Source organism: Eptesicus fuscus, chromosome 22, assembly GCF_027574615.1.
Source record: "Eptesicus fuscus isolate TK198812 chromosome 22, DD_ASM_mEF_20220401, whole genome shotgun sequence".
NCBI lineage: Eukaryota > Metazoa > Chordata > Mammalia > Chiroptera > Vespertilionidae > Eptesicus > Eptesicus fuscus.
This window is the reverse complement of record NC_072494.1, coordinates 13,885,760-13,939,378: the sequence shown is the minus strand read 5'-3', so window position 1 is coordinate 13,939,378 and position 53,619 is coordinate 13,885,760. Positions and strand designations below refer to the sequence as shown.

The 53,619-nt window shown below is 38.0% G+C and overlaps 2 protein-coding genes across 4 annotated transcripts; both read right to left on the bottom strand.

The window, feature by feature from the left end:
* Window positions 1-4,731: 4,731 nt before the first annotated feature.
* GOLPH3L (golgi phosphoprotein 3 like) lies at window positions 4,732-27,677 on the bottom strand. Of its 3 annotated transcripts, none has more exons than XM_008155834.3 (5): window positions 27,539-27,677; window positions 25,344-25,538; window positions 11,254-11,385; window positions 8,685-8,799; window positions 4,733-7,195 (listed from the first exon to the last, which is right to left on the bottom strand). In XM_008155834.3, the coding sequence occupies exons 2-5, from the start codon at window positions 25,524-25,526 to the stop codon at window positions 6,768-6,770; spliced, it is 858 nt and encodes a 285-aa protein (XP_008154056.1). In that variant the 5' UTR covers window positions 25,527-25,538; window positions 27,539-27,677; the 3' UTR covers window positions 4,733-6,767. The 3 variants fall into 3 exon arrangements, with proteins under 3 accessions (XP_054568033.1, XP_008154056.1, XP_054568032.1); XM_054712057.1 differs by lacking the exon at window positions 27,539-27,677 and adding an exon at window positions 26,941-27,030; XM_054712058.1 differs by lacking the exon at window positions 27,539-27,677 and having other exon boundaries at window positions 4,732-7,195; window positions 25,344-25,532.
* A 1,478-nt stretch (window positions 27,678-29,155) lies between these two features.
* HORMAD1 (HORMA domain containing 1) lies at window positions 29,156-53,359 on the bottom strand. Its single transcript, XM_028131311.2, has 15 exons — window positions 53,315-53,359; window positions 52,229-52,291; window positions 51,319-51,463; window positions 48,467-48,530; window positions 47,773-47,809; window positions 45,726-45,746; window positions 45,433-45,459; window positions 42,301-42,368; window positions 41,667-41,818; window positions 39,792-40,051; window positions 37,035-37,101; window positions 36,879-36,955; window positions 33,075-33,158; window positions 31,086-31,157; window positions 29,156-29,244 (listed from the first exon to the last, which is right to left on the bottom strand). Exons 2-15 carry the CDS (start codon window positions 52,259-52,261, stop codon window positions 29,164-29,166), a joined length of 1,188 nt encoding a protein of 395 aa, XP_027987112.2. The 5' UTR covers window positions 52,262-52,291; window positions 53,315-53,359; the 3' UTR covers window positions 29,156-29,163.
* Between the last annotated feature and the right edge of the window lie 260 nt (window positions 53,360-53,619).

Here is a 53,619-nt window from a genome sequence, read left to right as displayed (position 1 = left end):
AAAATGGCCATAAAAAAAGACTGGAAAAATATCTGGGTTTAAGACACAGGCCATTAGCACCCTCTGATGGCCAGACTGAGAACACCAGGAAATTAACCAAGTTCTATTCTCTTTTGCTTCCTTTAGAAATTTATGCTCTTAAGACTGGCCTTAAGTGTAGCCTAGGGAAATAGCTACATGACCAGAATAATACAGTGTTTAAGAGAATTTTCAAAAAAGTAAAATAATAACTCATACAAATGAGGGAATTAGAATATGTTAAACTGGTTCAAAAGAGAATATGAGGACAAATATATAGGTATTTAAGACTGCTGAAATGAAGTTGCTAATAGAAAGTTGGTCAATATCTAAAGGGCATAAAATATAATGTTTAGAATTATCTTTTTCACAGGGTGGAAATCAATTGTGTCTCACTGGACAAAATTCATTTGTCTTTCTATGTAGAAGAATCATTTGCATTGCCATCAGTTTTCTCAACTTACAAATTGTATAACAGTTCTGAGGGAGGATAGTAAGAAGCTAGGAAAATCCCTGGGCAAGTGGAATGGGGAACCTGAAACAAGACCAAACAATCTGAACAACTTAAAGCCAGCTGGAATCTGAAGACCTTATCTTCCCTAACCAAGGACACTTGAGAGCAAATGTTTCATACTTCTCCTCCCAAACCAGAGAATACATTACTTAAATCATGCTGGTGGGGGAGATAGGGAACAGAGACCCAACTAATGCCATTTGTGTCAACTAAACCCAATTTTGGATGAAGTCAGGGAAACAACAAAAACGTGATTAAAGCCAGACAGACCCAAGATAAAAATAAAACAGTAAAGCAGACCAAATAATAATCCCAAACTCCCCTGTATGCTTTTTTTGATGCATCAGCATATTAAAAACATATCTGGAAAGCTGATGAATATTCTGCTTAAACCGTTGCCTAAGATTCTTGCCCACAGAAGAGAAATAAAAACCTCAAGACAAAGAATACCAGTGCAGGCTCACTCTAGAGCACACTCATGCCCTTTCATGGACATGAACTTTTTACTTTCTTCTAAACTCTAAGGGTCCTCATGAGACTTGCAACCAGGGGAACAAGGGGCGGCCGCAGCTTGTCCTGGGCTTACCCCCTGATCTTGTCTCCAAGGCTCCCTTTCCTCTGACTTTCTAGTGAGCCCAAAGTAGCCTACCTTGGCTCACTTCTTTCCTAAAACGTTTCCAGAGAGCCAAAGCAGAGCACTACCTAGGCCAGTGATGGGCAACCTTTTGAGCTTGGTGTGTCAAACTTCACCAAAAAACTGAGCATAACTCGGGTAGTGTGTCACTTTGAGGAAAAAACTAACTCCAAGACTCTAGTCGCAAATGTTTCATCCTCAGGAGCAGCAAATGTTTCATCCTCAGGAGCAGCAAATGTTTCATCCTCGGCATGCAGCTGCGTGTCATCAGAAATGGCTATGCGTGTCAGTGCTGACACGCGTGTCATAGGTTCGCCATCACTGACCTAGGCTCTCTCCTATTGCTGCTTCTACCCTAAGTTCTTCCTTTGTTCGGTTGTCCCCAACTTTAGTGAACACACTCAAAATCACCTGGACTTGTGTGATTTTGAAATCTTTCCTGCACGAATTCAAGAACCCACACCACCAGCCTGCAGAGGCAGTCCAGCTCCAGGCATGTCCCCAGCTGGTGACAGTTCAAAGACAATGAAAGGCATAGGTCAGATAACTTCAAAGATTCCTCTAAGACAATACCCAGTCATGCTTTTCCTATTGTCAAGTCTTATAATTTTCCCCCTAGAACAGAAAAGCCTCTTTTCATAAATATCTCACTTCTGCCTTTCATTGCATTTAAATTCCAACTCAAGTGCAAACATATTACCCAGAAATACCAAATCAATATTATCAGTTGCCATTTTAAACTTGGATTAAGTAAACAGGTCAATTTTAACAGCTATACTGTGAAATTTTGGCTCGGAAGGCCTTAGAGAAAATCACAGAAAGAAAATTTACATAGCAACTATTGTGCATCAGCAGCTTACTTCTTGGTTTAGTATCTGTATTTTAGTATTTGTATTTAAAAAGTATTCAGCCAAAAAGGAGCTATTGTAACCCAAAAGAATGGATCACTAATGAAATTTAATGTGCCACCTAAAGACCTGAGAGAGGTTTGGAGCAGAGGGCTGTCAGTGGGGCACGGGGGAGGGGGGGGGGGAAGAAGAGGTGGGAGGCTGGAGCAAGGGGAAAAGGAGAAGACAAGCTTGGGAGTATCACTGGTGGGTTTCTCTGGGAGCCAACCAGGTAGAATGATTCTCTCCAAACTCCTTTCTCCCCCTCATTCCCTCTTCCTCCTTTCTCCTCATCCTTTTTCTTTTTAGATCGTCTAGACCTCTCCTTCCCAACTTCTTTTCCTTTTTGTTTCAGGCATCTCCCATCTAAGCTTTTTTTCTACTTAACCTTGTTAAGTAACACTGGTCAGTGTTGACATAAGTCAGGAAAGCATTTACCCTGGGGACTAATGACTGGAAGGGAGTACAATGAAATGTTAGGAATGTTGTGTTTCCTTTTCCTTTTTTAAAATATATTTTATTGATTTTTTTACAGAGAGGAAGGGAGAGGGATAGAGAGTTAGAAACATCGATCTATTGCCTCCTGCCCACCCCCTACTGGGGATGTGCCCACAACCAAGGTACATGCCCTTGACCAGAATCGAACCTGGGACCTTTCAGTCCACAGGCCAATGCTCTATCCACTGAGCCAAACCGGTTTCGGCGGAATGTTGTGTTTCTTAATCCTGCTGTTGGTTACATGGTATGCTGTTTGTGAAAACTGAGCTATGCACTTCTCTGCATGTACATTTCAATGAAAGGCTTAAACTAAAACAAACAAAAGCAAAACAAACGAAAACCCCCCTCTGTTTAAGTTTCATCTGCTTCAGGGAAGTGAGTGGATAATAAAAGGGGGCAGAAAGGAGCATAGGAAATGATCTTCATATTTTTGCCCAGAATCATCGACCACTGCTAATTTTCCAAAGTCTCATGACTCCAGTTTTGGCTGATGGACAAGGGGTAGTAGCAAGAGGCAGTGGGAATGGAAGTTTGCAGAATGAAGCAAATTAAAAACTTAGATGGACAGAACTGGGTAACCAGTTGAATGTATGGCCCAGTTGGATAGAGGAAAGGGATAAAAGAAGGCAGGCTAAGTTTAAGCCCGGTCATGTGGGGAAAGAAAATGTAAACTATTGGTCAAATCAGGTTTGGGCAATTATGGTGGCAATATATTATGAATGTGTTTAAGAGATTAGCTTAAATGTCTAAAAAATGAAAAGTTCTTTTGATAAATACTTTTGATACCAGCTAAGATTGTTCTAACCCCAAGCTCTGCTTAAGAGTAATGTATTAAAACTATGATTGCTATGGGAATGATTTAAATTACACTTTCATCCTTGGCATAGCTAAATTGTCGAGCATTAGGAAGGGTGGAACTTAGAATAAAAGTAAAGCCAGAAAAAAAAAAAAGTGGCATTTCACTAAAACTAGCAGTGTCTGGGGTATAGGATGTGCGCAGTAGTTCTATTTGTGACTGGGTGGGAGAAGGTGGTACTTTAGATTGCTTAGGAAAGACCTGAGATATGTGAGCAGAGATCATTATGAAGTGGGGAGTAGTCAAGCAGATAGCTGGAGGAAAACTGGTACAAGCAGAGGGAGGAACAAATGCAAAGCTTCTGCAGCAGGGACATGTTTCTAGTGTATTTGAGAAACAGCAATTCCCTGATTGGGAATTGAACTGTGACCTCTTGGTTCATAAGTCAGTGCTCAACCACTGACCATGCTGGTCAGGCACAGCATTATTTCTAACTGCCCCAAACTAGAACCTAAAAGTTCAAAGTAAAATGGATAAACGATCACAAAAAATACTTATATAATGTTCAAAAGCAAAACCAATCTATTGTATTAAAAGTCAGGATTTTGGCCCTAACCGGGTGGCTCAGTTGGTTGGAGCGTTGTCCAGTACACCAAAAGGTTGGGGGTTCAATCCCAGGGCCCCATAGGGCACTTCCATGCTGGAGGTCAACCGATTGACATATCTCTCTCTCATGGATGCTTCTCTCTCTCCACCCCTTCCTCCCTTCCACTCTCTGTAAAAATCAATGGGAAAAAAAATCCTAAGGTGAGGATTAACAAAAACAAACAAGAATTAATTATGGGAACAATGCTTTGTCTAAAGTCAAAATAACAGGAAAGTATAAACAATCCTAGTGACTACATTTCTTATTGTTCCTTGTCCTGTAGTCATTATTTAGAAGGGAGAGTAAGCCCTAGCTGGTTTGGCTCAGTGGATAGAATGTGGGCCTGTGGACTAAAGGGTCCCAGGTTGGATTCCAGCCAAGGACACATGCCTTGGTTGCAGGCTTGATCCGCCCCCGCCTCCCCCCCAGTAGGGGGCAGACAGAAGGCAGCCGAGCAATGATTCTCTCTCATCATTGCTGTTTCTATCTCTCTATCCCCTTCCCTTCCTCTCTGAAATCAATAAAAATCTTAAAAAAAAAAAAAAAAGGGAGAGTAAGCTAATTATAAGCACAGTTATCCTTTCACATGTTAACTCTGTTGTAGTTACCTGTTATCTACATTTAGAACTTAAGACTTCCAGCTCTTAGATAAATTCAGGTGTCATGAGCAAGTAGATATTAATAGGAAAGAACATACACATTCTCTTCATGGTAATAATGGTATATAATTGGGTAACTTATTTTTATTAGGATGGAGACATTATTTGGACTTTACAACATTGGTTAGTGTTCAGGTTAGCCTTGATGTGCCCTGCCCCCAGTTTATATATGTTACAATTATAATATTTGTGTATTCTAATTTTTACACAGGATGAAACAGAGGTTGGTATCCTAGTGTAAAGGCCTTGTGTGGAAAGTTCTTATTTCCAGCTAAATTAACTGAAGTTGTAAAACTGCACAGAGAGACTAGAGAGCCAATATCTTTATTATACAGAAATGTGAAGGCCATATGCTTTAAATGAGAAGGTTTGCAGTGGACATTCTGTAGATTCAAGACAACCTCATTTTATTGTGATACAATATAAAAATAAACACGACCAAGAGTTGTGAGAAAGAACTCAACTCAACTTCCATGCCCCCCAATTAAGCTGAAACTTTCCACAGGAAAACCTGGTTTCAATTCATGCCAAATTGTTCAAATGGAAAGAAAAACTAAGGCAGATAGAGACAACACATGGACTGGTTTTTGAATTTTTAGAGAGCCAGACTAAAGCTCTACTCCACTTCACATGGAGAATTTGTTTCTTGTTAAAATTTATTTCTCTAGTTACCTAAGTGATAACTGAAGTGGAAAAAAGAAAGTTGAGTTGGGCAATTTTGGGGGTGTTAAACAGGTTTAGAAAGGAGATGGAAGTTATGATTCATTTAATTATTTCTGATCAGTAAGATTTAATATCAGCTCTAAGTCACCTGTATTAGCCCTTTGGCAGCCTATTTCTCTGTAATGGTCAAGAGGCAGGATCCATTACAAGTACCAGCATAATAAATGCTTGATATTAGCACAACTTGGTTATCTGTTCCCAAATACTGTACTTTATATCAGCGTGCTTTTGGGGGGAAAAAAAGGGCAATGCTTTTGACATCAAACTGACCCTCCAAATGGGATTTTTCTTAATAAGCTTCTCTTTGCTCTCACTACTAAATTGAAAAACATTTTAGAGATTTGACTAGAAAGATGGTTGTGTAGAAACAAGACTAATGACTAGGAGGGTATCTGTGGATTAAATATAAACAAAATTACTTCCAGAATGTTTAAATATAGATAGAATTTATTAATTTATGCAGAAAGCAAAAAATAGGGAACAAAGAAGACCTGAAGTTTAGATATATTATCTAGATTCAGGATGCTGCTATTCAGCAATTGAAATTTACAGCTTTCTCAGTTCAATCAGAGCAGAAAGGTTTAAAATTCTCTGGAGGAATCAGGATAGTCATGTGCTAAAGAATGGAAATTCTGATACCACTTCCTTCCTTTAGAAATTGTAATGCTAATTGCATGAAGGAAGGAGTGAGAGATAGATATTTTTTCACTTAGATTTCTGCCCAATGATGGAATAGGATAATGCTAAGAAAGAGGTTAGAATATATTTCTGGTTATAAGGCTATGAGAATCAGGTAATCAAATTTGGAATATTCTCATTAGGACAGAACAAGAAAGTGAGAAAATTGCTAACAGGAAATAAAATCCCAGAGACCACCTACTCCAGAAACTAGTTTGTTTCCATTGACCCTTATTCAGAGAGGCAGTTATTTCAATAAGCTACATTACCTAGCAGAGCCTGAGAGACAAAGACTGAAAACATGTATTTAAGATAGAAAACAGACTTAAAAAATGTAATAAATGGTTTGCTCTGCATCTCATTCACAATGTGTGGCTGGAGAATAGCAAACACCACTTAGATAATCTTGCTTATCCAAAAGCACACTAGGTTGAAGTAAACTAAGAAATGAGAGAAAATGTTTATTGGGGATGTGTGGGCTCATCCCCAGTTTATTCACCTCTGGAGTGGAAGTATAGGGAGAAATAAGGTCTGCTTATAAAGGTCAAGGTCTATGGAGAAGCCCTGAAGTTGCTTTCCCCAAATCACAAGTCTGATTCAAGAGAAGGAAAGAAAATGATGAAAAACATCTCATCAATCACACAAAACTCAGTGATAGTGTCTCTGATAGTCACCAGCCCAGCAGGGGAAAAAGGAGAAACCCACCTGCTGGCTTTAGGATTTATTGAAGGCTGCCAACACAGCCCAGATCATCTCTGTGGCACTGTGCTTTGTCCCTTCCACTTCAGGGTCCAGTTCTACTAGGTCCTTGGCTCGATTCATTGCCACATCATACTTGTCATCTGTCAGAGAGGAGAAGACATTTTCTAGTACGTCGGAGGAGTGGGCTAGCACCAGGAGTGCTAGTGTTCGCTTGTCCATACGCTGAGGGTCATTTACCCACCGCTCTAGGACACTATCTTGAAGTTTTTTCACTAGTCGCTGTTTCTCTGTTGTGTTGGTCACTGGATGAGTAGTCATATCAAACAGGAGGAAATTCTGCTTCTCCGTGGTTAGAATGCCCTTCTCTACGAGGTTCTTTGCAATTCGCTCTCTCACATTTCTTAGCTGGTATTGTAATTTGAAGGGGTTCCAGGTCTCACCTATGGGAAAAGAAACGAAAACTTGGAATAACACTATAAACTAACGAGACCAAACAACACATCTTTTAAAACATTCCACCCTTTAACATCAGAATATACATTCTTCTCAAGTGCACATGGAACATTCTCCAGGAGAAACCATATGCTAGGCCTTAATAAATTTAAAACAGCCTTAATAAATTTAAAAGGACTAAAAATATACAAAGTATGCTATCCAATCACAATGGAATTAAATAAAAAATTATTAACAGGCCGAAACCGGTTTGGCTCAGTGGATAGAGCATCGGCCTGCGGACTCAAGGGTCCCAGGTTCGATTCCAGTCAAGGGCATGTACCTTGGTTGCGGGCACATCCCCAGTAGGGAGTGTGCAAGAGGCAACTGATCGGTGTTTCTCTCTCATCGATGTTTCTAACTCTCTATCCCTCTCTCTTCCTCTCTGTAAAAAAAAAAAAATCAATAAAATATATTTAAAAAAAAATTATTAACAGAAGGATATTAGGAAAATTAAAAAATATATGGAAATTAAACAACATGATCTGAAATAACCAATGGGTCAAAGAAGAAATCACAAGGGAAATTTAAAAAATACTCTGAGTTGAATGAAAATGAAAACATAACTTATGGGATGCACTTTAAAGCAGCGTCAAGAGGAAAATTTACAACTCCAAGTGCTATTCTAGGAATGATGTCAAATCAATAATCTAATCTAACTTAAGAAACTATTAAAAAAAGAGCACTAAACCCAAAGCAAGCAGAAGAAAGGAAATGGTAAAGATTACAGTGGAAATAAACATAGAAAATAAAAACAATAGAGAAAATAAATCAAGAGTTGGTTTCTTTTTTTTTACTATTTTTAAAATTTCTTTATTGATTAAGGTGTTACATATGTGTCCTTAAGGAGTTGGATTCTTGAAAAGAGAAATAAAACTGACAAGCCTAGACTGACCCAGGAAAAAAGAGGGAAGACTCAAATTACTACAATTAGGAATGAAAGAGATTATCACTATTGACCTTAAATAAATAAAGGGTAATGAGGGGATACTATAAATAGAGAAAATTCTGACTAGATCAACAACAAGTAAACAGAGTGAATAGTAACTTTAAAACTTCCCACAAAGAAAAGTGTGGCCAAGACGGCTTTACTGGTAATTCTACCAAATATTTAAAAAATAATGCTAATCCTTCACAAATCTTCCCAAGAAACAGAAAAGGAGGGAATACTTCCTTAATCTATATGGTATTACTCTGATACCAAAACCAGACAAAGACATCACTAGAAAATTACACACCAATATCCCAGGTATAAAATACTCAACAAAATACTAGCAAAGCAAATTCAGCAACATATAACAAAGACTGTATAACATGATCAGTGAACCATCTGCATCTTATTGAGCCCCTTTAATTTCTGCACTTCTTTTCCTAACCTTAAGAGTAGGATAAAGATAACAAAGTGTGGGACTTCTGAATCATTTTGAGCCATCTTACCGGTGAGTAGCTCTATCCACGTCTGGACAGTTTCTGTGGGTTCAGTGGCTTTGATGTGTTTGAGAGTTTCATCCAGTAAAACATCACCTGTTGGGCTGTCTGACTTCAGCAGTACCTTTTAGGAAAGAAGAAATAAGGGGCCCTGGTTCATTCAATTCATTCAAATTAAAATCTTTCAATATACCATATGTACATTATTGATTAAATATTATAGAAAATGCAAAGCAGTATAATATACTGTCTCTGTTCTCAAGAAGTTGAAAAATTGCCCTAGCCAGTTTGGCTCAGTGGACAGAGCGTCTACCTGCAGACCAAAGGGTCCGAGGTTTGATTTCGGTACCTTGGTTGCAGACTCCTCCCGGGCCTAGGCCCAGGCCCTAGTCAGGGCTCGTGCAGGAAGCAACCAATTGATGTGTCTCTCTCACATCGATATTTCTCTCTTGTCTTTCCCTTTCTCTAAAAATCAATGGAAAAATATCCTCAGGTGAGGATTAAAAAAAAAAAAGTTGAAAAATCTAGTATGGGGAGATAGTGAGGAGACAAAAATATCATTTGATGAGGGCCCTAGTGACAAACTGGATATAAATAATAATGGAGAAAAGATTCAATAATGATTATTTGAGTCTGGAAAACCTATTTGCAAAACAATCCATAAAGGTAGGAAAATCAGGAAAAGAAGCCAGTTTTGGGGAAAAGTTTGGTTTTGACTGATATGAGAGAGCCAGTTGAAATGCCTAGCCAATAGATAAATATGTTCCTGGGGCTCACAAAAGAAGATAGGCCTGCCTGGCCAGTGTTGCTCAGTGGTGAACATCAACCATAAACCAGGAAGTAGCAGTTCAATTCCCAGAGTACATGCCAGGGTTGTGGACTCAATCCCCAGTAGGAGGCCTGCAGGAGGCAGCTGGTTTTGCTCAATGGATAGAGCTTTGGCCCTTGGACCAAAGGGTCCCAGGTTCGAGTCTGGTCAAGGGCATATACCTTGGTTGCAGTCCCCCAGCCCTGGTCGGGGCGTGTGCAGGAGGCAACCCGCACACAATATTCATGTGTCTCTCTCACATTGATGTTTCTCTCTGTCTCTCCCTCTCCCTTCCACTCTCTCAATGGAAAAATATCTTCAGGTGAGGATTAACAATAAAAAAAGAGAAATCAATGCTGAGAGAGAATCATTGATCGACTGCCTCCTACATGCCCCACACTGAGGATTGAGCCCATAACCCGAGCATGTGCCCTTGACCAGAATAAACCCGGGACCCTTCAGTCTGCAGGCCGAAGCTCTATCCACTGAGCAAAACTGGCTAGGGCTAGAAACATATTAAAAAAAAATTTATTTATTTTTAAAAATATATTTTATTGATTTTTTACAGAGAAGAAGGGAGAGGGATAGAGTTAGAAAATTCGATGAGAGAGAAACATCGATCAGCCACCTCCTACACACCTCCTACTGAGAATGTGCCTGCAACCAAGGTACATGCCTTTGACTGGAATCAAACCTGGGACTCTTCAGTCCGCAGGCCAATGCTCTATCCACTAAGCCAAACCGGTCAGGGCAAAAAATTTTTTTTTTAGGAAGAAGATTAGCCTAGGATTTAGTAGTTAGTATATGGAGGTAATAAATGAAGCTGTAAAGGTAAATGATACCTTTAAAGGATAGAAGTTACACAAAGGGTTACAAACTGAGACTTAGATGTTAAGGAATGGAGAAGTAAAGGAAATAGGAGACAGCTAGAGAAGCAAGAGAATTTATATATATAAAAGCCTAATATGCAAAGTGTCCCCTTAGGAGTTTGACCAAATGGGAGTTTGCTATAATCTGTGCTGACCACTAGGGGGCAGCGCAGAATGAAGGAAGGCCCCAGCTGGCAGCCAGCAGCCAGGAAAGGGAGGCCCCGGCCAGCGGCCAGCAGCCACTAGGGACCCTACCCATGCAGAATTTTGTACACTGGGCCTCTAGTGTAATATAACAGAGGCCAAGAATGAAGAAAGTTTCAAGTAGGAGAAGGTGGTCAAAGTGTCAAATGTCACATATAGGTTAAAAGAGCAAAGACTGAAAAGAAGCTGGTGATACATAAGAATGTGGTTTCAGTGCTAAATGCTAAGTATGACAATGAAAGTGTGAGTAGAAAAAAAGAAAAGAAAATGGAGACAGGAGTATGGCTAACATGCTGCAGAAGACTTGCAGTAAATGGAAGGAGAGAAATTGAACGATTATCTGAGGATGACCAGAGTTTAGCAAAGACTGCACCTGACCCACGTGTTTACATACTCCTATATAATACTCTCTTCCATGTTAGAGCTATAGCTATAGAGGGAGGAATAATCAACAGCACCCTAAATGTGATTTTCTGCATAAAAAAGACAAAAGTATGAATTTCTTGTAACTTTTTAGACTATGGATCCTTGGATTTCTCCCTCTGATATAGAATAATTAAACCTATTAGACAATGGGACAGCTGAGTTAGTGATATTTACCTTGTCTCACTACTCAAATCTTTTCTATTCCTCCAAAATGGACCATTGGCACCTGCCCTTTCATAAACTCAGAGAATGTTCACAGAGGATGCTGTACCTTTCTGTCTAGTAGTCGCTTCTTACGCATGGTGGGGGGTTCCAGATAAATACGACCCCTCATGGCCAGCTCTATCAGGATGCCCCCTCGCAGGCCAGATGATATGCAGTCATTCCAGAAAGATGTGTAACCCTAGGAAAAGAGAAGAGAAAGAATGTTCTGAAAGAGATATGGACTTGTAGCAAGCACCCTAAGAATGGTATACTCTGTTGTGATTTGTTTCAGGTCATATTATATGAACTCAAAGCAAAGTATATAATAAAGAAATCTCTTCAATTTCCTTAACCTACCCTATCCCCAATTATGATTTTCTGTCTGACTTTTAAGTTCTTTGTGTATTTGGCTATTAGTTAATAATTGGTAAGCCAAACTTTTATTTCTGAGAAGAATTTAAAAAATCTGTTTCCATGACACTCCAAATTCAGCGTAGGATACAAATGAATTAAACAGAAAAATTTACAAACCATTTGAGTTTTTTACTCCTCTAAGATATGTATTAATAATACAAGCTATTTTATTGGGTGATATAGTTGAAATCCAGCTCTAACACTGACTAAGTTCCTTGGGTATGTGACTTAACCTTTCTCAAGTGATTATTTGTATGTCCTCATCTGTAAAATGGGGACACTAATATCTTTATAAGTTTGCTATGAGGAATAACTGAAATATTATATACAAGAAAGAATTTATTACAGGGCCTGGCATATAGTAGGCACTTAAATGTTACTTCCCTTCCCTAGGTGCTATAGAGGATACAAAGACATGTATGAAATAGCCACTTGTCTTAACGAACTGAAAATCTAGCTGGAAAGACCATGCAAATTTCAGCAAAGTTCTGTGTTAATATAAAATTTAAATAAAAGCTCATTGTAAAAGCAGAAGAGATAGGCATAAATGACTGTTCTAAGTTTGGTTTAGATGATAGTTTTTCAAATTATAAGTCACTTTTAGGCTAGAGTAGCCAGGAACTCTCATGGGACCTGAGCAGTGGTTTGAAGAAAAGATTGAATTTGGCAGAGAGGGAGGATTTTCCTCCAAATTCCACCTATTCTTCAAGAGGGCATTTTAACTAAAGTGTCAAGGAAGGAGGTCTCAAATATGTTTAGAGGTCTAACTCAAGGATTTAAAGAGAAATAATGAGATCAAGTTGGTTGGGGCAGGTTGGTTGAACTTTTTATTGAAAGGCAGTATTGAATCTCGAAGGTTCTGAGCAAGGAATTATGATTCATGCAAGGAACACCCATCAGAGCTGTCCAACACTCTTTAGCTATCTTTGGTTATAGCATTACCTCTCACTGGAGAGAAGCTGAGTGAAATACTGGCAGGGACAGTCTATTATGGCTTTAAAGCAACCCCAAAACTAATTACTAGAAATAGCAGTAAATAATTTTTTTATTAAACTTTAAAATTTTTCCTCATTATTGCTTTGGAAATTAAATACTCCACTTTTCTTTAGGAACATTATTCTTGACATTTTAACATGCAGCATAACAATTTAAAATTACTACAAGATCAGACTTATTTTTTAAATGAGTCAATATAGTAACCACTGTCCTAGTTGAGCAATATTTTATCTTTTTTTTAACCTCACAAATTAGACATTATTAGCAGCATCATTACTTTATACAGGTAGCACTTGTTTAGATTTACTCAGATGCTTACCAATTTCCTTGCTCACCATTCCTTCTTGCATCTCAGACCTCCTTTCTGGTACCATTTTCCTTCTTCCTAAAGTAGAATTTCCTTAAGTGAAAGTCTGTTGGAGGCAAACTCTATTTTGTTTATCTGAAATGTCTGTATTTTACCATCATTCTTGAAAGACAGTTTCTCTGGACATAAAATTCTAACTTGATAGTTTTCTCTATCACATTAAAGATGTCTTCCTCTTCTAGCTTCCATTGTGCAAGTGAGAGATCTATCATTTTTATTGCTTGTGGTTTCTTTGTGGGTGATTTGCCTTTTTCTTTGGTCCTTTAAGACCTTCTCTCTTGATGATTTGCAGTTTGATTACAACATGACTGTGTGCATTTACTTATCTTATTTGGGATATGCTTCTTATATCTGTAGGTTCATTTCTTAGTTCTTAAAAATTCTCAGTTTTTATCTCTAAGAATTTTGGCTTTCCTCTATTTTCTTGATACTTTTCTTCTGGGACTTTCATCTTTCTTATCCTAGCTCCCCATGTCTTTTAACCTCTCTTTCTTTTTTAAAAAATATTTTTTTATTGATTTCAGAGAGGAAGGGAGAGGGAGAGATAGAAACATGAATGAGAGAATCGTTGATTGGCTGCATCCTGCACACCCCTTACTGGGGATGGAGCCCACAACCTGGGCATGTGCTCTTCACCGGAATCAAACCCAGGACCTTTCAGTCCACAGGCCGACGCTCTATCCACTGAGCCAAACCAGCTAGGGCTTAACCACTCTTTTTATATTTTCCATTTCTTCTGTCTCCATACTACTTTCTGAAGAGTCATTTCATATCTAGCTTGCAATTTACTCTTGCCATTTGTATTTAATATGTTAAACTACCCCTGAGATTTTAGTTTCAACTACTCTTCATTTCTAAAATTCTATGTAGTTATTTTTTACATTTGCCTGGTCATTTGTGATCATTTCTTTTTGTTGTACCTTTAATTATTTTATTTCTTTAATAAATGTCATATATTTTATTATCTGAAGTCCTTGAATGACCTATTATTTGTTATTTCTCCTGATTCCTTCTCATGGGTATTTGATTATTTGTATGACTGATGATAGTTAAGAGGTCCATATTTATTTTTTTGTGAAACTGCAAGATTGTGGAGACCTAAATTGAGGATGTCTTCCTCCAGAGAGGAAGATCTGCATTTGCTTCTGCTGAGAGTTGGGCCTGGGAGGTTTGAGGGAATGCCCCACAACTGGGACCACATTTATATTTAGCTTCCCGCTTATATCTTAACCCCAAGATTTATTTCTGACCACCAAATTCCTGAATCTCTGAACTGGTTTGGCAAGTTGCCCCAGGGCAAATTAGTTTATTGCTTACCTCTAGGATTTAAAAATTCTTTTTTTGGGGGGTGGGGGTGGGGAAACCTGAAGATTTCCTTTACTTTCTATTACACGTTTGAAATTAAGTTTACTCAAGACTTAATATCTGACCCCTATACTGACAGAGGTAGGGGTTTTCCAATTCCATCATTTCCCTAGCCAGGATACTGTTTAAGCTCAAATCTAATTATATAACTCCCTTCTCCTCTGCTTAAAAATCTTTCAAATACTCCTCTCAGTCAAGTCCAAACTCCTTGGTATAGTAAAACCTCACTATAATGGACTAATTCAGGCAAGGGTGTGTCCCTTAAAGTTGAAAGTCCATTATTAATAAAGTAGGTTTTCTGAACGCCTATGTTAAAAAATTGACAAATTAGTTAACTTGTTTTCACGTATGTACACACATTTGGGTAATTAAACTAAGTATGTATGAAAAGTTTAGTTTCACAGAGAAGTTTTCTATATGTATTACAGTATTTTTAAATTTATACTGAATAGGTCTAGCAAATATGTGCATTTGCCAGACATTGTGGGTAAATAAATGCACAGGGCTGGGAGGAGGCTCAGCGCACGTGGGAACATTGACTGGCTCCTTAAATCTGCTGCAGAAAGTCACGCCACAAGGTCACAGAACCAATTAGCCTTTCAATGTAGTGTGATCACATGCTAGTCATTCAACATACACTGTTTACGATCAGTGACTCTTGGATTTAAATATGTAGACTATAGTTGTAGATATATAGTATTTATTTATGTCAGCAAAATTATTACAGTGTTTTTTCCAACATATGGCCTATTCACTGAAGTTTGTTATAAGTAAAGCGAGTTAATAACAAAAAATAACCTGTAATGATAAGCAAATCTTGGTTAAAAGCATTTTAAAATTAACAGGGTGGCATTTTTCACAGGACATACAGATCGAAGTCTTCTCCATTAAATCCGAAGTCTGTTAAATCAAAGTCCACAAAATCTAGGGTTTACTGTATAGCACTCAAACCAGGAGGCTGCTTACTATTCTCTTTCTGGCCTCTTTCCCCTAGAACAGTGGTCAGCAAACTGCGGCTCACGAACTACATGCAGCTCTTTGGCCCCTTGAGTGTGGCTCTTCCACAAAATACCACATGCGGGCGCGCACATACAGTGCGATTGAAACTTCGTGGCCCATGCGCAGAAGTCGGTTTTCGGCTCTCAAAAGAAATTTCAATCGTACTGTTGATATTTGGCTCTGTTGACTAATGAGTTTGCCGACCACTGCCCTAGAACACTATGTTCTAGCTTTCCAAAACTATTTTAAGTACTCTTAATGCATCATTTTTGCCTACTGGCCTTTGCACACAGAAAGTTTTTTTTTTAATTTATTTTAAAATATATTTTATTGATTTTTTACAGAGAGGAAGGGAGAGGGATAGAGAGTTATAAACATCGATGAGAGAGAAACATCGATCAGCTGCCTCCTGCACACTCCCTACCAGGGATGTGCCCGCAACCAAGGTACATGCCCTTGATCGGAACCAAACCTGGGACCCTTGAGTCCATAGACCGACGCTCTATCCACTGAGCAAAACTGGTTAGGGCAGTTGTTGTTTTTAAAAAATATATTATTATTGATTTTAAAGAGGAAGGGAGAGGGAAAGAGAGACAGAAACATCAATGATACAGAATCATTGATCGGCTGCCTCCTGTAGCCCCCTACTAAGGATAGAGGCGGCAACCTGGGCATGTGCCCTTGACCGGAATTGAACCTAGGACCCTTCAGTCCGCAGGCTGATGCTTTATCCACTGAGCCAAACCAGCTAGGGCAAAAAAAAATTTTTTTTTAATTTTTTATTGATTTCAGAGAGAGAGAAAGGAATATCAATGATGAAAGAGAATCATTGATCGGCTGCCTCCTGCATGCCCCACAGTGAGGATCGAGCCCGCAACCTGGGCATGTGCAACCTGAGCATGTGCCCTGACCGGGAATTGAATCATGATCTCCTGATTCATAGGTTAATGCCAAACCACTAAGCCACACTGACTAGGCCACACATAAAGTTGTATAGAAGAACCAATACTTTTCTTTCTCCTACTCCTTGTTCTTAAGGATTGAGTACAGGATTCACATCTTCTTTGTAACCTTCTCTCACATTGCCTTTCCCTCTACTCCACCATCTGGGTAGGTACCTCACCTGGGTGTGCCTAAGTATATATACTTCTTCCATATCATTTAGTATATCACATTGCAATAAACAGTTTGCCCTCAGAAGACTATAAATTCCTTAAGGAGAGAGTATCTGATTGATACATAGTATTTCTCTATAAATGTTTCTTGAAATATGTTTCAAAAATTTTATGATTGAAATATGTTAACCTGGTAAAAGCTCAGCTTGAACCATAAACATCCCTTGATATATCTAAATTTCCTGAGGGCCTGATTCTAGACTCAAAGCTGGGATTACTTCCCTCTACTGCCTGCCTCCTGGCTACTTCAAGTGTTATATTTGTAACTCCTCTTTAAGGACAAAGTAAGTTTTTTTTAAGGTTAATACTTGGTTTTATACAATTTAGTAGCCTAATTAAGGTTAAACTATAACTTATGTCAGAATAAGTAATTTACTTAGGTCATAACTTTACCAGTATATCCTGGTGACTATAAATTTCAACAGGTGTGCAAACATTTCAGCTGGTATTAAAGCAATTAGAGGAAAGTTTTCCTTTGTTTTCTTATTTCTTCCTAACTATATACCTTCTGTTTCAGTGACAGTGATGTCAGATTGTCAACAGAACTGTGAGAAGCATGGTAAATAAAGAAACATAGAGACCAGGATGTAGAAACTAAGTTTTTGAATACTACCCTTTCTCATCCTAGTAGCTCATAACACGCGAAACTCTTAAAAATGAGTTTTTAAACTTTCTTTTTAATAAGTCATATACCATAATGGAAAAAAGTATAAAAGTACACATGTAGAGTTTTAAAAAATAATTATAATTCTAAGGTCCATTTCCCTCTAAATATATGTAGCTGCCTCAGTGAATTCTCAATCTACAATAAAGATTCTGTGTTAAAGGGCCACTGCTTTAGTATGTAGGATGATCTAGCACATACATGCTAGAAGTTTACCATTTAATCATTAAATTTAATTATCTCAAATACATGAGGGAAAAGAGAGAAAAATTCTCTCTCTTCCCCCCTTCCTCTTTCTAGAATAAAAAAAAAGAAAGAAAGAAATATTCATTTATGCATTGAACAAATTCCTAGAAGAAATTTTTGAATCAAAGATTATACATATTTAAATTTTTGATAATGTCATTTTGCTCTTGTGAAAGGCTGGGCAACGAGTTTTCAATAAATTCTGTCAATACCTTATGACAAATTTCCACCTAGTCAAGTATTCCTTATTCAAACTTCCTTGAAGATATACCTTAAAACAACTCTGGCCCTAGTCTGTTTGGCTCAGTAGAGCATCAGCCTGCAGATTGAAGGGTCACAAGTTAGTTTCCAGTTAAGGGCATGTACCTTGCCAACCAATCGATGTCTCTCTCTCATGTTGATGTTTCTCTCTCTGTCTCTCCCCTCCTTTCCACTCTCTCTGAAAATAAAAAGGGTGAATTTAAAAACAAACAAACAAAAACCCCCCAACAACTCTGAAGGTTAAAAATTTTAAAGTTGCCTGCTTGGCGTAAAATGCAAAGGAACTTAAAGCATCATTTTTAATGCTTATAAGGAGTTTTTAAAAATAATGTTAGAAAATCCTTAGGATAAAGTTAAGTGAAAAATAGCCAAATAAATAATTGTGTATTCAAGGTTACTGCAATTATGTAAAATACTTTTAAAAATGGTTTTCTAGCCCTAACCGGTTTGGCTCAGTGGATAGAGCGTCAGCCTGCAGACTGAAAGGTCCCAGGTTCAATTCCGGTCAAGGGCATGTACCTTGGTTGCAGGCACATCCCCAGTAGGAGGTGTGCAGGAGGCAGCTGATCGATGTTTCTCTCTCATCGATGTTTCTAACTACCTCTCTTCCTTCCTCTCTGTAAAAAAATCAATAAAATATATTTAAAAAATGGTTTTCTGCCCTAGCTGGTTTGGCTCAATGGATAGAGTGTCAGCCTGCGAACTGAAGGGTCCCAGGTTCGATTCCTGCCAAGGGCACATGCCTGGGTTGCAGGCTTGATCTCCAGAATGCAGGAGGCAGCCAATCAATGATTCTCTCTCATCATTGATGTTTCTATCTCTCTCTCCCTCTCCCTTCCTCTCTAAAATCAATAAAATATATTAAAAAATGGTTTTCTAATTTTTAAAATGGTTTTCAATTTTTTCCCAAATTATCTACATTAAGAAAATATCACTTTATTAGAAAAAAAAAATCTCAGAAAAAAATCCTTCCCTCCCCCCAAATCTGAAGTTTCCACATTAAATTGCTTAATTTTCCATGAGAGAAGAAATCTTATGTGTCTTCTAGAAGCGTTTTCTATATGGTATGCTCACACCTCAGAAGAGCAAAACTAGGTAAATGTAAGTACATTTTTTATTTTCAAATAGCTTTCCCCCCTCTCCCTGATTAAATAGTATACATACATTTTAGAAATTTGAAAAGAAAAAAGAATAAAAAATAAAATAAAAATTACTCATAAATTCCATCATTCTATTATCATTTGGGTGTATATAAAATCATATTTTTCTTTATACATATAATACACATATCTTCTCTCCTAGCCACTAATTTTCCCATCTGTTTATTCTTTCCCAACCTCAATTCTGGGGCTTTTCTTCATAGAACAGCAGTGTGTGAAAATTATGGAATGGAATGTACGCATACATTATAAACTTTCATAGTGGAGAATAGAGGTAGAAGGAGCACACCAGCACTGGGCAATATAATTTTGTTTTAAATCCTCACCCAAGGATAATGTTTCCATTGATTTTTAGAGAGTGGAAAGGAGGAGAGGAGGGAGAAAGGAAAATATGGATGTGAGAGAGACACATTGATTTGTTGCCTCCGGCATGTGCCCCAACCAAGGAGGGGATCAAACCTGACTTCCAGAGCTACCATATTCAAATGTCCAGTTTTCAACCAAAAAAACCCCCAATAATCATAAGACATATAGAAAAACAGTTTTCAACACTCTTAAGTTATACAAACAACATATAAAGGAGACATAATCTCAATTCCAGGTATTCCTGAAGAGAACAGTGTACATTAGGGGGTTGGGAGGTATAGGGAAAGACAGGCTCTCAATGAAATAGTTTAAACTATATTTTCCTATTGTTAGAATAGGGCTTTGGTCTTTCAGTTTACTTCCTTTTGTACCAAGAGTAAATAATTCTTTGGGGTTATATGACTGGATATAATACAAACACAATAGAAGTTATTTTTTAACAGTCTGTTAATAAAAACCACAAAACTTGGCAAACGAGTCCTGATACACTTCCCTATTCACACTTGTCAGCAATAGCTACTAACAAGAGATTTATTGTTCAGGAAACTAAAAGGTCAGGTACTGGTCTAAATTAAACTTTTAATCTTAAGAAAATGTTTTAGAAAAAAAGAAAATGTTTTAGGACTGAGCAACTTTCGAAGAGTAGCATTTTTTCCATCTCTAGCCATTCACTGACAAGTTATGTACTGACTTACTGATTTTTTAAAAATTTCTTGACTAGTTCGCTGAAAATTTTTTTTACCAACTTAGAAATGCTTGAATTTCTAGTCTCCCATTGCTAATAAATTACAATGAGTGAATTATAACCAATGGAAAATCATTAGTAGTTTGAAAAAGCTTTATGTTTTATAATTTAAGATAAAAGTGTTATCCAGTCTACTTTATCATTTTTCTATATGTATGAATAGTGGCATTGTTTGAAAGAACATAACTGATCAGTACTAGAATATTCTTAGCAGCATTGTTGATAATGATAACTCCTGGATGTCCATTAGCCAAGAGAATGAGTGAATGGTGGTATATTCAGATAATGAAATACTATATTGCAGTGAACTGAATTAAATTAAATTATATGCAGCAACATGGATAAATCTCAAACATCATACTGAACAAAAAGATATATAACAGTATTAACCCAATAACATGAATTTTAAAAGGAGGCAAAACTAAAATACTTTGTTCAGGGATATATACTGTATACATGTACAACTACAGGGAGGAAGGGCAGCAGGTGATTAGATAAGTGCACAAGAGGATGCGTCTAGGATGCTGATTATACTTTACTGGTGGTGCTTACATGAATATTTGCTTTAAAATTACTTGTTTAGCCCAGCCGATGTGGCTCAGTGGTTGAGCACTGACCCATGAACCAAGAGGGCACTGGTTTGACTCCTGGTCAGGGCATATACCCAGGTTGTGGGCTAGATCCCTGGTGGGAGACGTGCAGAAGGCAGCTAATTGATTGTTCTCTCTCACTGATCTTTCTATCTCTCTATCCCTCTCTCTTCCTCTTTAAAAATCAATAAAAACATTAAAAAATTACTTGTTAAATTGTACTTAAGTGCTAAATACTTTTCTAGATACGTTATATATCACAATTTTAGAAAAGTTAAACAATAAAACACAGAGCTGCGTGTCTAATTCTGTTTGGTACTTAAATTTCAAAACATCTGAATTTATTTAAAAGAGATAGGATGCTTTCAAATATGGGCAATTATTCTAGTTGCAAATCATTGAAATTATCCCAAACATCCCACTTATGTACTTTTTTCCTATAACCTGTCTCTCTCCACAGACTCTTTATTTTAAAATATATTTTTACTAGTGACCTGGTGCACAGATTCGTGCACATTGAAAGGAAATTAATTAGAAGGTGGCTGGCAGGCAGGACTGGGTGAGATGGGCCAGACACATCTTGGAGCCAATCTCCCACAGTTCCTCCCTGGCATCTGCAGAGTAAGTGGGGTCCCTCCAGCAGGTGGGGTCCCTCAGCCTGGCCTGCGAGGATCAGGCTGAAACCAGCTCTCCAACATCCCCCAAGGGGTCCCAGAGTACAAAGGGCACTCTGCAAAGTTGCTGTTGTACAGAGTGTGGAATGCAAAAGCAAGTGTGCAGTAAACCAGATTTGGGGCCGACAGTGCCCCAGCTACAACATAACCCACGGCTGAAGGTGGAATTGCGCGGCCCCACAAGGAATCGGGCTCCCTCCTCTCTGGTTTCAGGTGTGTCACCTGTGAACCACAGCTGCCAAGTCACTGCAGCTCAGCAGCTCTGTGTTGAGTGTCTGCTCCCTGGTGGTCAGCGCACCTCATAGCGACCAGTCGGATGGTGGAACACTTAGCATATTAGCCTTTTGTGTGTGTGTGTGTGTGTGTGTGTGTGTGTGTGTGTATGTGTATGTGTATATATATATATATATATATATATATGTATAAATACACATATATATATTTATGTTGATTTCAGAGAGGAAGGGAGAGGGAGAGAGAGAGATAGAAATATCAATGATGAGAGAGAATCATTGATCAGCTGCCTTCTGCACACCCCTTACTGGGGATTGAGCCCACAACCCGGGCATGATGAAAAGCTTTTATGTCCCAGTGCACAGTAAGTATTCAATACATGGCAATACTAGGAGAAAGCTTTGCAAAACAGGAAAAAGGGTTAAAAAAATATTATCCATAAACTAAAAATATTACCATCAAGTCAAAAGCATTAATAGGCTCACTCCTCTTACAGTTAATTTAATAATAAAGATTCTCATAAAGGGACATTTTAAATATACTAGCAATTTAATTAAAACATTATTTGTCCATCAGTCAATAATATCTATAGCAAAATTCTTATCACAGGCTATAACAGGAAATCTATTTTGTTTTAGTCAGGCTGGGACTCAAATTTAATTTTCTCAGTTGAGGTCAGTGTTATGGAACTGAGATAACATCTAATTTTAAGTGTACTTGAAAGGTTAGATTCTTCAACATATATTTAAATTTCCTGATTATTTTCATAAGACAATGAAGTTTAATATTTTAAAACCAGTCTGTGGCCACTACTCTGAAGAATCTTAAGAAAGGAATGACAGTAATATTTAAAAAGCAATTTGACTATATGGCCTACTCTCATTCCTTTCTAGGTCTACAATTCTTGAAGTATTAATCTCTTTGTATTATCTTCCACTTACATGCTTTTCAAAGAGATGTAATTTTTAAAAATTATAGTATTGATTTATAAACAGAGAGTCTTATGGAAATCTTCAGCAAAAGTTAATTTTGGGACTTAGGAATACAAAGTTTAACATTTAGGATTTTTCTTTGACATGTCACAAACTCAAACCATGTAAAATAAGAAATAATAGATAGTAAAACATAAACTCAGAAACAAAATAGAGCAACAATATCACTAAGTCCTCAATTTGGACACAACAATGAAATGAGCTTTGCTCTTTTGCTTAAAGAAAAGAGTCTAAATGTCTCTTCCTAGAACTCAAAATCCTCCATACTCTGAATTTAGTATGTCAATTTTGATTTTCATTGTTCTCCAAGAACAGAGCCTACTTCAGTCATACTGGTTCACTCAGTTATCTCCAAACTCATCAAGTTCATGATACCTTTGCTTACTCAGGTTCCCCTCATCCACAATGTATTCCCTTCTCTCCATTTTTATTAATCTTACCCATTCTTAAAGGCCCATCTTGTTTTACTCCCTTCTATTCTTTCCCAGATTATTCCAACACATGATTATCTCTCTTCCTTTCAACTCCCTCAGCTCTTATTGTTCTAACATGGAAAGACTTGCTGTTTTTCTTTAAAAATCTTTTGAATTGTGAAATATAATGCACACACAGGAGAGTACACAAAAGATAACAATGAATTATCCCTAAGTCACTATCCATGAAACATCCCACAAGTACAGACACAGAAAACTGCTAGTACCCAGAAAACCCCCTCATTTGCTTTTCTAATGACTAAAACCTCCTCTCCCCTCCCACAAAAATGTAACCACTCTCCTAACAACTATGGTAACCCCTTCCTGCTGTTATTTATAGTTTTACCATCTCTAACATGCAACCCCAAATACTATAGTTTTTTTGAATTTTATATATAGATTCATATAGTATGTGATCTTTTGTGGTTGGGTTCCTTTACTGAACATTATATGAGAATTATACATGTTTTATAACAATGTCCATTTTCATTCTAAAAATATACTAATTTATTTAATATATTTTTATTGATTTCAGAGAGGAAGGGAGAGGGAGAGAGATAGAAACATCAATGATGAAAGAGAATCATTGTTCAGCTGCCTCCTGCATGCCCCACACTGGGGATTGAGCCTGCAAACAGGCATGTGCCCTTGACTGGGATTGAACTTGGGACCCTTCAGTCTGCAGGCTGACGCTCTATCCACTGAGCCAAACTAGCTAGAGGTATACTTACACTTATTTAAATAAACTAGAGGCCTGATGCACGAAGATTCGTGCAAAAATGGGCCTTCCTTCCCCTGGCTGCTGGCACCGCCTTTGCTCTGGCCCAGAGCCACCTTTCCACCTTCCCACGCTGCCCAGATGCCCAGAGCGGCTGGGGCGGTGCAGAACACCTGCATCCCACCCCGCCCGCTCGGTGCCTGTGTATGCAAATTAACCCATCTTAGCTGGATTTGCATACGCACTCCTGATTGGCTGGTGGGTGTTGTGAAGGTACAGTCAATTTGCATCTTTCTCTTTTATTAGTGTAGATATACTAATTTTTATCCATTTTACTGTTGATGATCCTTTGGGTTAACTTTTATCTCCAGTTAGAATATAAATTTCTTAGAGGCAGGGAACATTTATACTATATTTACTTTAGTATTTGCATAACACTAAGCACATAATGGGTGTCCCCAATCACACTAAATATTGATTAAATAAATCTACTTTGGGAAATAAGAAAATGAGTAGAGCTGGAAATCAATGTAACATTTTTAGAGATAGTTATGCAACTGGCATTTTGGAAAACTACTACTACTACTTTAACATATCCAAAGGTTTGACCTCTTCTGTTCATTTGCACCTAAGGATTTATTCTTTTTTAGTCTTCTTGAGACAACTGAAAGCTAAAAACTTAATTTAGCATATTTAAAAATGAAATTAGAACAATTAGAAAGGTAATTAATTTTTATTTGCCCATCTTTGTACAGTATCTCACCAATATGTTGAGTACCCACTATGTTTATAGCTCTAAATGAGCTCCTTTATTTTTTTAATTCTACTTCCCTAAGTTTATATCAACTATGATAAATTTAGACAAACGGAGACAAGTCCAGAGGCAGTTTCTCTACAGGACAAAAGCAAAAATCCAATATGTAGGGTCAGCAGGAAATTAATAATTTCTATTCAAAACTGAAATGAAATAGCTTCTTAGTTCTAATATGCTCTGCTTCTACAGTCAGTGAATGCTTCCTCTGCACTTATGTAAACATTTCAGAACAGTATTTACACCGTCTAATCTTCAGCCCTACTCTGATATTCTTTTAGCGAGTTAGACTTACTTTTTCATTTATTTGACCTTTTTTTTAAATCCTCACCTGAGGGGATGGAGATATATATATTTAACCTTACATAGAAAGGAAGGGAGAGAGAAAGACAAAGGTAGAAAGAGAGAGAGAGAAACATCAAAGTGAGAGAGAAACATCAGTAGCCACCTCCCGCAGGAGCCCCGACTGGAGATCAAACCCAAAACCCAGGTAATGCCCTGACCGGAATCAAACCTGCAACCTTTTGGTGCAGGGGACAGTGCTCCAACCAACTGAGCCACCAGGCCAGGGCTGGGCCTTCTTTCTTAATTTAATAAGAGGATATTTCAGTATCACTATCAATTGGGAAACTTTAAGTACGAAAACTTTACACTGTTATATCTTCTCTTGTATCCTCTAAAATTTTGGAATAATTTTGTAATTAAATTACACTTCAAGTAAGTGCACTTGTAGATTTTACCCTCCAAGTATCAGCTACCCTCCAAAATTCCTCATTCCCCACTAAGATGTCCACAGCATAATTCTAAGTCCAACGTAACATTAATACAAATATCCTATTCTATTACTTCCTAAAAACATTTCAGTATTTAAGCCTTTGGAATGGCCCAGCCGACCCAACTACATTACCTCTTTATCTTTTAGTCCCAGGAGCAATACTTCTTCCATAAGGGTGAGGCGAATATCCTTAGAGTCTCCAGAGTCTTCATTGTCTGAACTCCTGTCTTGATTAATATCTTCCTCACTTTCTACCTTCTTTTCAGAGTTCTTGCCTACTTCCATACGACGGGCACGGTGAGTTAAAGTGGTCATTCTGAACTGTTTCTGGAAGGGTGATGAAAAATATTTATAGTGTGCTTATGTAAATAAATACATATAAATACTCATACATGCATACCAAAATGTATATGAATAAGAAATATTTATAACTTAAGAGAAAGAAAGAGTAATGACCAGAAAAATTAAGTGGGTAACATAATTCAATATCTTCCAAAGTACCTAACTTAAATACACAGAAGGCCCTGGCAAGAAATCATATCAGTAATTTTAAAGACCAGTAGAAATAATCATCTTTTAAACCTGTTGATTTCTTGTGCATAATCTATAACCTAGGAATGACTGTCTATCATTGTGACTCCTCTTTCACGAAATGGATCCTCCCCAAGTTAAATAATATGGGACAGTAAAATATTGTGAGCATTCAGTCCAAATATGCATATGATAATTTATATAGAACTTCTATAAACATCCAGTGGCACATTATAAAACATACACAAAAATTATAAAGTAAAAAATTAAAGAAAAACTAAATAGAAATAGATGTTCTAATATTTTCTTCCCAAACACTAATGACTCAGTTCATGAACTCACTTAGGAGATCACTACTTTAGAGAATAACACTCAGAAGATCATGTGTGCTCATTCCAGAAAACTTTCATCTCTATCCATCTCGCAAACGAAACAGCTACAAACAAACAAACAAAAATACTGGCAAGAGAATGTTAAAAGATTAGCAAATTACTTTAAAAAAAAAATCAAAGCACGTGCCCTTTTATACCAAGCACTATATTTGTTTTAAAATGCAGTCAAGAGAAATTGCATTGTCATCTGTAATCAAGTTTAAGTTAGCTCACTTTGAGATAAACCTAAATGCCAGTTATTAAGATGATATACAATAAATTTTTTTTTAATCAGCAATTGTTTAAAAGAATATATTTTGCAACGTCAAAAGAATGCATTCAAGCCCTGGCCAGTGTGGCTTAAGTTGGTTGGAGTGTCCTCCTATGCACAGAAAGGTTGCAGCTTCCATCCCCGGTGGGGGTGCTTAAAGGAGACCACTGATGTTTCTCTCTTTCTCTCTCTTCCTTCCCCCTCTCTCTGAAATCAATAAAACATATCCTTGAGAGAGGATTAAAAAAGAAAAAAGAAAAAAGAATGCATTCAGGAACCTCTGCGACTGAATCCCATTCTATCTTTTCTCAATTATTTCCTATTACTTCCAATTCCATACTATGAACAAACCATTTCTCAAACACATGCCATGTCTTTCACCTCTGATCCTCTGTACAAGTTGGAGTTCACTCCCTTTCCTCCTAGTCTTTAAATTTTACTCATTCTTAAAAGGCCTATTGAGGCTTAAGTGAGTCTCCTCCATTACCCATGTCCCATGGTCAGAATTGGTCTCTCCCTCAGCTGTACTTTCAAAACTTTATTTATACTTACTTACTTTAAAGTATTTATTATAGTCTGGCTGTCTCTCAACTGTAAACTTCTTGAGGGCAGAGATATTGTCTTCTTAGGTTTTTTTTATTCTCCATAGCAACTAGCACAAGGTCTTTAACGTTGTAACTGCTCAATAAATATATACTGATTAAAATGAATACTCAGAAATGCATGTGAACATTTAAAATAGAAATACAAATTAAGTGACTTACAAAATACTCTTTGTACAGGACTATATTTCAAATATAATTCTTGGTAGGAGGTGGAAAGAAGAGTGAAGGACGAAGAGAACCAAGAAATAAATAAATTGCTTAAGGGCATTAACCTTATCTGCCACTGTGAATAGGGCTTATTTCCTAACCCAGTCCAAGAAACTTTAAATCTTGGGGGGGGGGGGGGGGGGTGCGGGGGGAAGAGGGGGAGGAATTTTCTTTGAGAAATGAATCTCCCCTCCCCCTGGACATTTACTAGTTAAAAATCCTATTTTTTAAAAAAGGCAAAAAATTTAAATAAATCAAAACCACCCTTTCCCCATAAAATAAAAAAATTTGGAGGTGTTTTTTTTTTTTTACGTTACGAAATGCATTTCCCCGGTTGCTTACCTGACGTTACTCCTGGGTTACGGCCTGAGGGAGACTGCAGCTTGCACTCTACTTTAGGAAAACACCTGTCCTCCACCCCAATCCCCTACCCTTGTCCTAGTAGGTGAAAAACTTCCCAGCCAAGGAAAGAGCACAAACTTCCTGATCCTTCGCTGCAGAAAAGGAATAACACATCAGCTTCCTCAGGATCACTAGGCAACCTACCTTGGTGTTTCTTCATTGGACCAATCAGAAACCGCCATGGTTAAGTCCAGCCAATCGGAGTTTACGAGGGGAGGCTCTCGCCCCCACCCCGCCACCCCGCTATTGTGTTGCGATCCAGACAAACACCACTAAAAGGAGGCAGGTTTGGGTTCAACCTGACAGCTGGTCAATCCAATGAAGGAACCTCGGTAGAATAGAGGAGAGGCCTGCACTCTCAAACCCCATCGAACCGGCCAATCCAAATGTTAAGTAAGCTAGCTGCAGCTGCCGAGGGACAGAGGTTTCTGTTGGTCAATCTCAGTGTAACAGTGTATACTAGCAATAATGAAGTGAGATGTGTTGGGATACAATAAAGCTAATAATAAATAAACATTTAAAAATTGGTTGCGTTTGACAATTAGCTCATTCTTAATTATCCTGTTCCAGAAAAGCCTGATGTGACTCAGTTTGTGGACCTTTATTTGGTTTACATTAAACAGGATGGGTACATTTCTACCATCACATACATACCAACATTCTCTAACGCTTGTTACTGTAAACCTATGAATAATGTAAGTTTTTAGAATATGTCTGCTGAAACCGCAAGAGGCAAAGCAGACCAAGTTTTAAGTCTTCTGTTTCTAAAGCAAAGGAAATGGTCAAGGCTGGAACTATATCCAGGGTTTCTCACTAAGGGCACAGTGTCTTTCACACCACCACTCAAAAATTCTAGAAAGTGTGCTCAACTCTTGCAAAGTAATATCTACCAAAATGATCTCGAAATTAGTGCCTAAACATTTTCTGCTAATTATATAAAAATTGGAAGCCATGAAAGAGTATAGATGCTTAACAATATTTTATTTATGCTCTGCAAAATGCCAGACTTTTAAAATCAGTTATCATTTTGTCTTATAGTAAAATTTTTTTAAAAAGGTAAAATACCAATATTCAATTACACATTATATATTATCATGTTAATACACTATATCCAAGTACTGAAGAGCATTGTTTTAATAACAAAACCAGTTGCAAACAAAACCAGTTAAATGGTATAGTTTTAACATAAGTAAAAAGTTAATTTCTTCCAAAATATAACACCAAAATAAACATTATTTGTTTCAAAAATGGCTTTAGAGGACCTTAAAAAAATGTTTGTTTAAAGAAAGTGTCCACCAAAATGGAAGATAGATCAATATTGAGTAGATAATAAACAGAATCAATTATGACAATGGTTCTTTTGGTTTTATTAAAAAGTTCTATTGGATTTGTCTTAGATAAGTTTAAGGATCACAATATGATAGCTAAGAATTCATTTTAGTGTACTAACTGCTTAAGACTACATATAAATTTCCAGAGGTAGGGTAAACACACCTTAAAATAGTAATATAGTGTCCTTTAAATGTAGAGATGAACTTTACAATCATGCAGAAGAAAAATAAATTTTATACATCTTCCTTTGGTTCACTAAACTTTCTTTTTTTTGGCACTGACTCTTGACTAGCAGAATCAATGTGATGAAGAACCTGTCAAAAGAAAGCAACTACTAAGAATCGGTATTTTAAAGTTTAAATGTCTTTAATTTTATATCTTTTTATGTTTCTGAGTTTCTTCTTCTTTTTAAAAAATTATACCTATCTATGTCCTCCTAAAGTAGGTTACCTGGGTTCTTTAAAAGTAGGGTAAATTTTGTTATTGACATATTTAAATCTTCTGATGGCTGCTGAAAGTACATACTTGCAAATTATAAAGGTTGTTGGAATAGATAAATAGAGTTAAGATTATGCTCTCAAAATAGTAAAATATTTTGGGGGATAGAGAGGGAAAAGGATTATAAAATGAGCTGCAGATAGAGACACATTCTACCTAGGCACAATGTAAGATTTAAATCATGTTTTGTTTTTATATCCCTGGTACTTAGCAGTGCCTAATAGATAGTAGATATTCAATGCACACTTTTGAATGACTGGGATGACAAACTAGGAAAATTCCTAACTAGATTCCCTGAGTTATTGAACTTTGATTTTTCTGGAAGAAACTTACAAAGGATACAAATTAAATTATGATTTTGCAGGGAGAGAAATCAAGGCTTAATACATTGGGAAAAATTAAAGAATCTAATATATTAGTGAAATGTCAAATTATTCCATTCCCTTCTTAAGATATGTAATTTTTTGAGATAACCCCTCTAACATTTGATTTTAATTAAGTTTTCAGTTTCTAATTTTAACCTACTAATAACACTAAAAAATTATAGCTGAAAAAGTATAAATATTTATCTCAGAAATGACAAATAACATTATTTCACTTAGTAAAATGAGATTCCAAATATAAAATAACTGTTATGGATTCAGGCAGGGAAAATTTTTTCTCCTAAAGTACTAAGAAAAAATACTATATTTTTAAGGAACACGTGGATTTGGCAATTCATGTTTCTGCTTTAAATTTTGATCTTAGAAAGTTCAGATCAAATTTGTGATCCAATTTTAGCTTTATATAAATAAAACTAGAGGCCCGGTGCATGAAAATTCATGCACTGGAGTTGGAGGGTCCCTCAGCCCAGCCTGCCCCCTCTCACAGTCCGGGAGTCCTCAGGGGCAGGAGGTGACCCAGCGATCAGGGTAAGGCAACGCCCCATCACACCTCTGCTGCTGCCACTGCCGGCAGCACAAGGCTCCGCCTGTCCTAGTTACCTGTGCCTCGGACCGGCCTTGGGAGGCTTGGAGGATAAAGAGACTGGGAAACTCTGGAGGCAGGTGCGCAGAGCAGCCAGACCTGCCTGGGGCTGGGTCCGGCCTTGCCGCGCACCTGCTGCCCCGGCGGGGCTGAGGGGACTGGGCGCTGCCATTTTGTGGCTGTGGGCGCTGCCATCTTTGAGGGCGGGCATCAATTAGCATATTCCCTCCTTATTGGCTGTGGGCGCCACCATCTCGGAGGGCGGGACAGTCAATTAGCATATTCCCTCCTTATTGGCCATGGGCACTAACATCTTTTGTGATGGTGTGAGGGTCAATTAGCATATTCCCTCTTCATTAGATAGGATGGCTTGAATATTTTTGTACTCTCATTTTCTCATTCTTATATTTTCCTGATACTGATTTTATTTTATAAATTCCTCCAGCTACTTCAAATCATTCATGGAATCAGACATTACATATTTACATGGAGAAAATTAATACACCAACATACTGTATCTTATTTTAAACTTATTCCATTTTCAGAACCAAATATATTTTTAAAAGATTTGGATATCAGAGCTCTGAGGTATATCAAGGGATATTATATTTGTCATCTACAGTTTAATTCGTAATAATGATATTCTGATACTTGCCATTTTATTCAACCTATATATTATCATAAGACTTACTGTTTTTCCAGATTCTAGTTGACGTCTCTTCCGATTTGCTTTAGAAGATTTTACTGGTTTATTTTCATTAGCCTCCAAAAAAAGAGAATAATTACTAATGGGTTACTTCTCAAAGAACAACTAACACTTGATTTTTAACCATAGGTACTATATAAAGTTTTAAAAAAACAAAATAGCTTTATTGAGATGTAATCCAGACACCATGCAATTCACCTATTTAATAGCTCACAGAGCTATACATCATCATCATTGTCAATTTTAGAACATTTTTATCACTCTAAAAAGAAGCCCTCTTCCCTTATAGTTATCACTCATCTATTCCCCCATCTTCCCACCAACTCTATGATTTTCTGAATCTATAGAAATCCCTATTCTGGACTTTCATGTAAATGGAATCATATAATATGTGGACTTTTGTGACTGACTTCTTTCACTTAGCATAAGGTTTTCAAGGTCCATCCAAGTTGTAGAATGTACTGATACACCATTTCTTTTTATAGCTGAATAATATTCTATTGTATGTATATGCCACATTTTGTTTATCTATTCATCCTTGGATAGACAATTATATTTTTTTCCACCTTTTGACTACCATGAATAATGTCAGATATTCAGTTTTTAAAATGAATACTGAATGACAAATTATTATCTATTTTACTATTATTCCCTAATAGGACATAATTTTCTGATGCTTGAAATGTACTCTTCAATAATAACTTCCTTAGTATATATACTATTAAATATTTTCATTTATTGCCCTTTCCTAACCATAATTCAGTCATGATTCTCAAAATCAGGAGTACTTTTGGCAGACTTTATATCCAAAAACATGGGCAATTTCAGAAGTGAATTTATGTTCCCCAAACATACTAATGTTACATTATAAGGAAATCTTTGAACCATGACCTCCCTCCTGGTTCATAGGTTAATGCCCAACCACTGAGCCACACTGGCCAGGCTACCTAATAATTGTTTTTAATGCTGGCTTTTCTCCCTATATCCTAAAAAAGGATACTCATCCTAAATAGAAGCTTCCTAGGAAGAACATTTTGCTGTTAGAAATACTAATTTTTGAAATTCTTTTATCTTTTGCTTTCATCAGCAGACTAGTTTGAATGCTGTTTTATGCCAGTTCTAACTTCCCATTGACAATGTTGGGTGGAAAGGAGACCTAAAAATGGTACTATAATCAGTGATGTGCTGGTAAATGTTTAATAACTGGTTCTCTGGGGACAAATGTTGGGTTGAGGCATTTGCTGATATCCATGCTGTAAATACTCTATCATGTCCAATTTCAAGCTGCCAACATGATGTCACTGAATGAGGAGTGGGGAGAAATACTCCAGCATACCACTGTTAGAGTGCGCTGTTTTATATTTTTGGGCATAATATTTTGCATATTTTACAGAATGCTTTTTTTTTCACCTCTGAACCTTTGAGAGTAACTTAAAGGTTTAAAATAAAATACAAATTTCTATTTAATACAATTCATACCAAAAAGTAAAACAAAGCAGTGTTTGCCTTTTTGCTTAAGAACATGAGATTCATTTTATGCAAGATGTATATAAAACATTAATTTTTAATGTCTTATTAACAAGATAATGCATTTATAAGATGGAACATGGAACATGGCATTTCCTTGGGAGTCTACTAGTATATAATTGTGTCACTTCTCAAAGCCTTTTCTGGATGTCCCTCTCTAATGTAGTATCATCAATGAAATTAACCATTCTTTCCTTTGTGGCTCTATGTAGCTTATTCAGACTGCTATAATGGCCCTATATCACTGCTTGTTGACTTCCAATTACTAAACTTTTAGCTAAGAACAGGAACTCTGTGTTATTTCTAACACCTAGTAAAGTATTTTGACACATAGTAGGTGCTTACTAAATATTGGTCCAGTAAATGAAGTGTTCATAAGCAAAATAAACTCATATATGGGGGGAAATTATAAAGTTAGAATGGAAAACAATCTAAAGAGACACTTACTATTTTATTCTGAAAAATTTTTCCACTTCTTGTTTTGCTTTCAGACATAACAAGTTCAGATGTTTTACTGACTAACTGCTCAACCTAGAGAAGAAAATAATTACACATAACATAATATATTCCTATTGAACCATGTGTTCTCATAACACAATAATGGGGTTTTAAAATTCAATTATAAGTCCGGCCGGTATGGCTCAGTGGTTGAGCATCGACCTATGAACCAGGTGGTCATAGTTAGATTCTTGGTCAGGGGGTCAGAGGGTCAGGCGGTCAGGGCACATATTTGGGTTTTAGGCTTGATCCCGGGTGGGGGGCATGCAGGAGACAGCCAGTCAATGATTCTCTATTAACACTGATGTTTCTCTCTCTCTCCCTCTCCCTCTCTCTCTCTCTCTCTCTTCTCTCTCTCTCTCTCTCTCTCTCTCTCTCTCTCTCTCTCTCTCTCTCTCTCTCTCTCTTTCCCTTCCTCCTTGAAATCAATAAGAATATATTTTTAAAAATAATTCAATCGCATAAAATTTAGGGTCTTGTTTGTTGAGGCAATGAAACCAATAATTTTGAGTTGGTCTTTACTGTCATAAAAAGTACAAATATAAAGATAGTGAAACTGACACTGTTCACAGTTGACCATTCACTGAGCTGAGAAAGTCCCAAATGATCATCACCAGGCACTACTCTTCTGGGAAAAAATCTTTAGCTCACTGCCAATGGAAAAAGGGGCTGTGTATGCCCTGGCCGGTTTGGCTCAGTGGATAGAGCGTCGGCCTGCGGACTGAGGGGTCCCGGGTTTGATTCCGGTCAAGGGCATGTACTTTGGTTGCAGGCACATCCCCAGTAGGGGATGTGCAGGAGGCAGCTGATCGATGTTTCTCTCTCATCGATGTTTCTGACTCTCTATCCCTCTCCCCTCCTCTCTGTAAAAAAATCAATAAAATATATTTTTTTAAAAAGGGGGCTGTGTAAAGGGGGACAATCATCAATAACATTTCAAGTTCATTTTATCTAAATGTTACTTCTAGATTTTACTGTAAATGGAAAAAAAAAATTAAACATGTTCTGCTCCAAGGCAACCAAAATGTATTATATATTCCATTTGTAAATACAAAGGGTGATGTATAATAATTGCTTACGATTCCATCTAGCTCTGAAATATTGAGATTCTATGAACAGTATGTATATTACTAAACAAATCTACCAATAATATACTTAAAACTTTCAACATATAATTCCCAAATTTTGTTAATGGGCAATCTTTTTTTTTTTCTTTTCATTTTTTTATTAAGGTATTAGAGGCCCGGTGCATGGATTCATGCACCAGTGAGGTCTGTCATCCTAGCCTGCACCGTCTTGCAATCCGGGACCCCTCAGGGGATGTCAGATGGCTGGTTTCAGCCCGATCCCCGCAGACCAGGTTGAGGGACCCCACCAGTGCACAAATCCATGCACTGGGCCTCTAGAATGCATATAAGATCTTTGGTTAATCTATTCCTGCCCTCCCCCCCCCCCCCCCCGCTTCCCTCTGAGATTCATCAGTCCATTCCATGTTTCCATGCATGTGCATTGAGCATCTGCCCCCTGGTGGTCAGTGTGCATCATAGCTACCAGTCAAATGGTCAAACGGTCACTTAGGCTTATATATATATAGGTTATATGTGTACATATCTTACCACTGCTCCCCTCCCATCCCACTCCCATACATGCCCTCACCCCCCAGCACTTTGCATCCATTGGTTATGCTTATATGCATGCATACAAGTCCTTCAGCTGATCTCTTATCTCCCCCCCCCCAGCTAACCTTCCCGCTGTAATTTGACAGTCTGTTTGATGCTTTACTGACTCTGTATCTATCTTTTTGTTCATCAGTTTATAATGTTCTTTATTACCCATAAATGAGTGAGATCATGTTGTATTTTTCTTTCATTGACTGGCTTATTTCACTTAGCATAATGTTCTCCAATTCCATCCAGGTTGCTGCAAATGGTAAGAAGTCCTTCTTTTTTATGGCAGCATAGTATTCCATTGTGTAGATGTACCACAGTTTTCTGATCCAGTCATCTGCTGACGGGCACCTAGGCTGTTTCCAAATCTTAGCTATGGTGAATTGTGCTGCTATGAACATAGGGGTGGATATATCCTTTCTTATTGGTGTTTCTAGTTTCTTCGGATATATTCCCAGGAGTGGGATTACTGGGTCAAATGGGAGTTCCATTTTCAGTTTTTTGAGGAAACTCCATACTGTTCTCCACAGTGGCTGCACCAGTCTGCATTCCCACCAGCAGTGCACAAGGGTTCCTTTTTCTCCGCATCCTCGCCAACACTTGTCGTTTGTTGATTTGTTGATGATAGCCCTTCTGACAGGTGTGAGATGGTACCGCATTGTTTTGATTTGCATCTCTCGGATAATTAGTGACTTTGAGCATGTTTTCATGTGTCTCTTGGCCTTCCTTCTGTCTTCTTTTGAAAAGATTCTATTTAGGTTCATGGCCCATTTTTTTATTGGATCATTTATCTTTCTTTTATTAAGTTGTATAAGCTGCCTGTAGATGTTGGAGATTAAACCTTTATCAGTGATAACATTTGCAACTATGTTCTCCTATACTGTGGGTTTTCTTGTTGTTTTGTTGATAGTTTCTTTTGCTGTAAAAAAGCTTTTTATTTTGATGTAGTCCCATTTGTTTATTTTCTCTTTAGCTTCCATTGCCCTAGGGGCAGTATCAGTGAAGAAGTTCTTTTGGCATATGTCTGAGATTTTGCTGCCTGTGGATTCCTCTAGTATTTTTATGGTTTCCCATCTTATGTTTAAGTCCTGTATCCATTTTGAGTTTACTTTTGTGTATGGTGTAAGTTGGAGGTCTAGTTTCATTTTTTTGCATGTATCTGTCCAATTTTCCCAACACCATTTACTGAAGAAACTGTCTTGACTCCATTGTATGTTCATGCCTCCTTTGTCAAATATTAATTGAGCATAGTGGTTTGGGTCGATATCTGGATTCTCTATTCTATTCCATTGATCTATATGTCTGTTCTTGTGCCAGTACCAGGCTGTTTTGAGAACAGTGGCTTTGTAATACAGCTTGAAATCTGGTATTGAGATCCCTCCTACTTTATTCTTCTTTCTCAGGATTGCTGTGGCTATTCGGGGTCTTTTTTTATTCCAGATGAATTTTTGGAGAGTTTTTTCTAGTTCTGTGAAATATGCCGTTGGTATTTTAATGGGGAGTGCATTGAATCTATATATTGCTTTGGGTAGTATGGACATTTTAATGATGTTGATTCTACCAATCCATGAACATGGTATGTTCTTCCATCTGTTTACATCTCCCTCTATCTCTTTTTTCAGTGTCCTGTAGTTTTCTGCATATAGGTCTTTTACCTCCTTAGTTAAGTTTATTCCTAGATATCTTAATATTTTGGTGTGATGGTAAATGTGGGCATTCTTAATACCTAACTTTCTTCTAAAAGACCTAGATTAAGAAAATCTGAGAAATAACTAAATAAACACATAAGCAACAAGTCTCAAAAAAAAAAAAAGTTAAGCCCTAGTGGGTTTGGCTCAGTGAATAGAGCGTTGACCTGTGGACTGAAGGGTCCTGGAGTCATTTCTGGTCAAGGCATGTACCTCAGTTGCAGGCTTGATCCCCAAGCGGAAGGAAACCAATCGATGTGACTCTCTCACATAAATGTTTCTCTCTCTGAACTCTCTCTAAGAATCAATGGAAAAATATCCTTGGGTGAGGATCAACAAAAAATAAAAATAAGAAAAAAAAACAAATTAAAAGTAAGATGGAACTATCAAGTTTATACCTGAGAATGAGAAGTTGAAAGCTCTGGACCTTCTTTAGATCTCATAAATTCATCTTCCTCACAAACTAAACTTGGTTCTGAAAAAGGGAAAAGAAAAGTTAAAAGCATAAAATTGAGTTAGAAGTGAATTAATCTACATTTACATTAACTTCGTACCTCCAAGTTCAGAAGATCCAGGATTTGTTTTCTGCTCTTGTGTTTTCGTTTCAATGTCAAAATCATCCTATATAATTATGTGGGGGGGAAAAAGGACACATTTCAAAAAGAAACTAAAACAACTTGGTAGACCTATTTTAACAAATTTGTTTTCTATGAAGGTTAAATCCTATATAATAAAAGGCTAATATGCAAATGCACCCCTCGACTGGAAGTTCGGCCAGGGGGCGGGGTCGGCCCACCAACTGCCCGCGGCCCCTCCCCGCAGCTGGCCCAATTGGTCAATTGGGGCAGGTCGACTGGACCCCACCCGTGCATGAATTCATGCACCTGGCCTCTAGTATAACAGACTACAACTTCCTTATGCTTGCTAGAAATAAAGTGGTCGTATAATTACTATAACAAGACAACTTATTTATCCAAACTTTACAGGGTTGCTTTGAGGACAAATGATAAAAATACATAATTTTTGCCAAAACCGGTTTGGCTCAGTGGATAGAGTGTCAGCCTGCAGACTGAAAGGTCCCAGGTTCGATTCCGGTCAAGGGCATGTACCTTGGTTGCGGGCACATCCCCAGTAGGGGGTGTGCAGGAGGCAGCTGATCGATGTTTCTCTCTCATCGATGTTTCTAGCTCTCTATCCCTCTTCCTTCCTCTCTGTAAAAAATCAGTAAAATATATTTAAAAAAATAAATAATTTTCTCAAAATGTATAATGGTTCTAAGAATCCTTAGATCTTACTGTTTGAGGGCACTGAATTAGACATATTCACACATCAAGCTGCCATTTCTATAGCTCTGGAATTCCACACAGATATTAGCATACACTCTGAACAGGTTTAATGTCTATTTTATAAGTATTATTCCCTATGTGACATATGTCAAAGAACTTTAAATATATTTTTAAAATATGTTTTTATTGATTTTAGAGAGAAGGGAGAGGGAGAGAAACATTGATAGGCTGCCTCCTGCATGGGGTGGAGTGGGGAGGGGTTGGGGAATGGAGCTTGAAACCCAGGCATGTGTCCTGACCGGGAATTGAACCGGTGACCTCCTGGTGCATGGAACAACACTAAACCAACTGAGCCACACGGGCCAGGGCCAAGCTTTAAATATTTTAAAGAATGCTACATAAATCCCAGACATATTTGTTTATAAAGCAAGACTGGGGTTTAGTTTTTAGGGAAAATATTTCTTCTTTAACTGTATTGGTTGAAAATGAAATTTTTCTATTTGTAAGGATGTGGGCACAGAGCCTAAATGAGAATAGTCAGAACTGTGGTCCCAATTTATTTATTTTTTATTTTTTATTTTTTATATATTTTATTGATTTTAGAGAGGAAGGGAGAGGGAGAGAGAGATAGAAACATCAATGATGAGAGAGAATCATTGCTCGGCTGCCTCCCGCACGCCCCCCACTGGGGATCGAGCCCGCAACCCAGGCACGTGCCCTTGGCCGGAATCGAACCCGGGACCCCTCAGTCCCCAGGCCAACACTCTATCCATTGAGCCAAACCAGCCAGGGCTGTGGTCCCAATTTAGAATAAAATGAGACAAGAGAAAACAACAAAGATGAGATTAAAGAAAATTATGTTAATGATGAAAGATTTTCTTGGAGTAAGGCAACAACAACAAAAGCTTTTTTACACTTATATTCATCCATTCATTCAACCAATACTACTGAGAATGCACACTTGTAAATCTAAGTACTAGGTATAGGAGGACAACAGTAAGATACTTTTTCTTCCTTCTAGGAACTCCAGGCTGCTTCAGGACTGACTCTCCAGGCCCTGAAGAAATTCAAGCAGAGCTAATAGTATTGTAAAAAGGGTTCCAGCATTAGTTGGGGAATTGGACTAGATCAGTGGTTTCCAGACTATGCTCCAGAGACCAAACTATGCTCCCCACTATGAGGGAAGGTCAGGTGGTTGGCTGGGCCTCTATGACCATTCCAGGCTTCATTCTAACTTGTTGCACTTTTAAATAATCTATATATATGAAACCCTAAGCAACCGGTCAACCGTTTGGTTGCTATGATGCACACTGACCACCAGGGGGCAGACGCTCAACGCAGGAGTTGCCCCCTGGTGGTCAGTGTGCTCCCACAGTGAGAGCGCTGCTCAATGAGCTTATCAAGCGGCAGCAATGGCAGGTGCAGCAGAGCTGGGATGAGTGGGAGCAGCGTGGTGCCCGGCCTGGGCTGGGGCTCCTCTCTGGCCGCCTGCAGCTTTGAGCACTGCTACATCCCTTGGGGGATGTTGGACTGCCGAGGATCAGGAAACCGGCAGTCCAACATCCCCCAAGGGGTCTTGGGTAGTGAGAGGGCACAAGCCAGGCTGAGGGAACCCACTAGTGCACAAATCTGTGCACCGGGCCTCTAGTGTTTGTATAAAAATAAAAAGCATTAAAACATTTTGAATTTTCAAAATGGGTTGGGGCATATTCAGAGTGTATGCTAATATCTGTATGGAAATTCCAGAGCTATAAAAGTGGCAGCTTATTGTGTGAACATTTCTAATTTAGTGCCCTCAAACAACAAGATCTAGGGGTTATTAGAACCAGCATACATTTTGAAAAAGTTGTATATTTTTATAATTTGTCCTTTAAAACAAACCTATACCTTCTTTAAGGTCCCTTCCAACCTTGAGTTTATGTTTCTGATACAGTATTTATACAAATATTAACAAGAGCTATTAAAGTCCTCATTGAGACAAACATTTATTACTACTGTACTTTATATTTCTTTAAATACACTTACAGATGTATAATGTTCCTGTTCATCTTCTGGACCATCTTCGTCCATGAGAATTTTTTGAAATGGTGTTTTTAACTGGTTTGGAAATAATACAGTTGAATCAATATTTTCCATTCGTTCTTTCTCGGTGGTCACCTTTACTTTGAAGGTGTGAAAGGGTGTTGGGACTTCTCCCACATTTAAGTACATAGGCTCCCCTTCAAATATCACTCCTTCACAATCACCATCCTTAAAACCAGGAGGCTGGTAACCTGGGGGTGTAACTGCAAAAAAGTAAGTATAAACTGTGCTGTTCATGAAATTGAAGAAAATATTATTATATTAAAAATAGATGCAGATTGAAGAAATTTTAAATACAATAAAAAGTAAAAATCACCCTCCTATTGTCTGCAAGTTCTTATTTTATTCCCTAAAGGTAACCTTTTTTTTTTTTTTCACTTCACTGACTGTGTGATCTTGAGGAAATTATTTATCATCCTTGATTTGATTTACGTATCTGTCAAATGGGAAAAATAACAGGACCTACCTCATAGGGTAATTGTGGGTATTAAATGAATTAAAGTGTGCAAAATGCTCAGAACAGGACTCGCACATAGTAAGTATTTAATAAATACCAGTAGTTTTTATGTTGTTGCTTTATGTTCTTTTAGAAGACATAGATTATGCATGCAAAATTTATAATATTCTATATTCATATATATACGTAAAACGCAAATAAGATCATACCTGTGCCAACCTGTTTTTACCATCTTTTAAATGTTTTAATATTTCTTGACTAACTTATCAGCACATTTTTAAAAATAATTTTTTAATGTTTTTACTGATTTGTAGAGAGAAGAGGAAGGGAGAGAGAGAGAGAAATAGAAACATTGATAATAGAGAAACATCCAATGATCGGCCTCCTCCTGCACACCCCCCCACTGGGGATTGAGCCTGCAACCCAGGCATGTGCCTTGACTCTGAATTGAACTATGACCTCTTGATTCCTGAGTTGATGCTCAGCTGCTGAGCCACACTGGACGGGCTATCAGTGCATTCTTTTTAATAGCTTACACAGTATTTTATTATATAGATGCACCATAACTTATTTACATAATCCTCCAATGAAGGACACTCAAGGTTGTTTCCAGTTTGTTCCTGTTTTAACCAATAGTATAATGAAAATTCTTTATATAATTTGCATATTTGTGTAAGTATATTCCTAAGTTATTTTCCTAGCTATAGAATTTTTGGATTATAGGCAATGTGCATTTAAAATTGTAATACTGCCAAATTGTTATTTAAAAATGCTGTACCTATGCATATTCTCTTAAGAGTGTATAAAAATGCCTGCTTCTCCCTCACACCCTTGCCAATAATGGGTTTACAAATTTTGCGGATCTAATAAGTGAAAAATGGTATCTGTTCCATTTCTTTAATCATGAGTAAGACTGTACCTCTCATAGATATGTTATTATCAGTGGAGAAGTCTGTGTATTATTTAAAGCCCATTCTTTCAATTATTTTTTTTCAAATGTTGATATTAAATATAAATTTTGTGATTTCAAAAAAGTATATAACAATTTAGATCCTTAAAAACATTTGGGATGAAAACCAATCATTTCAACAATAATAAAACATGCAGATACTAAAATAGTATGTATTGCAGCCCAGCCAGCGTGGCTCAGGAGTGAACCAGGAGGTCCCGGCTCGATTCCTGGTCAGGGTACAGGCCCAGGTTTCAGGCTCGATCCCCAGTGTGAAGCGTGCAGGAGGCAGCTGAGAGATGGTTCTCTCTCATCATTGATGTTTCTATCTCTCTCTCCTCCCTCTTTCTCTCTGAGATCAATTAAAATATATATTTAAAAAAACAACAACAGTATGTATTGCAAATAGTACCTTCATCATAGTAAAAAAGTTTCATGGTCAAGCAAACATCATTAGGTAAAGGTTCCAGATTTTGCATTAGAACATACATCTTGCGAATGAGGAGAATACTTGCTTTCTTGGTGTCAGCGTATGACATACTAGATTCAGTGCTTTGACTGTTACTAGAAGAGAAGCACACATTATTTTATGACACCTGTAGCTTCTAATAACATAGCTTCACATTTTACTATTTGAGATTCTCATTTCTATTATAGCATTAAGTTGTGAAGTTGAAAGAAACCAAAAAATGTCATTATTATAAAAAATTTATTATTATAAAATAGTAGCTTAATTTTACATAAATAAATATGCATTTTATATAAGATGTTTGAAGAAAACCAATCATGGATTTTAATTATATTTATAATCACTCAAGCATACAATAGCTTTCCTACTCTTTGGCTCTGTTTCACAATTAAAATAACATATAATTAGCCACAGAATCCTGGTTTACAGCTACTCCAAGGATATTTGGTACAGCTACACCTTGGTGGTTAATTGGGGATGTCTGAAAAGTTCCAAATTAATCCTGAAGTTTAGTTATATAGTATTAATATGAATAAATGGTAATCTGTCATAGGAAAAGAAAACTATAGAACAATACCTTATGAAGTCCATGACTGGTCCATTCCCGTTGTACTTGAATTTAAATTGGTAACATTCTGAAATTGTCTTAAGTAGAAAACACTGCAGTTATGTATCTGATATGCAGTACTGGAAGCCAAGTAGCGATATACTGCTTTTGTATGACTTAATATCCTATCTAATAAAGTGGGAATATGCTAATTGACCCTCATGCCATTGCAAAGATGGTGGCACTCACAGCCAATAAGAAGGGGATATGCTAATTGACTGCCCCACCTTCAAAGATGGCTTCACCCACAGCTAATAAGGAGGGAATATGCTAATTGACTGCCATGCCCTCAAATACAGCGGTGCCATGCCCTCAAATATGCTAATTGAGGGAATTAGCTATATGCCCTCAAATAAGGAGGGAATATGCTAATTGACTGCCATGCCCTCAAATACAGCCCCTGCAGGGCTGAGGGGACTGGGCACCGCCATCTTGCTATGATGTTCACTGACCACAAGATGGCGGTGCCCAGTCCCCTCAGCCCTGCAGGGGTGGCAGGCGCACAGCAAGGTCAGGCCCACCCCCAGGCGGGCGCAGCCACTCCGCGTGCCTGCCTCCAGAGTCCCCCAGTCCCCTCAGCCCCCCAGGGCTTGCCCAAGGCACAGGCAAGTCTTAAATGGCGGCTGCCCAGCCGACACCTGAGGCACAGGCAAGCCTTAGATGTTGGCTGCCCAGCAATCCAGGGCCACCCGAGGCTCAGGTAACCAGGGGAGGCTTGCGCTGCCGGCAGTGGCAGCAGCAGAGGTGTGATGGGGCGTTGCCTTCCCCTGATCGAGGCCAGGTTGCCTCCCACCCCTGAGGTCTCCTGGACTGTGAGAGGGGGCAAGCCGGGCTGAGGAACCCCCCCTCCAGTGCATGAATTTTCATGCACCGGGCCTCAAGTTTACCTGATAATTTTTTCTGCCATATTAATCCCTATTGGTTCACTGAAACTTTAAAGTCCCAATAGTTGATTACCATGGTTTGGGATTTAGGGCTTCAATCTTGGAGAAAAATTTATTCTCCCACTCATTGCAATGTATGTTAGATATATCAGAGAGAAGGAATTCCTTGGCGGACAGATAAGGAAGGGAGGCAGCATATCTCTTTAGCAGAACGACAAAGCACAGGCCTTCAATTCTTACTATACTGTAACCACAAGCAAGTAATTTACGCTTTTAAAAAATATATGTATTTTTATTGCTTTCAGAGAGGAAGGGAGAGGGAGAGATAGGAACATCAATGATGAGAGAGAATCAATGATCGGCTGCCTTCTGCACGCTCCCTACTGGGGATTGAGCCCACAACCTGGGCATGTGCCCTGACAGGGAATTGAGCCATCAGCTCCTGGTTCATAGGTCAATGCTCAAGCACTGAGCCATGTAGGCTGGGCCATTTAAGCTTTCTAAGTCTCAGTTTCCCCAGCTAATGAAAGGGGTTGAAAATAGTACCTATCTCATTGGTAGTTGTGAATATTTATCAAGTGGGATAATTTATACAGAGCCCTTAATGAAGTGCCTGGCACAACAAGCATTAAATATTAGTTTATCAGCAAGGTTTCTCTTTTATTGAAAAAAAAAATGTGTAACTATAAAACATCTGAAAATAAAAAGCAGCCATGTAGGTTGCTTGATAAAAAAAATATGAAAATAAATGAACATATTTCTGAACAGTTAGTTTCTGAACAATGAACTAATTCATAGCTTTTGACCATATGATTTTGTCTCCATGGACATATATTAAGGCATGAATATTAAAGAAAAGACACATTCCCAGCCCTCTTGAAACTCTAGTACTTTTATTGCATTCTTTACATTTCAGTGTTCCAGAGGGAAGGGGGTTAGTTCTTTTTTTAAAAAAAATCTGCTTCTCCATGACTGAGTAAAACACTGTGTTATAACAGGTATAATGTAATGGTTAAGCACCCAGATCAGGAACTAGACTTCTTAGGTCCAAATTCTGGTTCTGTCACTGTGAACATAGGCAAGAAACCTTATATCTAGGTTTTCTTATTTATAAAGTAGAGATGATAATGGTAGTTACCTCACAAAGGTTGTGATGAATCAATAAGATAATGCATAGAAAGCCCCAAAGAACAGAGTCTAATAAGAGTAGGCAATCAGCCCTAGCTGGTTTGGCTCTGTGGATAGAGCTGCGGCCTGTGGACTGAAAGGTCCCAGGTTCGATTCCAGTCAAGGGTACATGCCAGGGTTGCGGGCTTGGTTCCCAGTAGAAGGCGTGCAGGAGGCAGCCGGTCAATGATTCTCTCTTATCATTGATGTTTCTCTCTCTCCCTCTCCCTTCCTCTCTGAAATCAATAAAAACATATATAAAAAAAGAGTAGGCAATCAAGAGGCCCCTCCACCCCCAGTTTCTTATCTTCTGGTTTTTCATTTCTTGTAATCCCTACTTGAATTATCAGATGAACTGGTGGATGTGACTAAACTGGGATGAATATTCAAAGTTTAAGAAGGAATTTTTTTCCCCTCAAACCCAACCCCTTTCATCCTATATAATAAAAGGCTAATATGCAAATCAACTGAACAGCAGAACGACCTGTTGCTATGATGTTCACTGACCACCAAAGGGCAGATGCTCAACGCAGGAGCTGCCCCCTGGTAGTCAAGTGCGCTCCCACTGACGAGCACAGTGATGGTGGCAGGAACCTCTCCCACCTCCATGTCAGCGTTAAGGATGTCCAGCTGCCAGCCTGGGGAGCGGGCCTAAGCCATCAATGGAACATCCCCTGAGGGCTCTTGGACTGCTGAGGGACACCCCCCACCAAGTGCAAGAATTTAGTGCACCAGGCCTCTAGTAATCCTATAAAAGGAATATTGTAAAGAACCAGAAGTCAGGATATTTAAGTTATTTCAAATGGTCTGTGGCTTTGTGACCTAGGATCAGTCACATAATCTCTCTTGTAGCAAGTGTATTAATTTGTTTGAAGATGATAATACAAACCCTGTTTTATCTCAAAAGTCTTTATGAAGTTTAAACTTGAAAATATATGTGAAAGTGCATTGATTAAAACACAATTAAAAGCATAAGATATTATATTATAATTTAAGTTATTTTTTAGATATTAGAGGCATTATGCTTCTTTAGTAACTTAAGCAGAGTTACCTGAGGGTCTTCTGGGTTGGTGTATACCTATTTTAAAATAATTTACAATTGAGTGATACAAAGCTAAGTATTCAAGGAGAACTAAATTAGTTGTTTAGACTAAACTATTACATGAACTCAGCAAAATAAAATACAAAACAACCCCCTAAAATATTAATTTGATACTTTTCCCCCATGGAATAGATCAGTTACTTGAATAAAGTGACATAATTAATTTATGGTTTTAGTATTATTTAATTAAGCAAGGTATAATTTTTACAGTCTTTAAAAAATAACAATTTAAAAATACTTACAGCTAGAACAACAATCCTTAGCTGAAATACAACAAAGAACAAAAATCTTACTTTTATTGTATAAAATGTTTTTTCATGATGGATCATAAGAATTCTGTCCTATTTCAACATTTATTCCTAATAAGAAATAATTTTGCAGATAATAGACTTCATATGATGCATATAGAGCAACATATACTTTACATGTCTCTCTCTATTCCCTAAAATAGTTGACTTACTGAAGGATGAAATTCATGTTATTTGCTTAAGCAAACAGGAACATTACTGCCAGTTACAAGGAAAATAAACATTTCGAAAGAACACATTAAATCTTTCCAATGTGAAAACAAACTTTGAAAGGAGAAAAAATACAGAATTCAGGGTTCTGCTAATTTAATAAAGGGAAGAGGCTTTTGAGACCACAGAACAGAGAATAACAGGAAATCATTCACTCAAGTAATCTGCCAAAATCTAAGAGTCATCCTTGATTTAGACCTTTTGCTAATACTCCAGAACCAATCTACCACTAAGTCCAATCAATTCTACTATGAAACATATCCTAAATCTTTTTTTTTTTTTTTTTATCTTCTGCTATCCTGGTCGAAGCCACCAGTTCTTTGCCCGCCCCCCCCCCCCCCAGTACTGTAATAATAGATTAAAGTGCTATTCTCCTTAATTTCAATCATATTCTACTTCTACAGTATATTCTCTAAATAGCAGCCAGAGTGCTTTCTAATTTAACATATAAATCAAACAATGTTACATTTCTACTCAAAATCTTCAAATGATTTTTATTTGCACCTAAAGTAAAATCCAAACTCTTTACCTATATAGCTGTGAATGCTCTTGCCCTACATCTCTCTCTAAGCTCATCTCCTGCCACTCTACACTGTTCATTGCACTCCAGTCATACTGGCCTTTTTGTTCCTTGAACTCTCCAAACTCCCCTCCAGCTCTGAATTTGCTGCTCTGCTAGGAATATTCTCTCCCTAATATCAATGCCTGCTTGGTTTATTCTCATTTAAGTCTCAGCTTAAATCCCACCTCCTCACAGTAGCTCCTCTGACCACCCCATCTAAAGTTACCTCACCTTTCATTTGCCACATATCTTTTTCCAAAAATTTTAATTGCATTTATCTGACTTGCTTGTTTGACTGTTTTCTCTCTATAGAAGGGACCCTCTTTATCTTTTTGACCGCCGTTAGCTTACCCAGCTCCTACCCAGAATATGTGTCTAGCACACAGTAGGCACTCAATACTTAATAAACATTAAATATTTAATGCCTTAATGAGGGAGATTAGTGACCATAGATAAAATTTTACCTTTCTCACAATTTTATTTCACTTATTTGTATATGTTGATATAATATATGCTAACTATAAAAAAGGCTCATGATCTATATTAAAACTTTATTAATTGAAATTTCACTAATTCAGAATTTGTGACAATATAACTTAGACTGATGGAAATTTATTTTTGAATGCTCATGAAGAAATTATTAAATTATTAGTATAAATAAGAGTATAGAAGGTATGTGAAACTAATGAATAAACTATTTTATTTATTTATTTTTTAAAAAATATTTTTATTTATTTCAGAGAGGAAGGGAGAGGGAGAGAGACATAAAAACATCAATGATGAGAGAGAATCATTAATGGGCTGCCTCCTGCACAATCCCTCCTGGGGATCGAGTCTACAACCCCCACGCCATGTGCCCTGAGTGGAAAGCGAACCATGACTTTCTGGTTCATAGATCTATGTTCAACCACTGAGCCACACCGGCTGGGCATGAATAAACTATTTAAAGACCTTTTAATTCATTGTTTTTGTAAATTAATATGTGTGTTAACAACCATAACTGTCTTGGCAAAATCTGTGATATAGTAATTCTATTAGTTTTAAATGAGGGGAATATTGGTCTTTAAAATATTCAAATGTTTAGGCTTTTCAGTAATTTGAACTGGCCTATGCTCAAGTTAGTTTAAATTAATGTTTTACTACATGGTAATTAATGTTACATTTGTAGAATAAATTATGGAAAAAAAGGATAAAGAGATATTGACTTACATATTTTCTCTGTAAAGCATCATAGCATCCTCGCATCCTAAAAAAATAATCAAGGATTCATTTTTAGATTTAATGCATTTTCAGAAAATAATTATTTTAATAAATCTCATTATCTCATAACTAAATAATATAAAATTTTCTTACTAAAGCTCTTGTCTTATTAACTAGTTTAAAATAATAAAAACAAATAATGGCAGAAATATAAAATGCTGATATGGATGGAAGGGAAGATATAAAAATATCTGGCGTCAGCCTGGCCAGTGTGGCTCAGTGGTTGAGCATTGACCTGTGAACCAGGAGGTCATGATTCCATTCCCAGTCAGGGCACATTCCTGGGCTTCAGGCTCAATCCCCAGTGTGGGGTGTGCAGGAGGCAGCCAATCAATGGTTCTCTCCCATCATTGATGTTTCTATATCTCTCTTCCTCTCCCTTCCTCTTTGAAATCAATAAAAAATATATTAAAAAATAAAATATCTGACCTACTATTTGTGGGGAACAATAATGGGAAAATGAAGCTCACATGGAGCATAAAATTAAGAAAAAATTTAATGCAAAAATCCAAAGACCTGCAAAAATAGTATCCAAGGTTAAAGGGGGAATTGCTAAAATTGGATTAAACACTGAAATGTATCCAAAATACAAAAAATGTGATTTAATTTTAAAAATCCTATTTTTAGGTATTATTTTACTTACCACTTCACTAACTGTGTAGCTCCTGGACAAGTTTTATCATCTCTCAGAATTTTGACACAAAGATCTAAACATAAAAATTATAATATAAATTTAGAGCTACTTAAGATTAGAAAACAACTAGAAATTTAAAGTGAAGATTATGTTCTTCAGCTGTGTATTATCTATAATAATCCTATATAACAAAAGGGTAATATGAAAATCGACCAAACGGTGGAACTACCAGTCGCTATATGCTCACTGACCACCGGGGGCAGACGCTCAATGCAGGAGCTGCCCCCTGGTGGTCAGTGTGCTTCCACAGGGGGACTGCCACTCAGCCACAAGTTGGGCTGAGGGCTGGCAAGTGCAGCGGCGGTGGTGGGAGCCATTCCCACCTTTATGGAGCTAAGGATTAGGCCTGCTCCCTGCAGGGGGACATCCCCTGAGGGCTCCCGGACTGCAAAAGGGCGCAGGCTGGGCTGAGGGACCCCCCCCACCAGTGCACGAATGTCGTGCACCGGGCCTCTAGTTTAATAATAAAAGTGTAATATGCTAATTAGACTGGACAGCCAAACGACTTTCCGGACATCCTTGCGGATGACCTTTCAGATGAAGCCAGGGCTGTGAGGGCCGAGGCAAGGAGGCAAGTGCCGTGGCTACGCCCCTTGCACAAATTTCAGGCATAGGGCCTCTAGTCCTATATAATAAAAGGCTAATATGCAAATAGACCGAACAGCGGAACAACAACCGGTCCCTATGACTTGGGCTGACCACCAGAGGGTGAGTGCAGAACATGGCGGGCATTGGCAGCAGGTGGCAGAGCATGGAACATGGCGGGTGTTGGCCACAGTGGTATGGTGGAGCAGGTGAGCAGGGGCACCAGACCAAGGCAGGGCGCCGGTTGCGGTCATCGGGGCGAGCCTCTGGTGGTTACTGAAAATTCTTTGCTCCCACGCGCTGCAGACCTGTCCAGTGCTCTCACCTGCTGCTAGCACTCGCCCTGCTCCCACCCGCTGCTGATGCCGGAACCGCCACTTGCACCCGCTGCTGGCACCCAGATCGCTCGCCGCATCAGTGGGTGCAAGTGGCAGCTGCCAGCTCTAATCGCTCCTCAGGGCTTCTCCACCTCCCCCTGCTCCTGAGGGGCAATCACAGCAGTAGCCGCCTCTTGCGGCTACTGCTGGTGCTGGCCCCAATAGCTCCATGTGTTCAGCAGGTGGGAGTGGGGCTGGTACCATCAGCGCATGGGAGCGGCAGCAGTGGGAGTGGAGCTGCTGACAGACAGGGGACTGGGGCCTCAGTGGGAGGGGCTGGGCGGAGCACAAAGGATGGGCGGAGAACTGCTCCTGTGCCCACTGCAGCCCTACCACCCACAGTTCCTTTCAAGGTGCACGAATTCATGCACTGGGCCCCTAGTCAGTATATTATTAATGTCAATGAACTCTCAGATGATTAGTATTAATATAATTAAAGGAAGAAAGATTATATGGAAATAATCTTTTTATCCTTATTATAAAATGGTAACATAAGGATTAGGGTGCATGTTGATAGGTAGAAATTTTTCATTTTTAAAAGCTATAGAATGGGGGGGATGAGGACAAATATGTGATACCTTAATCAAAAAAGAAATAAAAAAATAAAAAATAAATAAAAGCTATAGAATACTTAAAGTTACACTTAATGCTTTCATGGCATTGTTATCCAAGAGTCTTAAAGTATTTGCTATGGATGCTTATCCTAATAAAATACTTGTAAAAGGCCAAGAAGTTAACTGATTAGAGCCCTGCAAAGAAGGAACATGTGGAAAGAACTGAAAAGATCTCTCAGTCTCAGGCTCTTTATCTGAAAAACAGGGATAATATCTAACTCATAGGCCTTTAATGTGAATTGCAAAATATCATACATAACATAGTGCTTAATATATCACGCACACATAGTTGATACACAACATTAGCCACAATATTGCATACATATTATGTGCTGGGCAATATGATATATAAATTGGCTGTATTAGGTATTTTTACACAAGAACATTCACTACCACTGTATGAAGCTATAAATAATATAACATTTTTATCTATTTACTTCATCATTGTAAGAGTAATGTCAGGTAAAATTATACTTGAGAAACTGAGGAAAAAACTTATGTTAATCAAAGGTATTGAATATTTTTTTTAAAAAACCACTTAGAGGTCCACACAAACACTTGTACACAAATGTGACATTATTTATAATAGCCAAAAAGTGGAAACAACCCAAATATTCATCAACTGATGAATGGATAAATAAACTTTGACAGGACCATTTAATGGAGTATCATTCATCAATAAAAAAGAATAAAGTACTAATCCACGCTACAATATGGATGAGCTTTGAAAACATTATGCTAAGTGAAATAAGCCAGTCACAAAGGGCCACATATTGTATGGCTGCAATTATACGAAATGTCCAGAATAGAAAAACCCATAGAGACAGGAAGCAGATTGGTGGTTGCTTAGGAGGGGAAGCTGAGGGAAGTGAGAGTGACTTAATGGGCGTGGAGTTTCTTTGGGAGTAATGAAAATTTACTAAAAATGACAGTGGTGATAGTTGCATATCCCTTTGAACATCTAAAAATCACTCAATTGTGCAATTTAAATGAGTGAATTGTCAGGTGTGTGAATTACATCTCAATAAAGATGTTATTAAAAAAGAAAAATCTCGATGGGAATGGGGGGATGAGGACAAATATGTAATACCTTAATCAATAAAGAAATTAAAAAATATATATAAATAAAAAAGCAAAACCTCTAAGTAAAAAATTACAGTTTTAGAGCAAGCCAATGTAAAAATAACTATGCTTAAAGGAAGTATTAAAATAAACATGATATTACCATCTAGATATCTTGATCCATAAGCACATTCTGGAAATATTCCTCTCAAATACGTGATGCAGGACACGGAAACCGCTAGGAGCCTCTTTACCAGCATCAAGGACTGCTGCTCAGTCGGAATCTTGCTGGGAAATACCAATTCACTCTAAATTCAAGGGAAACAAGACATTTCATTTACTAAAAGGAAGTCTTCCTGAAATTGTAGACCCAATCTTGCAAAAGCTCCGTGCTTTCCCCAAGAATCCCCAACCCTAGTAAATAGTCCCCAGGAAGGAGCGGGGCTCCTGCGATGGGAAGGTGCCTCCAGGCAGCAGCCTCAGGGCCACATAAAAAGCACTCACTGACCCTAACCGGTTTGGCTCAGCGGACTCAAGGGTCCCAGGTTCCATTCCGGTCAGGGGCACGTCCCCAGTGGGGGGTATGCAGGAGGCAGCTGATCGATGTTTCTCTCTCATCGATGTTTCTAGCTCTCTATCCCTCTCCCTTCCTCTCTGTGAAAAATCAATGAAGTATATATATTTTTTTAAAAAGCACTCATTGCACAAACAGAAAACACTGTGCAAAGATGGCAATTTTACCTTTGTGGGGCCATGAACATCCGTTTTCTAGGAGTGGACGCTATGAATGATCATTTCATCAGAGCAACAGAACCGCATGCATTCACACCTAATGCGAACTGACCTGGAACCGGCCATTGACCGCGAGGCACCCACCATCCAACAGGATTCTCCATTCATTCAAAATAGTTTAGCAAAAAAAAAATCTTCATTTCTTAAAACATGGAGTTTTCTGATTTCCCCAAACCCTCAAACAGTTGGCTCTAATTTCCAAATATAAAAATAGCTGAGACTTAAAGACACAATAAAATTAGATAAATTAAAATGTATTAAAATACAAAAAAACCTCATACCATGGGTGTTCCCTGTAGTTGTGCAGTGGCCATCTTCTGAGGAAGTATTTTCTTTAATTCAACCTTGTGATACAAATACAAGCCTTAACTTCAGACCTTATTTTTACCCTATTCTAGTTTACTACCTATAAAGGCAGGAAGAATGATATGTGGCTAAATGAGAGGATTCCTTTACTTAAAATGGAATCTCCAAAAGCATTCTTTTTGCCCTACTTGTAAGGTCCTAATTTTAAGCCATTTTACTAGCAAGCCTCACATAAATGGGTTAAGAAAGCTCTTTAAAAGACCATTTTTTTGGGTGTTCCACAGATTTTAGGTAGAATTGAGGAGAGGAAGGGAAAGAGAGAGAGAGAGACGTCGATTGGTTGCCTCCCCCAGAGATGCGCCCTTGACCGGGATCCCTGCCGCGCGCGGGCGGCCGCTCTAACCACTGAACCACCGGCCAGGGCTCAAAGGCTTTTTTTTTTTTTTTTTTTTAAAGCATAATCTTCCATTTTTCTTCACTTCATAGTAGTCAAGCATTAACAACATTGTACAGGTAGGTACTGGGTAATGAAAAACTGCCCCTGCCAAACCCTGTACAACAATCTTTTAATTTTTGTTTTAAATTTGTAGTTTCAAAATAAGCGAATCAGGTAACGTTCCTTCACTGAGCTTGTAGCACGGCTCTGGATAGAAGCCTCCTCTGCGGAACAACCATAAATTAGGCAAACAGAAAATATCCTAGATTTTTAAATTTTTTTTACTGAGTCTGGTTTCTCAATTATAACTTCGTTATTTTGCCGTTTCCATTTTTTCGGCCCCAATTTCATTTTTCTTCATCAGACAATTCAACTAGAAAAGCTCATAGGAGAGTCTATTTACTGTAAACATTTAAATTTCTCCTGATGAAGCCTGGACGAGACGTGAGGTAACCTCTTTTCAAAGGCCTCTAACTAAGTATACATTTTCCCCTGAATGTTTCGCCTTTAAGACTCTAAGAAACTTAAAAGTAAGCAGCCGGGGCCAGAAAAAGAGATTTAAAAGCAAGTATTACTACTAATAATAAAATTAATAAAGGAAAATAGACACAAACATATATATTACATAACGTCTGAGGGACCAGCGACCAGGAGAGCGCCGCACGAAGCACGAAGCACGCGCTTTGCCCAATGCGCATGCGCTGTCCTTCAACGGTTGCCGGAAGCAGCGCGACAGTAGCCTTTTGACCCCCAGCGAGGTCAGCTTTCCCGCCAAGAGTAGCGCAAGGCAGGCTGGGAACCCCAAGAACCTGGTGCCGCATCTCAACTAGATAAGCCAGGTGCCCGGGGAGGGGAAGGTTAAGTGCGTGCATGTGCAAAACTTTGCCGGTATGCACAGATTTCCTGCCGTGACCAACGTGTCCTCAACCT

What these genes read in the sequence shown, in the direction of transcription:
- HORMAD1 (XM_028131311.2), bottom strand. Translation starts at nt 52,261, where the DNA reads ATGGCCACTGCACAACTACAGGGAACACCCATG. An exon ending in GCTACACAGTTAGTGAAGTG is followed by an intron (nt 47,810 to 48,466) that starts GTAAGTAAAATA and finishes TTATTTTTTTAG; the next exon opens with GATGCGAGGATGCTATGATG. An exon ending in ACTTTTTTACTATGATGAAG is followed by an intron (nt 40,052 to 41,666) that starts GTACTATTTGCA and finishes ACTTTTTTGCAG; the next exon opens with TTACACCCCCAGGTTACCAG.
- GOLPH3L (XM_008155834.3), bottom strand. Translation starts at nt 25,526, where the DNA reads ATGACCACTTTAACTCACCGTGCCCGTCGTATGGAAGTAGGCAAGAAC. An exon ending in TGGGACTAAAAGATAAAGAG is followed by an intron (nt 11,386 to 25,343) that starts GTAATGTAGTTG and finishes CTCTTTTCCTAG; the next exon opens with GGTTACACATCTTTCTGGAA. An exon ending in GTGGATAGAGCTACTCACCG is followed by an intron (nt 7,196 to 8,684) that starts GTAAGATGGCTC and finishes CTTTTCCCATAG; the next exon opens with GTGAGACCTGGAACCCCTTC.